Source organism: Panthera tigris, chromosome B1 (genome assembly GCF_018350195.1).
Source record: "Panthera tigris isolate Pti1 chromosome B1, P.tigris_Pti1_mat1.1, whole genome shotgun sequence".
In the NCBI taxonomy this organism is placed as follows: Eukaryota; Metazoa; Chordata; class Mammalia; order Carnivora; family Felidae; genus Panthera; species Panthera tigris.
In genome coordinates this window covers 175650941-175723029 of record NC_056663.1, presented here as the reverse complement: position 1 = coordinate 175723029, position 72089 = coordinate 175650941, and positions in this window count along the sequence as shown.

The following is a 72089-nucleotide window of genomic DNA, read 5'->3' as shown; positions in this document are numbered from 1 at the left end:
CAATCGGTATGATTGTTCTATCCCAAAATTTTACTTTTCTGATTTCTCCAAATTTATAACCCAATACATTAATATTGGGTTAACATCTTGAGGTTTTACAGTAATTCAGTTGAATACAGATGGCCATGTAAAAACATATGACAGGTGAGTACAGAAGGAAATATGCATTATCTGCAAGTACATTCCTCCCAAGAAAAACAGAGACAAGGCATGGATGGCACATTTTATGCTTCCATTCATATTGCTTCCCCTGAGGAAGTGTTCTGCTAAAGCATCTCCTTTCCATGAAAGGTAATATCTGCTATGGGGAAAGAACTTTTCATTCCCCTTTCAACAGTTAAGAACCATGATGGTGATTCCACTTGGGGATGGTAGTGTGAAAATTCCATGTACCCACTCCTTGTAAAACTAGTATAACTGATTAGAAACATCCATGTATAGTCTCTAGAAACTTTACTAAGGGTACAAATCGAATAAATATTTATTCAAGAAAATCTACTAAAACTTGGCAAGAACAGTTCGAGTCTATGGCATTCCAGCCATACTTAACTTGTTCTCTTCCTCTCCCTTCCTCACCCACAGCTCAGCATAAAAAAGTTTCACTCTGGATGAATGTGACCAATTAGATGAAGCTCCCTCTGTACTTATTTTACAATCAAAGGATACAGCATTTCATTGAAGGGAAGAAGCAAGGTATGAGTATTTCTAATCCTTTCTAATTCAAACTTGAGAGGCTAAATTACTAGAGAGTGTGACAAAAAGGTTGGATACTCTCTTCCTCAACCCAGTCCTCTCTGACATAAATATACTTCAACTATTACAGGCTGAAAGTTCTGGGTCCCAAACTCACTGGCATCAGCTTGCTAATAAGGCAGAGGTTCTAGGAATAAGAGGGAAGCTGAGAAGGCCAGAAGCCACCTCCACACCCAGAGACTTGTGTAGTGGTTCAGGGATTTGTTTGTTCTTGGGTTGAGACAGTCCATAAGAACAGAAAGAGCTCCAAGACAATGGTTCCATCTTTAAGAGCAATGCAGAGAAATTTAAGAGCCATGAAGTCCAATTTTTTCAACAGAAAGATCTGGGGAAAGAAAACTTAAGAAAAGACTTCAGAGATTAAAACTACCCCTGACCCAATTTAATTGGGTCAGACTCTAGACCAATTTGTGCCATAGAATGCTGTTAAAACAATAGCACAATCAGCATGCAATTAGTAGATTCCTTAGGGTGGATGGAAAGCACATTAGGCAGATAACTTAACAGAGAGATCAAGGAAAAAGATAGCCAAAAAGAACCCTTCTAAAACTGCTGGTGTCCCAAGCTAGCTCTGAGCATAACCAAGACTGTAACCTCCAAGGAGCAACATCAGCCTCAGTCTAGGGAACTAACATCACTAAAATAGTCCAGCTAAATAACCAAACAAATAAACTAACTGGCCTCACTAAACAAATAAACAGACAACTAAAACACGTCCTGGTGAGGAGGGGGATGAATCGCTACCCAGATTTGTGAAAATATGTTGTGTAAAATCTCCAGTTTTCAACAAGAAAAAATATGTGAACCATGCAAAAAAAACATGATAATATGTCCCTTATATAGAAAAACAAAACAAAACAAAACAAAACAAAAACAAGAAACAGCCTGTAGGAGCACCAAAATATTGGGTTTAACAGACAGATGCATCAAAGCAGTCATTCTAAATATGTTCAAAGAACTAAAGGAAACTATATTTTAAGAGGTAGAAGAAGCTCTGGTGACAGTGACTCATCAAAAGGGAAGGATGGAGATGAGTAAAGACAGTTTTATATGCTGTTGAGGATAAGTTGGCCTTAAATCAACTTAATGAGGTAGAACTTTAGGATGTTAATTATAATCCCCAGGATAATAACTAAGAAAATAACTTTAAAATATACAGAAAGGAAATGTGGAAGTAATCAAAAGAGTACACTAGAAAAAATACAACAAACCACAAAAGAAGGAAGTATTGGAGGAATTGAGGGAAAAAGCACGTATACAAAGTAGTAAAATGGCAGCAGTCAGTCCTTTCTTATTAGTAATTACATTAATTATAAACGAATTAAACTTACCACTTAAATGGCAGAGGCTAGAAGAGTGGATAAAAAATATTATCTGTCTATATGCTATCTGCAAAGTCATTTTAAATCTAAAGACACAAATAATTTAAAAAAAAGGATGGAAAAAAGATATGCCATATAATTACTCACCAAAAAAGAGTGTGTGTGTGTGTGTGGGGGGGGGGTATTCTAGTATCAGTAAAAAATAGAGTTTATGTCAAAAATTTTAAGATAAGGAAAACTATTATATATTGATTAAAGGGTCAGTTTATCATAGAGATAAAATAATTATAAACACACACACAGGTACAGAATCCTAATATAAAGGCTCACGTCATGTCCTGGGAAGCACCGGAATTGGTCAGGAGGCAGAGGGCCCTATAGAAATTGTGGTCAGGAGACTTTACTGTGGTTTCTGCAGGAAGGAACAGGAGAGGCAGGTTCATCAGGCTCGTTTGAATAATTTCAGCAGGCCCTCTAGCACAGGAACTGACCCTAGTTCTCTGGGATTGTTAGTGCATGTGGATAGGGCCTGGTATTTAAGAGCCCAGTAGAGAATCTACTTAAAGGGTAGGGTCTGGAATGTTTGGTATGCACTTGAAGACACACCTAAAGGGGCGCCTGGGTGGCTCAGTCGGTTAAGCGTCCGACTTCGGCTCAGGTCATGATCTCACAGTCCGTGAGTTCGAGCCCCGCGTCGGGCTCTGTGCTGACAGCTCGGAGCCTGGAGCCTGTTTCGGATTCTGTGTCTCCTTCTCTCTCTGCCCCTCCCCTATTCATGCTCTGTCTCTCTCTGTCTCAAAAATAAATAAACGTTAAAAAAAAAAATTAAAAAAAAAAAAAAGACACACCTAAAGGTGAGTTATTTAGCATAGCTAGGGATTGGCTCACCCTGGGAGGGACAATCTCTCCAGGGTCAGCAAGGCCCCAGATGTTAAAAAAACAGAATACAGGAAGTAAAAGACAGGGTTGATAGAACATTAAATTATAACCTAAAGTACAAAATCAATATCCATGAATATCTACTGATATAAGTAAATGATTGAGTAGATAAATAGGGGAGAGGTCTCCCATGCACATAAATTCAAAATAATTTGTGTAAATACTCTGCTCTTAAGAAGGTAGAACACAATTCCCTACTCCTTAAGTGTGGACTGTGCATAGACTTTCTTCCAAAGAGTATAGTATGGTAAGGAAGAAAAAGAAAATGTAACTTTATGGTAGAGAAACATTACCTCAAGCTAGGAGTCATCAACAATGACAAGCCGTAGAATTGATAGTATGTGCCTTTGATATGATGAGTTCAGAATGGCACTTTAGTTCTTTATTATTCCTTGCCCAAACATATTACTCATTTTCGTTCTTTTTTTTCTTTTTTTTTAAACAAAGTATAATTATCATACAGTGTTATATTATTTTCAGTGTATGGTATAATGATTCAACAATTCTATACATTTCTTAGTGCTCATCAAGGTAAGCATACTCTTGATTCCTTCTATCTGTTTCACCCCTTCCCCCACTCACATGCCCTCTGGCAAATACCAGTTTGTTTTCTGTATTTAAGAGTCTATTTTTTTATTTGTTTCTTTTCTTCTTTGTTCACTCGTTTCATTTCTTAAATTCCACATATGAATGAAATCATATAGTATTTTTCTTTCGATGATTGACTTATTTCATTTAGCATTATACTTTCTAGCTCCATCCATATTGTTGCAAATGGCAAGTTTTCATTCTTTTTTATGGCAGAGTAATATTCCATTGTGTTTATATGTGTGTGTGTGTATACACACACACACACACACACATATATACACACACACACATATATATATACATATATACACATATATATGTGTGTGTGTGTATATATATGTATGTACATCTTTATCCATTCATCTATGGATCAACATTTGGGTTGCTTCGATATCTTGGCTATTGTAAATAATGCTGCAATAAACATAGGGGCACATATTTCTTTTTGAATTAGTGTTTTCCTTTTCTTTGGGGAGATACCCAGCAGTGGATTTATTAGATCATGTGGTAATTCTAGTTTTAATTTTTTGAACACTCTTTGTACTGTTGTCCATAGTGGCTATACCGATTTGCATCTCTCCCACAGTGCTCAAAGTTTCCTTTTACTCTGTATTCTTCCTTTCTCAAATATACTATTCATATTTAGTCATGAGAAAAAATGTGAGACAAATTCCCCTTGAATGACATTCTATAAAATGCCAAAACACCTGACTAACAGTCCTCAAAATTATCAAGGGCAGAAAAAGCAATGGTTACAGCCAAGCAGAACCTTAGGAGATTTGATCACTAAGCATGGTGTGGTATCCTGGATGGGATATTGGAAACACTGAATAAAGAACTTACTTTAACCAATAATTGTATATCACTGTAAGCATTAACATGCAGGTCACAGACAGGGGTGGAAACCCCCAAACAACTGTGTGATTCCACTGATGACTAACTGTGTTTGAGGCAATCCTCTTTTTCATGCTCCCCAGGAAACCTATGTCCCCAGACCGCTTGGACCAAAGATTTCTGGGCCATAAGGCCATACTCACCACAGCCTGAGTCTCTTTTTCTGGGGATGTGTTTCCTCAGAACAGCCAGAAAATTCTCCTCCATGCCCTAATCCCAGTAACATTTATTTAAATAAATGCTGTGAGAGAAAATGAGTTAGTTCTCACATTACCACATACTCTGAAGGATTGTCTCTGTTTCTCCTCATCAGCAATATTTATTCACAAATCTATTTCTTCTAAATAGAGAGCAGTATCTTCTGTCTTGTGATTTACTTTGAGGAGAGTTTAGGGAATTCCAGGAACTTGGGTAGAGAAAACAAGAGTTCTTATTGAGAACCAGCCCTGGCTTCTTGAAGATAATCAGGTTTGGAGAGGGACTTCGTTAGTGGCACTGCATACCACAACTATCCTGAGTTTCTTCACTTGAATCTGTGAAGATGTCCCATTTTTAAATGTGGTTATTATAATACCGCTATTATAAAACTTATGCACATGCGCAATTCCCTACTTTACAAACATTCAGATGGTTGAACAATGAGAAAATTCAATAAAGACCAAGCCCCGGGACCTGGACCAATCTGTCCACTGGACCAATCTCCCTCGTGCTCTTGAACAATACACAGCTATGGGGTCAGCAGTGTGCAGTTTACATGGGCATCAAAGGGCCAAGAATAACCCACCAAACTTCCAGGAAACCTCACATGCCCTCAGATACCCTTAAAATGGAACAGGAAGTTTAGGGATTGTAAGGCCCTGAATTCAGCAGAGAAAGGAAAAAATCCCAGTGATCCTGAGTCTTTTGGAGGATAGCTTCCATCTGCCTTGAGAACCCCTTCCATTCCCGATGGAAGTTAGGGAGGTGAGCACTGCTTCCCAATGCTTTGCTTGGTCTTACTGCAGAGGTGTAGCTGATTGCCACCTCACCAATCCTCTCTCTGTGTGACAGGTTCTGGAAGCTGCAAAATGCAGAGCTCCTGGCTCTGTCTGTGCTTTAGCAGGCAGCAATAGGAGAAGGCCAAAGAGAAAAGTAGAGCAACTCTAGAGTAAAAAGGGAGTACGCTATTTACAGCTTGGCAAGGAGATGTTCACAGATCTTCAAGCAGCACTCGGAAGAGTGCTCCAGACACTAGAAAGGAACTGGGTTTGAAGATAAGGACACGAAAACTGTGTTGTGGGCTGGCTCACCTTGCCCCTCCTCCCATCTTCCAGAAGACAACCTAGTTCTGTAAGGATTAAGGAAAAGAAAAATGTCTCAGCAGCAGTGGGATTTTCACGTTAGAAAACCTAGGCATCTTACAATGATATAGAGCTTTTAGGGGTAAGGGTTGTAGGGAATATTGCTGAGGGGGACCCTGGGAGAGACAGGGCAAGGCCTAGGAACAAGGTGTGTACCACTTCTCTTTCATCTGACTTGAAACAAACTTTGAAGCAACCATGAGTTGTTCCTGCTGTGTGTGTGTGTGTGTGTGTGTGTGTGTGTGTGTGTGTGTGTGTTAGAAGGGCGATATCTTGGGGAAGGAAATACCCTCCCCGTGGAGATGCTCCAAGGTACACTGTCAAAGTGAAAGCCCTGATTAACTTCTAGGAGGAATCCAGAATATGTTTTATGGTTTTACAAAGGGAGTACCTGCACAGACAGCACCTTGACAATCAAAGTCCCTTGGTTCTTTGTGTTAAAGAAAAAATTCAGTTAATGGCGAAAGGTGGCTGATACGTTCTTCAGAGAAATATTCCGAGTATTTGAAATAAAGTTGGATCTATTAGAACAAGATAAAAGAGGGACAAAGGAGTGGCCTTGAAAAGAAGAGTAGCAAGGTAATCTTCCACTCCAGCTTCTGGGGATTTCAGCTCAAAGGAAACATGCTCAAAGTGAATTGCAAAGTGGGAAAACGGAAAAAAAAAAAAAAAAAGGAAACCTAGAGAGATGTCAGACAACATTAATTAGATAAGAGACAGAAGGAAGAAAAGACTAAAAAACATGGGGAATTTTCTTTTTAATCCACATACAAAACAATGACAAATCTGAAAAGGGGCAGAGGAGTTGATGTCAAATGCTGTAGGGGAGAGAAGGAAAAACAAAAACAGAGAGATGCTATCCAGAGTAAGACAACATTAGGTGAGATATCTTTCTACCATTAGTTGTCAAGTTAACAAGCCAACTGCTAACATAATAGCAGAAGCAGTTTCTAAGAAAGACTGACTAATAAATCAAAGAAAGAGAATGAAAAAGATAAATGGAATAGAATTACCTGGGTGTCTCTGACTCTTTGTCCCATGGTTTCTAGTTCAAGGAGTGAAATAAGAACTGATATTTTAATAATGTTTGCCTGAGCTTCCTGCTTACCAAAGCCTTATGACCTTCACCAGGGTTTAGGACATCCTTCAAAACATTTGGCCTTTATAAGCACTTCAGATCGATGGGCAAGTAAAACATACCCTATTTCATATTCAGTCACAACTCAAATATACCTTTTAACAGACACTAAATCATAGTACCTTAGAAACTTCTGGTAGGAAACAGTCATTTGGACATAAACTACATGTGTAACTTCATTAATTTTGACTAATATATCCTAGCAATAAAAGACGTTAATGATAGGGGAAATTGGGTCTAGGATATATGGGATCTCTCTACATTTATGTTTGTAATAATTCTCTAAACGTGGTACTTCTTAAAAATAAAGCACTTATTTATAAGTCAAACTAATGATTTGCAAGAAGTGAGAACTTTGTAACAGGTATAGAAGAGGATAGTTTGAAACAAAGGTATATTAACATTAAAATGGTATAATTATGGAGAAAAATAAGCTCCTATGTAAGGGGTTGGACTAGTGCAATGTCAATGTTTCTTATAATTTTAATATTTTTATCTTTTATTTCTACTTTTATCTATCATAAATACACTCATGCATCCCCCCTCAGCACTCTTAAATTAATTTCAGCATTTAAATGTTTGGGTTAACTTTCTTTTCCAATATTTCCAGCCTTCCAAAGAGTTAAATGCTTAAATATGATGGCTAGGTAGTAAGACACTACACATGCACATATAGATTCTATAAGTACACATTAATAAAAATTAATAACCACATAATATAGCCATATTTACAGAAAAATATAACATCAAGAATACTGTATATTACAAATAACAATAAAATACAATCGGGAGGAGATAGTTTGTAGAAAATTTATTACTTTAGTTTCTTCGATTGTATGTATTTTTTCTTCACAATCATCTCTCATTCTTCTAACAAAAATATTATGTGAGGTTTAGAGTGATTCTGTTGTATATACTCCTAATTTATGCAGGGTGGCTTTTTCCTTCTTTGATCTTTGTATCTTTCCCCCGCCTCTCAATCAAAGTGAGAACCCCCAAGCCATTTTTTTACATTTTTATTTATTTATTTATTTATTTTTATTTTGGAGAGAGAGAATGTGAGTGGGGGGCAGGGCAGAGGGAGAGAGAGAGAATCTTAAGCAGTCTCCACACTCAACATGGAGCCTGACATGGGGCTTGATCCCAAGACCCTGGGATCATGACCTGAGACAAAATCAAGAGTCTGACACTTAACCGACTGAGCTACCCAGGCAACTGCACCAAGTTATTTTGGGTAGAGAAATACTGTAGGTACTTGTTAAGTTTTTCACAATAAAACTATTTGCTGTCAAGTGTCAGTTCTTACCATTGCTTGTGTGACCATGCACAATCTCTTTATTTAATAATGTTAGGTATAATATGGGCATGAAATAATATTAATATGGTAAGGTTGTTGTGGGTGTAAAATTAGGCACTTGATGATGTGCTCGATCAACATTATGTACAACTATTTTTATTAAAATATTTATTATCATTGATGAGTTTCCCCCCACTTGAGATATGCCAACTATCTGATTAATTTTGGGATTAGAATCTCCTGTTAAAGTCAAATCTGGAGATAACTTCATCTCTGGTCAACAGCTTGACTGCAACCTTGTGAGAAATCCTGAGCCAGAAACACCCAGAAAAGCTTCTGTCAGATCGGACAGAAAGAAATTGCATGAGATAATAAAGTATTATTGTTTTAAACTGATAAATATTGGAATAATTGATTTTGTTGCGATAAGCACTTAGTATTTGTTTTTGTACGTGGAAGTGAGTTACTATTGTAAGAAAAAACAAAATGTTGGAATAGTTTTGAGCTGCCCAACGGACTTGGAGAAGAAAATTTTACAAATAAATAAATTAAATAAAGTCTAATGTGTGTTAAAGAAATTGTTAATAGACCCCCCATCTTGGGGAGCCTGTCTGGGTGGCTCAGTTGGCTAAGCGTCTGACTCTTGATTTCATCTCGGGTCATGATTCCAGGGCCATGGCATCCAGCCCTGCATTGGGCCCCACACTGAACATGAAGCCTGGTTAAGATTCTCTTTCTCTCTTTCTCTCTCTCTCTCTCTTTCTCTCTCTCCCTCACAAATAAAATATAGTAAAAAAATAAATAAATAAAATAAAATAAAATAAAATAAATGTTTGTCACTTTAAGCTGCAAAATTTTGGGACAATTTGTTACACTGCAATAATCAGAATTGCAGTGTAAAACTAGATGCAGGAAGTCTCTGCAGCAGTCTTCCCGATTACTATTTTTATTAACACTTACTATATTTTATGAGATTGCCCATTGATTATCATATTCCAAGAGTATTAAGAGTATGGCTCTACCTTTTTCAGCCTTTCAAGAACTTCTGGATAGGCTGCAACACAAAAATTTGACTTCTAGACTAAAGTTAGACAAGCTATTAATCTATACTTGGCAAAAGCATAGCTCATTTGGGTTCTTGTACTTTATTCTTACATAAGTCTATTTGGTAAGTTTACTGTACCTTACTTCACCCATCCATGAAATTGAGAAATAATTTCTACCTATACACCTCACAGGTGTGTAAAATTAATGAGGTAGTATGCATAAAGCTCTAGAAGCCTTTAGATAGTGCTATAAAATGAGTATTTTATCTCTGTGGAAGGGTCTTATCTATTTTTCTGAATGCTTCCAGCATGATGATAGAAGAGATAAGGGGTAGGTAAGTTGGTAGATAGGCAGATGGGAGGAAAAGTGGATGAAAGAGAGATAAAAATAGAATAATAAATTATAGTACATATTATCTTTTCCTTAATGAAAGTACCTTTTTTTTTTTTTTTTTTACTTCCTGACCACAAGTATCTTAAAGTACATGAAACCTAATATATGATGGCAATCTGGTTTCTTTTTAGTATTCTAAACTAAAGGAAGCTTAGTTGTATCTTCATATTTCATTTGACACTTATTTTTTTCACTTATATACAATTGTTCTTTTTTTAAGTTTATTAATTTTGAGAGAGAGAGAGAGAGACAGAGACAGAGAGAGAGTGAGTGTAGGGAAAGGACAGAGAGAGAGGGAGAAAGAGAGAATTCCAAGCAGGCTCTGCACTATCAGCACAGAGCCCAACATGGGGTTCATGAACTATGAGATCATGACCTTATCTGAAACCAAGAGCCAGCTGCTTAACCAACTGAGTCACCAAGGCACCCCGAAACCTATATATCGTTGCTTTTAAAATTAAATGAAAAAAAAAAAAAAAACTCGATTGAAAAGAATCCAATTTTCTATCTATCAACGATGCTTTTGTGTTTCTGTGTTATACAGTGTTTTATGCATGAATGTATATAAATACAAGAACATGTAGTAGGACATTAAAATGGAAACTTTTCTGGCAGATGTTAAATGACACACAAAGTAGCAAGAGCAGAGATAACGTGTCACACCAAATTTCCAAAAAGAGAGACCCACTGCTGACTATACCTTCTTCCAAATCCAGTCCAATAAAGACTCTTAATAATGAAGGATATTGGAAATTTAGAGAGAGTCTTTGGTGAGCTTCAGGTTGTGGAGCCCTTATAGGGCAGGTTAGGGGGAACTTCCTCCTCATAGCAAGGCTGGTGGGGAGAACACGGAGAGTTTGTGTATGTTCACCGGAACTTGGAGAAGACCGTGTTTGGCATGTGGTTCACACCTTGTCATTCCAAAGAATACAAAACTGCCTTGACTGCCTTGAAACAGTGAGATAGAAGATATGGATTCAAAAGCAACTCTACTCAAAACAACCAGGACGTAAAGTCGCATTCTTCTCGCCGATGCGAACGTGGATTGTTTAACCAGTGTGTCATAAAAGTTACCCGGAAGGGTACAAAGACTTTGAAATATAGAGGAAGATGAATGTGGTTGAATCCTGGGGAGCCGAGCAAGCACCCTCGTAAACAACACACCAGGAGATACGAGGACTGTCATGCATGAGCAGAGAGGCCTTCTCTGATGACAGCGCAAAAGTGCTCCCTCCAGAGTGAGATTGGCTCCACCATGTCTGCTCATTATTATATCACTGCCCCCCTCCGCTGACCACCGCCCACCTCACTTCACTGCCGAAGCCTGGTGGGGCCAAAGGCAGTCTCCTGGTGGGGGGGGGAGAGGGAAGAAGCTTCCTTTGGACACGCCCTTGCAGGCTTCTCAGCACTGAAGTAGTCAAGAGCCATGGAATGAGAGACGTTTTGAGTTTCGAATTGTGAATTTCCAAGGTTGTGGGCATTTTATTAAAATGAGTCTGTGTTTAGACTTGAAGTCACGTGAACATTTTTTAGTACCTGAGGACTGTAAGACAAGCTAAGGAATATGCCATAAATTTTATCCGAGGACAAAAAGGAACGGATCTCCTGAGTAGTTTGAACAGGATGCGGGAGGAATAAATCAAGTCGTTTGCTGTTGTAGCTGAGTCTCCACTGCACGCATACAAACACACACACACCTACACACGCAATACCAACACCTATATACATTTGTTCCTCAGTTTATATACAAATATATTCCTAATGCACATAGCATATTATATACCAGCCTTGTTCTAAGTACCTTTGTATTTTATGTATATTAGTAGCTTTAATCCCTCATAAAATGTATATTATATATTAGTACTATTACTCCCATTTTATAGATTAGAAAATTGAATACCAGAGTAATTAAATCATATGTAAATGTTCACATAGCTGGAGATAGGGAGAGGGAGAATTAAGACACAAACATTCTGCCTTCAAATTCATGCTCTTAACTACTACACTCTATAGTGCATCTTTTTGTTCAAATATTTATAAGTATGACTGCAAATTAATGTATATGCACATATGTACATTGGTATGTTTATACATATATTTTCATTCTTGTTAATCCTTTAAAGAGCAGTTTGATTAGGTCTCCTGGGTAGCTCAGTCAGTTAAGCATCCAACTCTGGATTTCAGCCCAAGTCACAATCTCATGGTTGATTCATCAGATGGAGCCCTGTGTCACGTTTTGCACTGAAAACGAGGAGCCTGCTTGGGATTCTCTCTCTCCTCCTCTGTCTGCCCCTCCCCTGCTCATGCTCTCTCTCTGTCTCTCTCTGTGTCTCTCAAAATAAATAAACATTTAACCAAAATAAAGTAGTTCAATTATTTGGGGGAAATAATCATAGTGCATTAGCAATTCCACTTCTTATCTGAGACTATGCTCTGAATCAGAAGTTCCCATAAATTTTATAAGATTGACTTTTATTTGATCTAAGTTGCTCTAGATGAATTTCATACACATAGAAACCTACTCCTTTCCTCTGAATTATTAAAAAAAAAGAATGAACATGCCTTTCATATGAGTATACTGTAGTAGGGGGTACTTAGGTAGTTTTTTTTTGCCAAAATAGTGCACTAAGATCTTCTCATTACCCTCTTGGGTGAGGCTATATGAGACATTTGTGCTATTTAAACTAGCTTTAGAATAACTTTCCTTCCTTACATACACTTTGCTTTTGGGGTATGATCGCAGTCTCCATTTTTAAATATTGTTGTTACAATGAATGTATTATTATTTATCAAAATGGAGAAATATGTCTGGAAGCAGCATATCATAGTGTTTCAAATAATGGACTTTGGACCTAAATGACCTACGTTTGAATTTTGGCTCACTTTCTATCTTTGTGCCCTTGAACAAGTTACCTAACCTCTTTGTGATCTAATTTCTTCATGTTTATAATGGAAATAATAATAGCAATAACTCATAGGGCTGGGATAAGCACTAAATGAGTTGATATTTATGAGCTCTTAAAACAGCACCTAGAAGGTAATAGGCAAGAAAAAATACTTTGTTAAATAAAACGTTTTTTGTTAGTTAAGTTGGACCTGAAGTATGTAATTTTTCTTGCTGTTTTTAATTTAGTCTTCATTTATAATTCATATTTTATATATATCTCATAAAACATATTTAAATCTCAGACATTTCACTGAATCGTTAACTTTTTTTAAGCTTAGAAGACATTAAAGAAGTATGTTGACCAACAAAATAAAACTAAATGACGCTCTAAAAACTGGAAATGTTCATATCGTCATTCATCAGGATTGTCACACAGAAAAAAGACTAGAATATACTATTTATGGATCATGCTATTTCTATAGTGTTCTGGAAGCCCTGGGGAGGACCTTTGGAATGAAACCAAGAGAAAGAAGGTAAAATGTGGTACGAGTGAAGTACAGAGGGAAGGGACCAGCAAGTAGCTATGCATGAAGGCAGTAAATCACAGCCACACTACATGTATTCACACACACACACACACATGTACCCACACATGCACACACACACACAAATGACTATTAGTCATTACTTTTTTACATAGCATTAACATTTGATCATAAGGTACAACTTATGCAATCAGAGAAATAGAATAGGAAAGAGACCTTTTAGCATATATTAGAAGTGGCCCACCTTCCCTTCTGCTTAAGTGACAAACAAGCTAGCTTATGCATGACACCCATATCACTCACTCTCTTTGTCACCAGATAATAGAGATTTCCTGTTCTGGACTCAGGATCTCTCTTACTTCTCTGGCGGCACCAGTCTTAGACACTCCCAACAGCTGAAGCTGTTTGAAACTCATTTTACATCAGATGTACTGCTCTCTCTCCACTTACTGGCAATAATAGGCTAAATATACCAGTTTCTCATAAAGCAGCAATTTTAATTGAATATGTCTGAAAGTCTGTAGAAAAAGACTTGTTGAAGGTATTTGTGGGTAGCTCCTTTTTCGCAGACATACAGATGCAAACTTTAGTGAAGGAAACTCTTATCCTCCTTCTGGCTATGATCCAGAATTACAAAATATTCACACAGTGAGTTTATGTGTTGCAGTGACAAATATAAAACACCTAGAAAACCAGGACAGCCAGCCCAGGATGTCCTACACGTCAGTATATCACGTTACAATTATTCCAGAACACACACACACACACACACACACACACTCACAGAGTTCTTGTCAAATTGAGTAAATTGGTCTTATTTAGTTAAAAAAGACCGTTATTTTTCTAGTAACATATAGACATCCTTAAGCCTATATTCTTCCAGTGTGGGTAAAAAGGCTTTCAATTGAAGAAAAAAAAACACTCAAAATATCAACATATTTGGCTATAAAAAAGAGAAAGGTGTATAAATATGTGGGTTGGGGTTTGGAGACATTGATATTTGAATCCGACGGGGGGTTGAAATCAATGGGTTCTAAAACACCTGAACATGACTAAAGTTGATCATCAGATTATTTTAAAAATTTGTTCTTATGTATAAATTCTGTTCCCTAATTAAGTTTTTTAATTGAAGAAATGCTGCTTCCTCAGTAAAATTCTTTATATTAAAAAAAGTTTGCTGAAGCTAAAAAAGAATTATCTTTCATTTTTCTTTGATTTCCAAGGCTAATAGCTAATTTATTCTTAAAAGAGTAACACTCTCTCTCTTTCTCTCTCTCTCTCTCTCTCTCTCTCACACACACACACACACACACACACACACACACACACACCTTTTTCGTTTTAAGAAGCTGGTGAGTGCACACCCATATTTGGAAACACAAAACTTTAGTTAAAAATCATTTTAGGCTTATATTTTATGTGTGTGGGTATAGCTTTAAATACTATTCTAGTTATTTTCCATGGATATTTTTATTCGGTGTTGGAATTACTCACAGGACCATCACCAGAAGAAATGTAAATTCATGGAACTAGAGTCATGTCAATGAATACTCCCCAGCAATAAAAAGAATGAACCACTGACACATGAAACAACACAGATAAAACCCAAAATCATGTTGAATGAAAGAAGCCAAATTCAAAACCAATCTATTATATAAGTTAAAAAATGGCTACTTCTGGAAGAGGCTGAGCATTTGACTAAAAAGAACATGAGAGATTTTTCTGGCTTGATGAAAATTTTCTATATCCTGTTATGATTATACAAGCATATTCAATTATCAAAAACCCAACTGAAGACTTAAGATACCTGCAGGTTACTGCAAAAATAAATATATAAAAGTTTGGAAGGAAATGTGAAAATGTGGTTGTATGATCTATTATCACTAAGTTTTCATCTGTTTTTCTAACTTTTGATATTTTTTAAATTTTTATATGAAGAAACATCAATATTTATACATTTATAACCTTAAACATTTATGCACATATATATACACATACATATTTATAACTATACATTTGAAGCACATATTTGATTAGAGAAAGTAAGATATTCAGTTTTTACTGCTAGGAAAAAAATATATAAGAGCTCCCTAGAAGACATGAATAGAGAAAAGTGGAGGTATCTGATTTTTCTTGGTCCTTGGAGTTTAATTTTGTTGTTGCTATTTGTTTGTTCAGTTTTTGCAAAAGGCTTCCTTCTAATCCTTTAATCTAACACTCAAATCTCTATTCAGCCCTCTTCTGTAGATAGATTCAAGACCAGATAACATAGTTCAGGTCATGGTCTCTGGTTTGTGGGTTCAAGCCCTGCATCAGGTTCTGTGCTGACAGCTCGGAGCCTGGAGTCTGTTTCAGATTCTGTTTCTCTTCTCTCTCTGCCCTTCCCTTGCTCGTGCTCTGTCCCTCTCTGTCTCAAAAATAAATAAACATTATTTTTTTTTAAATGTTGAGAAAGAAAAAGAAAGAGAGATACATAGAGAGAGTGGAGAGATGATGAGTACTGGAAACCATAAATTATTTCAGAAGTTTGTTATATGAAACTACAGAGGTCTAAGAGTATCAAAAGAAGGATGCAAAATCAAGAGAATATTTTCAGGTGTGTGTTTTATTTTTAATGACAGTAACTATACAAACAACTATATTTTTCACCAGTACATTTTGAATAACAAGGATCAAATGAAAATTAAGGGATTTTCTAACTATCGAAAATTTTGTGAAAATTACTAGAATTCAAAGCATTCTTTTTTTTTTTTTAACGTTTATTTATTTTTGAGACAGAGAGAGACAGAGCGTGAATGGGGGAGGGTCAGAGAGAGAGGGAGACAGAATCTGAAGCAGGCTTCAGGCTCTGAGCTGTCAGCACAGAGCTCGACACGAGGCTCGAACTCACGGACCACGAGATCGTGACCTGAGCTGAAGTCGGACGCTTAACCGACTGAGCCACCCAGGCGCCCCAAGAATTCAAAGCATTCTTAAAACTACTTCTGGATTATCATTAAGTACGTTATATTAAAAGTCAAAAGAAAATATTTGAGAATAAGATCTAGACTGGACTAGAATATACTATGATCTTTGTTTTGAATAGTAAAGTGCAGATTTACCTTTTTATATTTAGGTATGTGAAGGATATATTCATCTTTTTGAAAATTAACAATAGGCTTCTAATTCAAACTTTGCAAAGTCAAAATTCTGTTTTCCATTATAATACAATAGCAGAGAAGAAAACAGAATTGTTTTTCTTTAAAAACCTGTTAAATGTTTTAAGGTAAAAAGGATTTATTAAATATTATTTGGGTTATTTATGCATAACTAGACAACAATCCCAAAGATTAGATATAGGAGATCCGAAGATTACATATCTTACTTCAACCATTTATTTACTCAAGCTATGCAGTGTATCTTACTCAAATTATACTTCTCCTGAGATTCACTTGGCCCCACCTGTTTTTTGGTCCTTAGCCACCTGCTCACTGGAAAGTCTGCCCACCACACTCATCCTGCTCACCACATGTGTCCTATCTCTAATAATCAGCTCTCTTAGCCTTCCCAAAGTTAGGGTTTTAACTCTGCTTATCTCTTTATACCCACAGCACAGCACCAGTGTCCAGTGCAACCCAAACTATGAAGGCCAGTTTCTTCCACCATGTCTGGGCTTGCACCACACTGTAGGATGTGGGATCTTGCTTCCCTAGCAGGTACTCAGAGATGCACACTCCAGAAGCGTAGAGGAATTTCTACTTCACAGAGTAAACTCTGTGTAATGGGTAGAAGGAATTAAGAAAGAAATGGCAGATTAATCCATTTTCCCTCTTCACCCTGAGAGGTGTTTTCAAGGATCAATAGTCTACATGGTAGTTCTGGAAGACGTCTTGCCAGACCAAGTAACCAGCTATGTTTTCTTTGGAAACTCAGTCCAGCTTCTTAATCAACTTCCTTCTTTTCTTACTCTCTTGCTATTGTATCACACAGTAATGCTTAAGTGCATAAGCTTTGTCTCAGGCTTTGTTTTCTAAGGAAATTTGGTGAAGACATTTAGCAACAATAAATCCAGACTATAATAAGATGATATTAAGTCCCCTTACTAGTGACCGTTATGAAATAAACTTGTTTAGGGAGGAATCTCTATAATATTAGAGGAGATTGAGCATAATAGGGATAAAATATTGGCTCAGGTTTGGTTTTCTCTTTGAGTTGTGAAGAAGCTTGAGTGTCTATCACCATAGTAATGTAGCAATTATGTGATTTGCAACTAAATTTATATACATCTGACATATCACATATGTCATAATGTACATGTTAGACACTATATCTACTTGTGAAAATGGCTAAGATAAAAGTTGTTCTCACAAAATTCACAATTTTTATCAATGTTATATAATTAAGCCTAATTAATTATATGAAGAAAGTATTAATTAAGGTACAATTGGTATTTATTTAGTATACCAATATGTAAAATAACATGTTATATGTATTAACTGATGTATAACATCAAGAGATTTGAATTATATTCTCAATTCTTTTTTTGGCTTAGCTAGTAAATAACACCTTGAAGAAATCACCTAGCTTTCCCAGTTCTCATCAATTAATAAAATTAATGAGTTGAACTATATACATAGAAAGGCCTAATGTTGTGAAAAGCAATATTAAGAAGCATTATTTGGGACAGTATAATAGAGTACACAGATGATGGCTAAAGATCAGAAAGCTTTTCCTATCTCAATGTAGCTGCCTGCTATAAAAGCATTGACTGCATTCAGAAATACTTTAAAGAATGCTCAATAAAATAAATGAGGTTAATGTTTATTACGCTCATTCTGGGTAATTAAGGGCATGAAGAATATAAACAAAATGTGAGATTTATTCATTAAGTCACGCAACAAGTATTTGTTGAATATCTACTGTGAGATTACTTTTGTATTTGATACCAATAATACAGTAGCAAGAGAGAAAGAGGTGCCCTCGTCAGTTAAGCCACTCACACATATATGACCCAAAATGGCGGCAAATGCCCTTGAGAGTTGTTAGTTGTGTAAGGAACAAGAGAGCGAGAACTGCTCAGGCTAACAGTGGAATTTGTGGTTCTATAACCTCTTACAGAAAGGTGGAAAAATCAAGCTGTGGAAGAGGCAGTCTGGAATTCAAGAGCGACCCTCTCATTCTGTTCATCATCTCTTCTGCACACTGTGCTTTGGCATCCTTCTCCCTAACTGCATCTGGTTTACTCCACAAGGGAAGAAACATGGCAATTGGGGGCTGATGAATTCCATCTCTTCCTGTTAAAGCCACTGGTGAGAGACTGATAAGAAGCATCTTTTTGTCTTTTGTCCCAGGCCAGATATCTTGGAAAAAGAGATAGTGTCACAGCTTGACTTAGGTCTGCATCCAAGACTCATCAAATTCAGTCACGCATTTATCAACTTGTTCCAGGGCTGGGTCTCTGACCAATCAGAATGGACACAGATAGCGCTGCAGAGGTTTCTGGAGAAGGTTTTACTCTCTAATTCCTAGCTCATGGTGCAGTCCAGGGGATCCACGAGAAGGGTCACATAAGCCAGGATCTAAGTATAAAATGTTGGGAGCGTTGAATTTCAACACAGCCTTCCAAAAAATGATCATACTGTTTTAGAAATTGGTATTAATAAAATAGTATTCTTTCTGGGATATAGAGTAATAATAGATTGAGAAAATATATTTTATTTGGTACCTAATAACAAGTATCAAATATACACAAATGAGTATTGGGTTTGCTAGGATTTTCACTTTCTTACATACAAGATTTGTTTATTGTTAATAGTCACTAGGTGGCAATTCCGGGGCCAAAAGGCACAGTATCAGATTATTAGTGTAGTTTTATGATCTATTAAATTTGCTGTTCATAATGGAAAGATAGCATTATCTGGGGAAATTAGCTATATGAGCTTTTTTTTTCCCCCAAATATATCTGTTTTCATAAGGTTGACCGACTATACAATCCAAATGCAGATAACTTAGTGTTCTTTAAATGTTATTTGACTAATACTCATAATTATGAAAAGCTTCCTACATTTTATTTTATATTCTTCACTTCATGGGATTTCAACAGCTTCTTTTTGATCACTAGGAGTACTGCAGCGTAGTTATAGAAAATGTTTGTCTCATTAAAATTTACCCTCCTGCAAGTTCAGAAGATTGTAAGTGTATGTATAATTTTATTTCCACTGGGTGATTTTTGTAATGTGTATGAGCCATTCTCTCTAATGGAAAGTGCAATCGTAAGGTACTTTAAATAGGCATTAATCCTCACAATACATTTGCAAGTTAGGTAAGCAACATGAAGCGTGGAGTCATAATAGGCATTATCCACATTCATCCACCTTCACAGCCTGAAAAGCTAGAAATCACATAGAACGATAAAAAAAGACATTTGCAAAAGGAATAGCAGGGATAGTTGTGGTATATTTCCTTTCTGGTTGTCATAGACAGATGAAGCAAAAAAGGAGCACAAAACTATTTTTTTTTAGAAAAAGAAGGAATAAATTAAAATCGCACAAAGCAATGCAAGATAACTGTCATGCAAAAGAAGAAATAAAGTCTTAGATAATTTATCCAGATAAGGGCATTTAGATATTGACACTGTAAAAAATACCTCTTCCCATCCTCTTGCTACAAAGCCTCCTTTCCTCTGTACCTTCATTGACACAATAACTTGTTCTTACCAAATAAATCAATGGAGATAGAGCGTTAATTTATTTGGGTGGAAGCTGAAAAACTAACAAACAAAAAAACCAAAACCAAAGCAAACAACGATAACAAGAAAATGTCTGTGAGACTGTCAATACTTCCATGAAGAAAGGATCCCTGCATATCTTACTTAGAAGATACAGAACTACATAGAAGATACAGAACCTCCCCTGAATCTCCTAAAACTGATGTCATCTTATTGAATAATTTATTTTGTCCACCTTGGTCACAGAACATATTCTATAAGCCTCATAGCAGATATTTGGAATCAATTGGAACATAATCGGTTTAAAATATATATGGAATATAGATAGGCACACATTAATACTTAAATAATGAAAATAGAAATTTAGTAACTTAGGCTATATTTACACTAGTCAAATCACCAGGTTAAAAAAAAATAACTTTATGTTTTTTTTTCATTTTTTTAATATTTATTTATTTTTGAGAGAGAGACAGAGTGCGAGTGAGGGAGGGGCAGAGAGAGAGAGGGAGACACAGATCCCAAAGCAGGTTCCAAGCTGTCAGCACAGAGCCCTATGTGGGGCTCAAACCCATGAGCCGTGAGATAATCACCTGAACCGAAGTCAGACACTCAACCAACTGAGCCATCGGGTGCCCCTAACATTGTGGTTTTAAGCCATCTTCACTTCTCAACTGGATTAAGTGTTTGCCAGTATTCTTGATTACACAAAAAATGGGTCAGTAAGCCACTAAATTAATGTTCAACCTATATTTTTTTATCTACTCTGATGTGATTTTAGTTTATGTTTATTAATGCCTGCCCTTAAACATAACCTTAGATTGTTTATGATATACTGTAAACAATATTAATTCTTATTATTTAAGGTGACTGTGCATTTATATCATTTATGATTAGCTCAGGCATGAAATTTTGATCATTCCCACATTTTTTTTCCATACTTCTTTACATAAAATAAGGAATAGACTTCCTGAATGTTTTTTTCTGTATTTTTCCATTATTAGAATGAAATGAATAAGTGCTTAGATAGACAGTATAAACACTGTGAGTCCAAACAAACCCTTCACTCTCTGTACCTTGCCTTGGCATACTGCTCTGCTCTTGCTGATTCAACAGAACTTCAATTTCAAAGACAAACTTCAAATTTCTATCAAATATTTCAAGGACAGGAAAGAAGACCTTTAAGATGTCATTCTTTTATAATAAGTATTTAAAGCTTTATGCCCATACCAGAATATCAATTAAAATGTCATAATATACGCATAGACGTCAGAGAAACTTTTTATCAGAGGGAAAAAACTTCTAGCAACAGGAATTGAATAATAAAGCTAAAAGAGTCACAATATTCCTAAAAAAATATGTTTATTGACAGATATGTAATTATTCACTTGTTGTCAATTTCCTCCTACGGTTTTTCTACTTATTCTTTTTAATATTGTAGAATTTTAAATCTCATCAAAATATTCCAAAAGTCTCAGTGTCCTTAATCGAAGACTAAAACGCATTCAAAATTTGCCAAATAAAATACCACACAACTTTTAATACCATCAGTATAAAATCTATGTGATAGATACAATCATACGGATTTTGTATGGTCCGTTTGGGAACTGTTTACATAAATATACTGTTACTTCTGTTTGTCCCTCAAAAGTCTTATAGAACATTCACATATTTGTCCATGTTTAGTGCAAATTTGGTTTTGGAGCAGTAGAGTATATTGTGACAGGCAGAGACTGTCTGTTTCACTTAAATCTAAGAACCTTAATTCTGTACACATTGCTTCTTGGCTGCATGAAAAGGCAAAAGGTGGTCATACTATCTGAGGAATACCTGAGGAAGACCAATCAAGCTTCAAGTGCACTGCTGAATTCAGCCCTAAGTGCCAGAGAACCTAACTGGAGCTTGATGGATGGGATCATGTCAAGTGGTAAGACTGCTGAGTGTTTGCGTAGCCAGAGGCCCAACCTCACTTCTCCAAGGGGACTTTAAGCACAAGCAACAGAGCTGCTTCAATGTTTGTCTTTTTCTGAGAAAAGAAAAAGCTCAGTGCATCTGAAAGCACATTTAGGTCTCCCTGAGCCTATGAGTTTGCAGAATGGGTAGACAAGTCAAACAGAGGTGGCTGATCATAACTCTTTTAAATATGGATTCCAAAGCTGCCAACTGATGGCCCCCGGAAGGGGAATAGGGGGTGAAACGCAATCAGATTCGGTGCTAAAGAGGAGCTCTACCATAAGCTAGCTATTTTTAACTTGATGTTGTTCATTAAACAAACAAATAAAACAGTGTCTGGTGAGAACCAGGAGATCTAAAATTAACGTGATGGAACATAAATTGGAAAAAGAGAACATCTAACAACATATTGTGGAAAAGATGTTGTGAGATAGCGTTACTGAGATTTGTGCAGGCAAATAGAGGAGTGAAATAAATAAGAATATGCCAAACATTTCCGTGAGGAGAACAAAGAATTATGTGCAAAACCATGGAGAATTTTGAATGCTATGTTCATGTGGAGCTTTATTCCCACTTAAATAAATGTTCTAAGAACTCTATTTCTTTTCCTAGCCAAATTTGGCTCCTACATCCCTTGAGAGTTCCTACCTCGGAGTCTTAGCAGGCACACTACTCCTCTTTCCATGAAAATCAAATGCTTTCTGTCAGCTTACTCAAAGTCTATTCCTTAAGGTTTACTTCAAAATTGTCATTTGCACCCAGCCAACCCCAAACACTCCAGTCAACAGAAATCTACCTCTTTGAAAATTTTAATTGTTACTCTGTGCCCTCTCTCTGGAACTTTTTTTCTTATTCCCCTTTGAGTTGTTGGTCATCTCAACAACTCAAAACATGTGACTTCTGTTTCGGACATATTGGCTTAAAGTGTTCGCATGCCATCCAGGTGAAGATGGCAGCTTCACAGCAGACAACCTCCCCTGTGACGACGAAACTGCGGAGGATGTTTAGAGTCAGAAAGCAGTCTGTGGCTCAAATTCAAGTCCTAACGAAAACTGAGTGGATTAAATGGGTTGTAAGAAATAAATTCAGAGAGACGCAGCAGAAAGCTCATACATTCTGTCCTTCAAAAGTGTTTTTTTTCCTGAGATGGTAAGAATCAGCATAAGATTGCAGGAAGTCTAGGCCATGAAGGATATTGGAAATCTTGCCTCAGGCACGAGAGCTCCTAGCCATTAGCCATGTGGAAATTCTGCCTTCATTGTAGGAGGGGTGTCAGGTGAACAGAACTTGATAAACTCCTCTGGGAACGCACAGCACCCATCCTCAAGAGATAATTTGCTTAAGTCTCGACAAGAGCAGGAACTAGACTTTAATCTCATTATCTGAAAATTTGTGCATATTTGTTACTTTGTAATATCTGTTAGAGGGTTGAAGAAATCAGCCTCCGCTTCCCACGTGAGAAAAATAAACTGTGACAAGATTTTGTGCGTGGAGCCTGCAGGTGGAAGTTTCTGGAATTTTTTTCTGTGCTACCCCCCACTCAAACCAGGGTGGAGGTGGAGGAGGGAATGGCACTTAATTCTGCAGTTTCACTTTGAATTTTGAAACCATTCAAGAACAGGAATTTAGTCAGCAAATGTGATGAAACCAACCTGGGCCATATGTGTTTCTTAATATTATCTGAAGTGGAAAATAATAAAGGGGCTTTAAAAATGATTCTGACAACTACCTTTCTCACAAAGCTTAAACTTCGCGTTTATTCCCTACAAACAGGAGCACATAAATGCATATTGATGTGTTTAGGTTCTGACCAGTAATCAGATAGCTCCCTGGATAAGTATTGGCCTAAAACACCCCCTCAACCTAATATGCAAAATGGACAGATATACCAGGTCCTGTGGTTTGTCCTGAGTGAGAGTAGAACAGGCTGGGCAAAAAGTGGAGAAGAAGAATAAATCTATCCATTTTCTAAGTGCTGACTATTTGCCTGACACTTCACTTGCATTATCTATAATGCTCATAACTACCCGGTGAAGTCGATAGCATCCCGGATTTATGGATAAGAAAACCACAAGTCCAGAGGTTAATTAAGTTGTTGGAGGTCACATATGGAGTAATTAGCAGGACTTCAATTTGAACCCAGGTGAAGAAATAGATTTCATCCTGGTCTAAACCTGTCCTGCTGGAGCTTTGAAACATCACGAATGCTGACCCGTAAAATCCTTTGATCCAGCCTCAGAGACATCTTTGCAAAACTTGTGCCTGGATTTTCATCATTATTCGTAATGGTGGAACAAGCAGGCACTTAACTAGATATTGCAGAAAACATGAAGGAAGCAGAAAGCTACTAAAACCAAAAGTGAAAATGTCCAGGTTGATTACGAAGCCGTGAATTATGCAGAGTGGCAGTGACAGCAGCAGCATGCTGAGGATGTGAGGGCCAGGCTGCTCCTCTAGTGTTAAGCAGGCTTCAGAATTTCTGACGGGCACTGCCATCTCCAGGCACGTTGTCTTGACTTCCTTTGGCTTCCTCGGGTAGCACGTTTCCTAAACTATTAGGAGCTGCATTTGTTTTCTGTAGCTAGCACAACAAAGTACCCTGAGTTGGTACCTCAAAACAAAAGACACGCATTCTCTTGCAGTTCTGGAGGCCAGAAGTCTGTATCAGAATCAACATCAGTATCACCACCTGTGGCCAAGATCAAGGTGTTGGAAGGGTCACATTTCCTCCAGGGACTCTAGGGGAGAATCTGCTCCAGCTTCTGGGGGCTGCAGTACTCTGATCTCTACTTCTGTCTTCCCCCACCTTGTCTTCTGTGTGTGTCTTTGTGTGTCTCCCTTGTAAGGATGTGTTTGATGGCATGCGAGACTCACTGAGATCATCGAGGGTAAGCTCCTTTTTTTAAGAGCCTTAACTTAGTTACGTCTTTTGCCCCAGAAGGTGATCATCACAGGTTCGTAGATGAGGGTGCAGACACATCTTTTAGGAGGACATCAATCTGTCCAATATAGTCACCAAAGGACAAATGGACACCTGGCCAGTTTGATTTGAATAACGTATGATTTGCTTTGTCTTTTTGGCACCAACTGCATTCTTTTGACTGAAAAGTATGGTGGTGGTACAGGACTGGTGGACAGATATTTAAAATAGAATTTTAGAGTTTAGATATAATTCATTAGGAAATACAGGTTGAAGGTGGAAGACAAGTCTTCTTCAGATTACAGTTCTTGTCCTTGGAGACCTAACCCTTCCAAGGGATGTGGACCAGTGTTTGAGTGCATTTTCATATGTGTGCATTATCCAACAGTAAGAAGAAATTTACAATTAATGCTCTGTTAAATGAGTCTCAAAAGTAAGCACTTACATGCTTTGGCTACAAAATAAAAGGTTCAGTCAAAATGAGTAAATGTAATTACTATATGCATCATGGAGAATATTGCCCATGGGTATTCGGAGAATATTCTCAGAAACCATGAAAAAAATCAAATTCAAAAAGTTTGGCAATCTACTCTCTACCCCCAGAGGGGGGGATTTTAAATTTATAAATAGTTCATAATAATATTCATTTCTACATCTATCAAGAGTTCAGAAAAATCATTTCTCTAACACATATTTATTTGTGTATTTATGTATTTATTTATTTATGTTTATTTGTTTTTGTGAGAGAGAGAGAGTGGGTGAGTGAGTAAAGGAGGGAATGAGAGAGAGGGAGAGATAGGATCTGAATAGGCTCTGTGCTGACAGCAGAGAGCCCAATGCGGGGCTCAAACTCACAAAATGAGAGATCACGACCTGAGTAAAAACCAAGCGTCAGACATTTAACCCACTGAGCCACTCAGGTGCCCCTTTAACACATACTTTTATAAAATAGTTACTAACTTTTTAAGTCAATGCTACTTCTTTTGTTTTTGCCTGAATTTCAGCAGATGATTTGGCACAGATATATCAACAATGAACAAAGATAGTGACAAGGGGATATGTGCAATCCCCAGAGTTTCGTAACTGGGAAAGCATAACTTGTTGGAGACAGAAACAGAAGAAAGCGAAGTCTACAACCCGAAGGGTAAAGTAATGATTACAGCTACAAGAGTTTACAGAGGGAAATTATGTAGATAACATCAACAGTGCTAATCTGGTAGAATATTTTATAAACATTAATTCAGAGCCAACTCAGAACCAAAGTGGAAAGAACTGATTGGAATCAAAGCAGCACAATTCTGACGTTCCCACCATAAACATAGACAAGGGCTCACAGAAATTTCACTCTTCCTAGTATTTTGATTAATACACCTTTCAATCGTTTGAAGTGTTGCAAAAGATACTTCAAAATGCAAATTGTTATTCTGATTTTAGAATCCCAGGAGGAATATTATAAAGAACTTGTACCTTATCCAACCTTACAGGGTAAGAGGAATAAAAATGAGGTCTGTTTAAGCTTTAAAGTAGAAAAACCACAAATACAAATTGGGACTCTCTTCCTTTAACATACTAGAGTTCTCTACATAAATTTACATTTCTACAGGCCATTTTTGTTATATGCACATGCCCGCGAGGTTGGATCTTGAATTCTATATATTTGGAAGCATAGGATGTCAAGTTTTTCAATAAAGTGTTTCTCTCTGTTGACAGTTTCACGTGGATGTCCGCTAGGATAGGCTTTGTATACTGTGTTCTGGAATTCAAATAATAGCAATAATAGTAACAATAGTAACAGTAATAAATTTAGCACATATAATGCTTTGAATGAACCAATATTTGTTCTTATTTTTTTAAGTTTTTTTTTTTTTACTTATTATTTATTTTTGAGAAAGAGAGAGTGGGAGCAGGAGAGGCAGGGAGAGTGGGAGAATCTCAAGCAGGTTCTGTGCTGCCAGCGCAGAGCCTGATGTGGGGCTCAAACTCACAAAACTGTGAAATCATGACCTGAGCCAAAATCAAGAGTTATATGCTTAACTGCCTGAGCCACCTAGGCATCCCAAACAAAAGTTTTGTTCTCAAATATTTACATAAAGGATTTAATCTTCAAAGTAGTCTATGAAGTATGACTATGCTATTTTATAACATAGAGAAAATTGAGGCATGGATGCATATCTGAAGAAAAAATATAATTTATGAAAAATGGTTGCCAATATTTACTATAAAACCAAGTCAACTAATCTTTGCTAGTGTTATAGCTCTTGTCAAGCTTCAAGTTGTTCCAGATATTTTATTTTATTTTTTTAAGTTTATTTAGTTATTTTGATAGAAACAGAGAGAACGTGAACAGGGGAGGGGCAGAGAGAGAGGGAAAGAGGGAGAAAGGTGGTATCCTAGGCAGCTCCATGAGGTCAGTGTGCTGAGCCCGACATGGGACTCAAACTATTGAAACTGTGAGATGATGACCTGAGCTGAAATCAAGAGTCAGACACTTAACCAAGTGAGCCACCCAAGCACCCCCCCACCCCAGATATTTTAAAATAAATTAATGTAATAGCAGAATTGACTCATCTACAGTATATAATTTTAGTACATTATTGCTAATGCCAGCTTGATTCTTGAATATTTTTAAATGTTTATTTATTTTTAAGAGGGGATAGGGGTAGATTGAGGGAGACAGAGAGAATCCCAAGCAGGTTCTGCACTGTCAGCACAGAGTCTGATGTGGGGATCTAATCTCATGAACCATTAAATCATGACCAGAGCCCAAATCAAGAGTTGGATGCTTAACCGACTGAGCCACCTGGGCACCCTGATTCTTGAACTTAGTTTTCCTTTAATAGAAACTTTGCAGCTTATACATTAATTGTAATAAACAATAGTCACTTAAGCAATTTTTCTCCAAGCATTGTTTAATATTTAAACAAATTCTAATAGCATTAAAGAGCTGAGTATATTTTCATCTGTAAGGGATATGTTTACGTGTAGGTAGAAATATTATATCTATGTCTCTATTTATATATCTAGACAGAGAAAAAGAAACAGAAAAATGAAAGACAAAGGACAAAACTAGAGACAGAGGAACAAGGAGTCCAAGAGAGCTACCAATTCTTGAACTTTTATAGCAAAAACCATTTTTAGCCAAAGCAAACAGTGAAATTGTTTCCTTGATTAACTAAAATGTCACAAAGAATGAGCCTCAACAAAAGCAATTCATGAATGTCTGATTTTCTTTTACTCAGCACATCAACATTCACTTGATAAACTTTTGATATAGGACCAACTGTTTCCCTTTGATGCTGAGTCACAAATTAAGGTTCTAAGATGTCTTCCATTTATAAACTATACACATAAAAAATAACATAAAGTTTAGTTTGGAAATGGAATTCCAGTAGTGAAATAAAAACTTTAAAAGATAGGAAAAACAATTTAATGCTCTTAATGCTAAATTTGTATAGCATTTTATTATTATTCCCAATTTGTCAGCAGTTTTTTGAATTTATAGTTTAATATTATTATTTTAGTCATTGACTTTCATTTGGAAAAATACAAGCCCCAAACATAAAAGTGTATAAACATATTAAAAGAAGGTAATTATTCCCTAAATGAAAATTCCTGGTAATCATACAGAAAGACTATAGAAAACAAACAAACAAACAAACAACATTTCAGATCTTAGGTGCTTGAAACCTGTAAGGGCTCAAAGTTTTAAATTATTGGCTTAAATATTATGTTATATAATAAAAAATAACATTCTCCATAATTAATATGATAATACAGTATCAAGATGGTCAGCCTACACAAATAGGATATAAACTTACAAAGTACAGTATATGTTTAAAAATTTTCCAGTTAAAGAAATAATCTAAAAAAAATAGGAAAAAATGAAATCATGCAGAGTATAATTTTTTTTTCAATATATGAAGTTTATTGTCAAATTGGCCCTTTGTAGCAACATGGATGGAACTCGAGAGTGTTATGCTAAGTGAAATAAGCCATACAGAGAAAGACAGATACCATATGTTTTCACTCTTAGGTGGATCCAGAGTATAATTTAATACTCAAAAATATGAGCCCCCCCAGTCAGGCTGCTTGCATTCAATTCAAGATTAAAAACCTATCAGCTACAAGCATATGGAAAAAATGTTCACACTCACTGTTCATCAGAGAAATGCAAATTAAAACCCCAATGAGATATTACCTCCCACTCATTAGAACAGGTACTATCAAAAACCAAGGAAGAGAAAATAACAAGTGTTGGCTAGGATGTGGAGAAACTGGAATCCTCGTCCCTTGGAGATGGGATTGTAAAATGGTGCAACCACTATGGAAAACAGTATGGAGATTCCTAAAGCAAAATAAAATAAAATTAGAACTACCACATGATCCAGCAGTCCCACTTCTGGTTAAATACTCAAAGGAACTGAAAGGAGGTCTGGAAGAAATACCTGCCTACCCATGTTCATAGCACCACTATTCACAATAGCTAAGAGATAGAGGCAAAAGTCCATAGATGGATGGCTGGATAAATGAAATTGGGTATATACATACAGTCGGTGGGGGGAGGGGCTTTTTCTCTACCTATCTCTTATGTTTTTGATGGGGGGGGCTGAAAACTGAACTGACTAAAGACAATTAGCAAGAGAAGAAACAGACTTTTATTCACATATGTATACAGGAGTTCAGAGAAAATGTGCCTCAAGAAAGTGGTTGGGACTGGGGTTTTCATACCATCCTTTTTTTTTTCTTTGTAAGTTTATTTTTATTTATTTTGAGAGAGAGAGAAAAAGCATGAGCAGGGGAGGGGCAGAGAGAGGGAGAGAGAGAAAATCCCAAGCAAGCTCTGTACTTTCAGCATGGAACCCAATGTCGAGCTCAAACTCATGAACCACAAGACCGTGACTTGAGCTAAAATCAAGAGTGGGGCACTCAACCTGACTGACTGAGTCACGCATGTGCTCTGATTCCAAACAATCTTAAAACGGAAAAGGGAGGGGAAGAAAGACACTAGAAAATAAATGACTTCTTAAAAAGGGAAGAACGGGAGAGGGAGAAAGGGAGCTTATGGAAAAAACAAAACACTTTTGGCAAAGATGAATCAGCCCTTAGGAGAACAGAGTGGGGATGTGATAGTTTTATAACCATGTATGTCTGTTTAGGCTTGAAGCAGACTACTCTTGGGTGATGAGTTGATCTTCTGTGGTTGGCAAACTTCTGTGGTTGGGAGATGATTCATGGCAAATTGAGATCTATTGAAAGGTGTTGTTTTCTAGATGAAGGAGTTCAGAAAAAAATAATCCTATTCTCAAATGTCTTTAGCTCAAAATTTTTAAGCTGCCATGGTGATGTCTTCTGGAATGCTTTAATATACTGGAATACTATTCAGCCTTAAAAGAAGGAAATCCAATCACATACTGTAACATGATGAACCCTGAGGACATTATGCTATGTGAAATCAGCCAGTCACAAAAAGACAAATACCATAGCATTCCATTTCTGTGAGGTAATCTAAAGTCATCAAATTTAGAGACACAGACAGTAGAATGGTGGCCACCAGAGAACGAGAGAAAGAGAGAAAAGGCAAATTGTCATTCAATGGATAAAACTTTCAGTTTTATGGGATGAAAAATTCTGGAGATCTGTTTTACAGCGTGAATATACTTTATTGAACTGTACCCTTAAAAATGGTTAAGATGGGGGCGCCTGGGTGGCTCAGTCGGTTGAGTGCCGACTTCAGCTCAGGTCACAATCTCGCGGTCCGTGAGTTCGAGCCCCGCATCGGGCCCCTGTGCTGACAGCTCAGAGCCCGAGCCTGTTTCAGATTCTGTGTCTCCCTCTCTCTGACCCTCCCCCATTCATGCTCTGTCTCTCTGTGTCTCAAAAATAAATAAACGTTAAAAAAAAATTAAATAAAAAAAAATGGTTAAGATGGTAAATTTCATGTTACGTGTTTTTTACCACAATTAAAACAAAAACCAACCTTATCAATTAGATAACTTTGACTAGGACACGCTACTTCTATCAGCCTCAATTTTTGTGTCTGTAAAATGGTAATTATGGTAATTGCTCTGGCATATTAAGTAGAAAACTGAGATGATAAATGTAAAAGACTTCATGCAAGCCCTGTTCTACATAAACATAAGAGAAAACAAAAAGAAATTATAGGAGGTGAGAGATCATGGGACAAGCTGACGGCAAAATACAGTTTGGCACTCTCTCCCCTCCCCGCCCCCCAGGTGGAATATGTGTGATCTTCCTCGGACACTCCTGGCTACCCAAGACCAAAGGATAGGGGTTTAAGTGCTTGCCATGGTAGTGTGGGAAACTAAGGCAAATGAAAAATTAAATTCCGTTACTGCCTACAGCCCATTGACAAGTCATTGAAACCAGCAGAGTGACCTCCCTTTAGGAGTTCATCTGCTTTGATGACATTTTGCTAGGGACAAAAGGGAATCTTAACTTGACATTATCCCAACCTCGAGAATTCTGTAAGTCTACTTAGTTTATCTCAACTGCTCCAAGATATATGCTGGCAATCATACTCCAAGCTTATGGCCCCTGATACACATCTGAAGCATCTCATGACTGAGGTTTTATTAAATGGTAATGAATAGCATTTCCCTAGCAACAGCTAGCCCCTCAAGGTCCTAGAAACCTTGCTTCCAAAATACCTTAGAGACTTACACTATCCCTGACCCCCTCCCAACCTGAGGGTATATAACAAGCTACCCCTCATGACCCCGGTGCAGCTCTTCCTGCCCACGGTTCCTGTCCCCGTGCTTCAATAAAATCACCATTTTGCACCAAAGACATCTTCAAGCATTCTTTCTTGGCCGTCAGTTCCGGACCACCCCCATGATCACACAAAACTTCATCACAGGCATAAAGGCAGAATAATTAAACAATAGTTTGGTTTAAAATGGAATTCATATGGCACAAAAAGAGTTTACTCAGATCATAAGTGTGTTAATGAATAACCTCGTTGCGTTCATGTGTTTGTTTACTTCTAGAATGAGAAGGCAATAAATCTTGGGACATTTCTAAAGAATTTCTTTTAATAGCCTTGCTATTAGGAAGTTGAAATCTTGATTTCCACCCGGATGCATTCCGGCCTCTGAGCACATGGTCTTGCCTCTCACTTTTTCTTTTTCTTTACAATAAAGCAAACTTTGGCCTGAAGATTTTACCAGTATTTTGTGAAATAATCCAAAGCAAATGGGTAATGCTTTCCAGGATAGCCTGGATTTAGTTAATCAACATTGGAAATTGCCTTGTTCAGTAAGACTGAAATTCAAAGAAAAAAATAATGTTTTGGGGTGGAGGGGGAGTATTAACCAGGAAAAAGGAAATAGAAGATAAAAAGTCCTAAACTCTCCTTGCATAATGTGTCCATCTTCTCACCTGCTGTTTTTATCTTTTAATTTTTTATTTCCCTCATTATATCCTCATCAGGGAGCATTCCATGCTTCATTGCTTGATGCTATTAAAACTTAAGTTTAAAAAATAATTTTAAATCTCTCCCATCTGTATTTTTCTATTTTCCCATCAAGGATCCCAAGGTTGATTGATACTTGAAGACAGCAGTGCGTGCGTGTGTGTGTGTGTGTGTGTGTGTGTGTGTGTGTGTGAATGCACATGAGTTTTCAAAGCTCAGATTGTTTACCACATCTGGCCTCTCATTCCATAATGACACATCTGATACACTGGAGAATAAGTTCTGAATTAAATTTTATCTCTTCAGATATTTGGGAATTGATTGGGAAGGCAATTCACTGGAGAGGGAGAAAGTCCCTTAGGAGTTGATCTCATTTACCTGGTACCTTCATTTCTCAGACCATTTGAGAGGCTAATTACAAATTGGTTTTGATTGTGCTGATGACCCAGGTAGTGACACAGTGGAAAGAAATCACCATTTGAATATATTTTGTTCTAATGAAGGTTACCGACTCAGGAACCCAGACAAGGAATAATTAGAGCAATATACAGGCTGTTTTTCTTTGTTTTCTTAGTATTTACATCGGTAAGCATAAAAAGGTAAAAAGGAACATAAAGCAATAACACTTAAATGATTTCACTTTTATGACTCCTTAGGTAGTAGATTTTCATAGATTACAAATAATTGCTGAAACAACAACATTTGAATATGTCACTTAAAATGACTCTTATTTTCAGAGTAAGAAGGTAAAAAGCATGGAACAGAAGTAGGTGAGTCAGACCATGTCTAGCCATGTTTTGAGTCTCCTACTGTTAATTTAATATTTTACTTTCAGTTGTGCTCACTAAAAACCTCTTAAATTCCTGAAACAACCAATCTTTCCATTGAAGTCCTAAAACATGAGTGCCTGATGTGGATTGAAGGGGTAACTTGAGTCTTGAGAAATCTTATTTATTAAACCCAAACCTCCCGCTGTGAAAGAAGTAGTTGATGTGTTTTTCCTGATGTCTCATTCATTTCCAGTTATCTTTTACCTACAGAAGCAACTGGCTAATCATCTAATATCCTTGATACTTGATGTGATAGTCTAATGTGTTTCTGCTTTCAAACATGAGAAGAAACCCTTCAAAACCAACAATAGGTAAGCAGATGTCCAATAAATCCTTTACACCTTTGGGCTTGAGAAAAAAGAAGCCTCATCTTCACTTCCCTTCTATCATTTTAATATGGCTGAACAAAGGAACAAAGGCTCAGCGGCTGACAGCACTGTCATCTTTCTCCAATTCAGTGAAAGCATACATTTTCCAGGTTTCCTGGCAGTGCATTAATGAGGGAATTGTCAGAGGGAAAGAAGGAGTGAGTTCATGGTTCTCAGTTCCATATGTCAATTCTTTAGCTACCAACCCACTGTATTATGGTTTTTAGAAAATATGCTTCGGTTATTAGTAAATGGTAATTTAGAGAACATTTATGCTTTCACCCTGTCATCTTAGTGACCCTCCTCAGCAATATTCATTTAGATTTTGGGCATGGAGTTACTTTCCTAATATTATCCGACAGCTTCTCTTCTCCTCAAATGCAGATATATATTGGCAATGAGCCACCTCTAATTATTTCTCATTACTTTCCTTCTTCTTTTAGCATGTTCTTACGCTGTGGAGCTTTGCCAATTGCTGACAAAAGCCAAATGAAAAAAAAAAGCAGAAGATACTTTGATGGGTAATCTGTTTCAGCAGCACAGTAGTGCCATTCAAAACTCCACTGGAGTTTTCTTGTTGCCAAAGATCATACCTGCTGCCTGCCATGTTAAACACAGGAAATCTGATGCTGCTTTGGCTTTTGCTGTTGCAAACTCTGGAGGCCATGGAGACACCTCAAGAAGACAAAAGTGAGGCAAAGATATACCCACTTATTTATGTGCATATATAATGAGAATATTTCTCCATCCATTTCTGAGCTCTGCAGGCCTTAACCTGTTATGAAAATGAAAAATCTATTTTCCTTCATTCAACAAAAAAACGTGTTGAATGCCTTCTTTATGCAAAGCACTAGGTTAGACACTTGGAAGGGAACGACCAATTAAAAAGGTAACTAAATGTAGCTGGTGCTGAGAAAACTTTTACAGTATCATAGGAAGGAAAATGGATAAATGATGATGATGTTGATGATGATAATGATATGGAGGAGAAGGATGAAAAAGAGGAGGAGGAGGAGGAGGAGGAGGAGGAGGAGGAGGAGAAGAAGAAGAGGAAGAAGAAGAAGAAGAAGAAGAAGAAGAAGAAGAAGAAGAAGAAGAAAAAGAAGAAGAAGAAAAAAAGAAGAAGAAGGAGGAGGAGGAGGAGGAGGAGAAGTGGGGGAGGGGGAGAAGAAAATCATCAAACTAGTGTGTGCAATTATATACTTAGGAGTTCAAAGAGACAAGGAAAGTTTCTAGATAGTATTTGAGGAAGCTGTTTTGTGAAATAAGTGGAATTTAAGGTCGATCTTGAAGGATAACTATACTTAAGTAAAAGAGAAAGGAAAAATACTTGCCCAACAAGAGAGTATGAAAGTGGCTTCATAGAGGTTATTTTAAACCTAGTCAGAATCAAGGTTGGTAGAAAAGATGTATTATTGGAAGACAGAACTGTAGAAGTAGGTAAGGACCAGATTATAAAAGATATCTCTTACGATACCCAGGGGCATGGATTGTATTCAGAATACACAAAAGTTTACCTATAGAGTGGTACTATCTCTGATCACTACTTCAGGAGTATTAATAATGGAAAATAATGAACATATTGATGGTTATGGGGAGAGGCTCAGATATGCAAGACACTATTAGTAGTCTTAAGGAGAAAAGAAGTGTCTTAATTTGTTTCAGGTTACAACAACAGAATACTATAGCCTGCGTGGCTCAAACAGCAAACATTTATTTTTCACAGTTCTGGATGCCAAAAGCCCCAGATCAAGGCAATAGCATATTAAGCATCTGGTGACAGACCACCTCCTGATTCAAAGACATTGCTTGTTCACATAGGGTATGGGGTGAGGGAGCTCTCTGGGGTCCCTCTTAAAAGGGCGCTAAGCTCATTCATGAGGGCTCCACCCACCTTCATGGCCTAATCACCTCCCAAAGGCCCCACCTCCTTATGGCATCACATTGGGGGTTAGGAATTCAACTGTTAAATTTTGGGTTGAAGTAGAACAGCTGATGGTTACCAAGGGGAAGGTGGGTGGGAGAATGGCTTACATAGGTGGTGCTGATTGTGGGGTGCACTTGTTGTGATGAGCACTGGGTGTTTTATGTGGGTATTGAGTCACTGCATTGTACATCTGAAAGTAGTATTGCCCTGTGTGTTGGCTAACTGGAATTTAAAAAAAGAAAGAAAAAAAAAAAACTACACTGTGTATAAATAAAATGTTTTTCAAGTGAAAAAAAAAATGGGTGGGCACAAACATTAAGTCCATAGCAAGAGATAAACGTTCATAATTGCTTGGGTCATGATGACAGCGATGGGAAAGCTGAACCAGATGATATTCTGCATTACTGGAAACTTTGGAAAGGATGCAGACTCCCTTCTGTTATCTGATCCCGAAACCTCTTTGGGAATCTTTGTTTCTACTCCAAGAAACAGAGGAATAAGAGAGGGGTCAGGGCTGCTTCACAAGAATTCACACCAAAATTCTCTGCTGTACAGTTTATTTCCTACCCTCCAATTTGTGTAAGCAAAACAAATTTAAAACAACTTTATCTAACTTAAGTGGTCACAAAAACGGATGCAGGGGAATAAGTAACTCTGATTGCATGTTTCCAAGATATTTTATATTTTATTCCTAGAACTCTCCTTTGAAGGAAACCATCAATAGTTTGAATATGTCATGCAAATGATCTAGTTGCCACAATGGGTCACAGATAATTAGTACTTGGAGGGGAGTCTAAGTGGGTGGGCAAGGGTTAACTAAAGACAGTGAACTCACGACCTTTTTTCTTTTAACGGCTTTGTAGAACTATTTTTGCTAGGCTATTCTTCATACATTTTTCTCTATCTCAATTTTGACTCTCAACCTTCTACCACAGTCCTTCCACTGGTAACAGGAATCATGAAAATGATATACTGCAGTATTAGCAGGAAAACTCAAAACTCGGCCAGTTAAATTATGTGTAGCACTCCAGGTGTTCTTGCACGGTTTGGAGACGATCAGCCTCAGGGTCTAATCTTACAGTCTTTCATGTGAAGTCCGCACAGAAGAACTGTTCATAATGGAATATCGGTAGGGATTTTCTTATTACTGATGAAATAAACCAGAACGAGGACTCAAATTATTTCATGTATAATATGTTCCTTCCGTTTCATTTTATCTGTGGTCTGAGGATGTGTCCTTGCTGTTTTTTTTTTTTTTTTTTTTTTTTTCAGAAAATGTAAGGACTTTCTGACCTGATATTCTTTTTTACTGATCTCCAAAAAGCAGCAAATGGTAAAAATTTATTACAGTGAGTCTTTTTAAGTGATATAGGATCCAAATTATGCACATAAGATGAGTTAACCAAAGCCAAACCATCATATGCTAATTGAACTTCTTAGAGGGAGATGAAAAAATAAATATCAAACATGTTAAAAGGAAGTGACATAAATCAGTGTAAATTTACCAGAAGAGCATTTTATTATAGCACCTTTCTGATATTTTAAAAAATGTCATGATGTTTCTTAAGAATTACAAAAATGTTTCCAATTATCTTATATAGCTTATGTGCTTACTACAGGTCTCCTCATTCAGTTGTACTTATATTCATTTATTTTCAACAGATATTTTAGGTGTTTACAATATGCTACACAGTGTCCTGGGTGCTAGGGAACAAGATTGCATAAGCCCTAAAGGAGTGGAAAGATTGGTCAGAGAGAGAGAAATTGAGAGAGATCCAAACAAATAATTATTGTCAGTACAGTAATCAGGGAATACATAAGTATGATGCTAGTCAAAAGAGGGAGTGTTTTAGTTTTAACTCAATGAAATAAGAAAAGGTGTTTCCAAAGAAGATGCCTGGATTGCATCTGGGAAGGCAGTTTAAAACATCCCTAATTAGACAAGAGTAATTCCACATGAAAAGAAGTGTCTACGCAATGGGGAAGGAGAGAGCTGGCAGAAGGAAATTATAGAAGTGTTAGGGTCTGATGCTGGGTAGAGTATAGAAAGCAGTATTAGTTGTTTTTCCTTTTATTGTTTATCATTACTTGGATATAATAAATGTTGCATCAACCATGACAAAGAGCAATTGGTTAGATATTAGAAAACACTACACTCAACACACGCACACACACGCACACACACACACACACTCCTCAAAATGGCTGATGTTTATCATCCTTGATGAGAAACGCATGACTGTCATGGACCTGTTACTTAGAGTTGAGAGAAACTGATCCTGAAGTCATTTTGTGGCTTATTTTTATCTGTTTTATCATTGTAAATAAAAGCTATCAAATCAAACAACATTTGAAAATCCAAGTTCAAAATTAGACCCTTCATGAAGTTTCCATGTTATATTTTCAAATTATGACATAAAGTATAGTGTATCCTTTTCTCCAGGGAAATAACATAGTTATAACAGTGTGCCATTAAGTTTACTTGGATACCTTTATTATTTGTGGTCTATTCTAGAATGTGATTACTTCAAAGAGAAACAAGAAATTTGGAGAATTGCTGATGTCCTTTACATTATTACCCCCTTGTGTGTGTCTGGTATGTGTGAGTGTGCATGTGTTTAAGTGCAAGTGGGACTCCAAGCTCTAGAAAAATTGGGCAGCCTAAACAGTTGTTTGGAGTGTACTTACATATGAATAAAGGGGATCACTTTTAGCATAATTATCTATTACATCAAAAATATTCTGGTCAAGGAGAAACAATGTACTTAAGCATAATTTTAGAGAAAAAAGCTACCGTTTACAAATGATAAGAGAAAAATCAGCTTACTGACATGTAATATCAAGAGATTATTCCTGGGAAAAATTATGGCTCTTAATTTGGCAAAACTGGTTTTGCATTGCTAACGCATTGCATTGGTTAATTGTTAGCTAGTGCATTTGACACCTTTGGTTCCCCGTTTGAGGATAAGTTCCATGAATCCATGACTTTTCTTCGTATTTTTTTCTGTGTAAGTCATGTTTCCCAGCATAACTTTTTCCTTTACCCGAAAGGATTTTCCTGATGGGACTGTGGAAATTCCACTGACAGAAGACAAATTAACAAGAGAAAAGAAAGCATTTATTAACATGGGCAGTGCACATGCAAGTGAGAGAAACTGATGAGTGTCTCAAAGGGGTGGTTAGAATTTGGGACTTTCATAGCATCTTTACAAAGAGCACATTTGTAGAAAAGTGACAAAACAAAGGAAAAGGGCTTAGGCTTTTAGGGGCAGCAAACTATGGGGAGGGGAAGGGAAGATAAGGGTTATTTTAATAAGGTTTGTTGTGTGATTCTTCTCTCAGGACTGTCTCCGGGCTCGTGAAGAGTCCAGAGTTGATTCTGGTCATTGGGATTCTAAGTCTGCTTTTAGGCAAATGGTGAGGGAAGACAGAGAGCTTTGGTGTTTGTTGTTTTTCTATTGTTTTCAGCTCAAAGTAATCCTTATGCCGAAGTGGCATATTTTGGGGTGGCATATTCTGCTCCCCTACACAAGGATTCCTCTTGGTGATAATTATTTAAAAAAAAAAACTATGATTTTTGTTTTCATGTTCATCATCATCATCGTCATCATAGAAAAAGACACTGGGGGAAAATTCACAAATCTGAAGTTGGCAAATAATACACAGATATTTAATACCGTTGGAAATGAATTAATAAACAGGAGACTATTTTTCTTTATTTGCCTTTTGATTGAGTTCTCATGTTTCTCAATCTATTAGATGATTGCCTTTGAATTTGAAAAGACTGAAGCCTGGAGGACAAGGTAATTTGCATATTTGTTTACCACCTGAGACACAGTCGATTTAAAATGAACATTATGGAATGGTCTAGCATATTTCATTTTCTGATGTATTAACACTATGCCCTCCAAAGGGCACTTTTCCCAAAGGGTGTTAATAATTGTTACACACATTTGAGAATTTCCAGACTAAATACATTTGAACAGGTTTTGTTGTTGTTGTTGTTGTTGTTGTTTTTACTTGAAGAATTTTTCAGAGTTCAAGATCCTTAGCTTTCACAGGAGTCTATGCATTTTCCTCCGAAAGTAGATGACCATGAATTTCTTTTTTTTTGTCTTCCAAACAGCTTAAAAAATTAATACTAGTTTGGGAATTGATGTCTGAAACAAGAGTTTCATATGTAACTTTAATCAGATTCAAAAACTTTTCGAGAAGTTTAAGCAACATATTTATTGAGAACAAAAATTGATCGGGACTTTTAAAAAAGTAAAAAGAAACACTTGTTTTTGTTTTGTTAGTTGAAGGATGATATTTAAGGATTTTTCCTATCGATACACTTACACATGTGTGAAGTGACATGTAAGAATATTTGTCGCTATATTTTTTATTGGAAAAAATATTAGAACCAACCTAAACATTCACCAATGAGGAAAACCTTGGACATAGTATGGTACTTCCATATAACAGAACACTATATGGCTTGAAAAGAGTAATCTGTTTTTTTTTTTTATATTCATACTATTAATTCACTCTCTAAGTTGTGTGTATATATATACATATATGTGTGTGTATATATATATATACACACTTAATGAGACTTATATAATAATATGTTTTTATATAAAAATATATACATATTTATATATGTAGAAAAATGCATTAGAATGTCTGTCAAAAAATACTGATAGATAACAATAGTTGTCTGGGATGGGAAAACATTAATGGCTGATTCTCTGATTTTATCTTTTTTATTTTTTCAAATCTTATATTGATATGTTTACTCATCAAACAAAAACATCAAATGATGCAAAAATTATTACAATGATAAAATCAAAATATACAGCAATTATTTTATTTATTTATTTATTTATTTTTTTAAATTTTAACGTTTATTTATTTTTGAGACAGAGAGAGACAGAGCACGAACGGGGGAGGGTCAGAGAGAGAGAGGGAGACACAGAATCTGAAACAGGCTCCAGGCTCTGAGCTGTCAGCACAGAGCCCAACTCGGGGCTTGAACTCACGAACCGTGAGATCATGACCTGAGCCGAAGTCGAACGCTTAACCAGGTGCCCCTACAGTAATTATTAAATTATAATAAAGCAACCGTATTATTTGGCTAATTCCTTATACCTAGTGCTGAAGCAAGAAGAAAGTCCCTCAAAGGTAAAGTGGAGGGTTGAACTTCTTGCTGTTCATGATGGCTATGGTATAGGAAATGTTGAAGAGTTTGGACAATGGTTTTAAATTCCCTTATAAATGTTCTTCAGGACCAGAATCTAGAGATATCTGTGATGTCACTTTTGTTATTTTTTGTTTTTTGTTTTTAGGAATAATGAATGAGGAGTGTTAGTGTGCTATATTAACAATCCCCTAAATATTCTTTTTTAAATGTTTATTTATTTAGTTTTTGAGAGAGAGAGGGAGCATGAGTGGGGGAGAAGCAGAGAGAGGGGGAGGGAGGGAGGGAGAGAGAGAGAGAGAGAGAGAGAGAGAGGATCCCAAACTGGCTCCATGCATGGAACCTGACACAGGAGGCTTGATATCAGGACCCCAAGACTATAGTTTAAGCTGAAATCAAGAGTCAGGCACTTCACCCACTGAGACACCCAAGCTCTCCTTAAACATTCTTTCAGAAGAATAAATGCATCATCTTGGTTGTTCATATGTGTGGTCTTTTACTAAGATTGTTGCATTTTATTGTTCCTACTATACCAAGCAGAGTGCTGGGCACAGAGGAATTTGGAATTTTGAGATATTGCTGCTATACTAGAGTGATATTCTATGGAAGAAGAGTCTTCCTCCAAATACTCAAAGAATTGGGACAAATTTTAATTTAATTCTGAGCTGAATTCTGTTTCTGATTAAATTTCAAGATATTATCTCTGATATTAATGTCACACTACCTGGAAGATCAGATGAGACTAAATAGTGTAGAACTATGTGTAATTAAGGGGTGCAGTCATGAGAGACAAGGGTTTGCAACACAGAAGAAGGATGACAGCAGGACGAAACCAATGGAGGTAAGATTGGTTTGGAGGGGATTGGAATATATTCCCAGGCTACTATAAAATAAATGATACACTGGGATTTATTTTAAAAACTGCATATAAACTTTAAGGACTATACTTGTATGCTACTTTAATCTACAATTTAGGAGTGCTTAGCCTACAATTGAAGTATCAAGTACAGTAAAACCTTAGATTTGCGAGCATAATTGGTTCCAGAAACAAGCTTGTAATAAAAAGCACTTGTATATCAAAGTGAATTTCAAGAACAATGGGCTCAGTTGTGATCATCTGACGTCTGGCATCACATACTATTCATATTGCCAGACATTGCTTGTTTATCAAATGTTTGCTCTTCTTGCAGAACACTCCCAGAAGTTACTCGCAATCCAAGGTTTTTCTGTACTTCAAATAGTATCAAATATGACAACACCAGAAGATGTTCTAGACAGACGTTGGATTGGAATATTGTACACATGTTGTCTTCACTGCATCAACATAGTGTAAGACTTTAGTCTTTTGAAATGGTGCTCTAAACCTAGGATTCCACACTGGTTCTAAGTTAAAATGCTGTATCCAAGGGTATTTCTTGACCGTAACTGGAAGGTTAGCTTGATGATGCCATTAGAACATTTGCCATAAATGAACCTTTTTTGCAAGGTTGCCAAAGAATATAAAGGGACAGATCACTAAGACTTCATGGCACAATTTACAATATACCAGCAGGTCTTCAGGTTGTAGGGAGGAGTTCAATATCAACACTCAGAGGTTGCTCTGAGTGCTCAATAACTATTGAAATTAATCTCATGTTTATGAACTGCTTAGCACCATAGGTCAATTTGCAACAAATGAGTACAGATACTGATCTCTTCCCCTAAAATCCCATGTTCCAGGTTTACTTAGATATTTTTCCAAGCAGAACCCCAAATTCAACCATTGCCAAGCCATTGTTATTCTTTCAAAAGCAAATCTTCCTCTAAATATCTCCATATCTGGAGATGGAATTTTTGTTTTTCTCACTATGTGGACTTAAAAAAAAAAGTGGTATCACCAACTTCCTTCCCAGTAGCTAAATCCAAATGTTCATCTTCTGGGAGAAATTTCACATCCACCCACTTTACATCTGCACAACAAACACCCTGTTGCCTCTGTTACCCAGCACAGATGCTCTTGGAATTATATCCTGATTGATAACCCTTCCACTCTCATCTATCCTATTGAAAAAAAAAATACTTTAAGGAACTACTGTTATCTACTCTACATATAGATTCATCAGTGCAAATATCTTGTTTGTTCAAAAGCTGGCTCTTCACACTATTATTAGGACAAAAGCTTACTAGAATCAGGTAGTCTTGAGTGTGTCTACATACACGATATTAATTTCTTTTTCTAGTTATTTGTGAAAGGAATCCAGATATACCACTTAACATGCCATTTTGGCATAAAAATAATTTTGTGCTGATGGCATTTCAGTTCCTGAAATCCCTGGTCTGCCTGAAAGCAGTCTCCCCAAAGAACTCAAGTATCATAAACCCTCTCCCCAGATACAAGTCTGTCTAGTCCTCTCAGAGAGAAGTCAACACCACATCCAAACAGACGTCAAAAAAATGATCATATCTCACATCTGTTCTCCTAAGGGGCCATTTGTCTTTCCAAAAAGCCTTGACTTTTTCCTAGACACTCCTTCTCCATCCTCCTTTCACCTTACTAAGTTAGGTTTATAGACCCCAAATTCTAACTATCTCTTTGGATTACTCATCTCTGAGTACTCCCATGTGCATGCATGAGATGCATAGAAATAACCATTGTTTTTGTGTTGTTAGTCTCTCTTTTGTTAGTCCATGGTGCTCAGGCCAGTGAACCTAAGATGGGTAAAAGAAAAATATTTGTTTTCTCTTCTACACTAACATGAATTTCTCAATCATTTAATTCAGGGTTTCATCAATGTACCCTAGCAGAGAAGCCTTCCTAATAACCCGTAATATATAGCCTCAACCTCTATGTTTACTTACCCTACTTTATTTTTCTTCATAGTATATATCTATACAGTATATGAAGTAATTAGTAATTAACTAATTTAACCAGATCTTTACAGTATTTTTCCCAGTTTTTGGAATTGCCTAGAATGATCCTTCTTAAATGGTAGATATTAAAAATACGTACTTGTTGAATAAATAAATTTTAAAAAGTAGTCATGTGGATCATAACTAGGTAATATAGTCTATTACTATAATATTTCATAATCCACTTATCTATGTAGTTTTTTTTATCTAGAATGTACTCATTTCAGAAATTTTGCTTTTCTGCATTTTAGTCTTTAAGATGCATTTCAAATATTACTCTTATAAAATATTTTAGTTATTACAACATGATCCTGTGTCTTCCTGTTATTAACACTCAAAATGCAGTTCTATATGTGTATTTCTGCTAAAATATATATATTCAGTCCTATATTGGAGTTGTTTGTCTTTTGGCTTTAAAAACACAATGAAATTAGAAACTCCTTGAAGGCAAGCACTGTGTTTTATGTCCCTGAAAATCGACCATAGTAACTGTAACAAGAATCTGACAATAATTTTTGCACTGAATTGGCCATCTGTGGAAAATAAAACTTTCTTCTCAGTCTTCCTATAAAATGTTCTGCCATCCTAATACACTGAAATGTATGTGTTATAAGAGTAGAGACTGTTTGCTTTCAATTGTCTTATAAATATTTTCACATATTATGAGAACTATATTGGCAGCCATTTTTCTAGTTAACTGCTCTCTGATCCAAAGACTAATAACACTTTTTTTTTTTTTCATATCCCTCAGAGTGTCCAATGGCTACAGCCCAGACTTGGTCCTAGGTTAAACCTCAAGGTGCCTAGGAGACTAGAACATTACCTCCCTAGGAACGTACATGCCAAAGGGATGAAGCCCCAGAACTTGAAAACAAGTTCAGGTCAGAAAATTCTTCTGGAGAGGGCTGGAGTAAGGAGGAAACACTTTCTGAAGCAGAGATAGATGGATGCCTTTTCATTTTTATAAAAAGAGACAAATATTGTATGATTTCATGCATATGTGGAATTTAAGAAACAAAACAAATGAAGAAACAAAATTAAAAAGGAAAAAAAAAGAGACAAACAAAAAACTCCAGACTCTTGTACGGTGATTAAACTGGTGGTTGTCACAGGGAAGGTAAGTGGGAGGATGGGTGGGAAAAAAAAAAAGAAAAGAAAAGAAAAAGAAAAGAGAACAAAATAATATTTTTTCTTTTTTAAAAACGTCTATCTATCTATCTATCTATCTATTTACTTTAAATATATATGTATATATATATACACACACACACACACACACACACATATATATTAAGAAAGAATTGACCAAGGAGGCGGAGAGAAAGAGGGAGACAGAGCATCTGAAGTGGGCTCCACTCTAACAAAAGCAAGCCTGATACGGGGCTCAAACTCACAAACTGAGATTATGAACTGAGCTGAAGTTGGATGCTCAACCTACTGAGCCATCCAAGCACCCCTAAAGTTTATTTATTTTGAGAAAGAGGGGGGGAGCAAGCAGGAGGGCAGAGAGAGAAAGAGAGAGAGAGAGAGAGAGAGAGAGAGAAAATCCCAAGCCGGGATCCCAATGAAAATGTGGATGTGGGGCCTGAACCCATGAACAATGAGATCATGGCCTGAGCCCAAACCAAGAGTCCGATGCTTCACTAACTGAGCCAACCACATACCCCCAAAATAATTTTTTCTTGTCCCTCATTTCTGGAGTGTCTGGATACTCGTGTAGGAAAATTTCTCATCAGCTTTCATCATGTCACATTAAGGATAAACTAGGACTGGAGAAAGGACCAGCACACTTGCGTTCTATGAGGTAATAAGAAATCTCTAACCCAGAAAATACATCAAATGATGCCTTTTTCTTGCCTTTCCCTTGTATACCCTATTTCCTCATGGAATTCATTTCTTTATTTATTGGTTAACAATGAGCTTATAACTTGGTCACTAGGGATATATAAATGGGAAGGATCAGCAGTCACTGGTGAGGCATTTTTTAAAACAAGTGAGAAATGTTTACTATCTATATAGTATGTACGTTGGACATTAACAATCATCATGTGGTTATATTTTAGGAAATTAAAATTGGAAGCAATTAAAAATAAAATATTGACCCATACATTTTTATTGCTCATGCGTTATGTGCTTCTGTGGTCCTTGTAAGACTTAGTAGTGCTGTGACAATGAATACAATCATAGAAATGGTTCCATTAAATGCTTTAATCACTTCCCATCTTGAGTATTGCAATTAACTCCTTTATTGTCTTCCTAAATTCTTACTCTCTGAGCATCAGGGGGTCCAAAATGTTGTAGGAAAGAATGGCACTATTTCTAATTCTAGGGCATGGAATCACAACATTCTTTTGCTTGTATCTGGTTATTAATTCAGTGACAGAACTTGAACTTAAAGTTATCTCATTATATGACTTAAAGAAGCAACTCCTTTGAAGGAAAATTAGAGGGAGACGTCAAGAGATTGAGAGAGTATAGAAAAGTCATAGCATCAAAGAATGAAAAGAACAAATATTAACAAAAATAAGTAAAAGGAAAGAAATGAAAACTTAAAGATTGTGAAATCTATACACATGCTCAGACTTCTATACAAGAAATTAATAAAAAGGAACCTTCAACTTGTGAAGATAAAGGCAGAACATAGTCTTGCTTGGTATATTCTGTGATACCAGAACTTGAGGTTTGAAAAATAATGATTTATAAGAAACATTAAAAAATAGATACTTAGAGTAAATGCATAAGATATTTAAGATATGGCATTTAATATATACTCGCAATGGACTATAATATATATTCATGAAATATTTCAGTATTTGTGAGCTCCAGTTTAGCAAAGTCCATGCAGTTATAAAAATTTATTGAATATTCAGAGGATAATCTTTATCTTTTGACTTCAGGAGCATAGAGGATAAGTATGAAGTTTGATCAGTCTGTTTTTCCACTTTCAGTACAGTATTCAATAAGTGACATGAGATATTCAACACTGTTATAAAATAGGCTTTGTAGTAGATGATTTTTTTTTACAACTGTAGACTAATATAAGTATTCTGAGCACTCTTAAGGTAGGCTAAGCTAAACTACAGTGTTTAAACATTAGGCATATTAAAAGTTTTTTTTTTAACATCTATTCATTTTTGAGAGACACAGAAAGACAGAGCATGAACGGGGGAAGGGTGGAGAGAGAGGGAGACACAGAATCTGAAGCAGGATTCAGGCTCTGAGCTGTCAGCACAGAACCTGATGTGGGGCTCAAGCTCATAAACCATGAGATCATAACCTGAACTGAAGTCAGTCACTTAACTGACTGAGTCACCCAGGCACCCCAAATGTCAGGTGTATTAAATGCATTTTTGACTTACAATATTTTCAACTTGTGATGAGTTTACTGAGACATAACCTTACCTTAAGTTGAGGAACACCTGTAGATGATTATAAACTCACCTTCTAATGTGTGCATTTAGTATTCGGCACTGCTAATTCATTTGACTTTTTATTATGAATATCCTTAATATCCACCGTTTAATGGATATGCATTACACAAAAATGTGGGTTTTTTTTTGCTATACCTTCACACAGTAAGATAATTGATGTAAAACTTTTCAATTTACATCCAATATCATATTGTAAGATGTTTTGTATTTAATTATATTAATTGCTCTGTGGTTAGCACTTGCTACGGGCTTAGACTTACATCTTTGTCATCTGTTGTTCTGGTTAATTAATTTTTCAATTTTAGTAAATATTTAGAAATAAAATGTCCTCCCAGTTTCTTTTTTTCTATGAGGTAATATTTGAAATAATTTCTTGGAAGATAGATAATTTAGTTTTACTATAGTGTGTGTGTGTGTGTGTGTGTGTGTGTGTGTGTGTGCGTGCACTTGTGTGTGCATATCTGTGGTATATAATTGAGAATTTGCATTTATGAAACCATTGTTAATTGAATTTTTGTTCTATACCAGAAGAATAGGGTTCATTCATAAAGTATTAGGTTTTGAAAAGCTGACTAGGAGTTTGGGGACACTTTTGGCTGTGATAATCTTGACGAATATTATTTGCTTCCCTTGTTCTCTGTTGCCTTGAAAAGTATTCAAATTGGCCTCGTGCCATTTGAAAAAGCAAAAGGACCCAGTACATGAACCCTAGCCTGGAGCTATTCATTTAATTATTAACACTTCACACATAAACTCTACTTCATTGAGGGTAAAAAACACAGGGAAGAAAAACATCTTAAGAACTTGTAATATATGTTAACAGTGCTGCCAGCAATTAATGACATTACTATGGACAAGGAGGGAAAGTCAGAAAAAATATGTCTAAAATAATTATTTAGACATTTGTGTTTGGGCAGGTTTTCATTTGGCCTTCTAGATAACAGCACAATTCTTGTTCAAAACATGTTCATTGTTCTCAGCTGCATGTCAGTGACTGGCAGTAATAAAAGATGCCACACAATATGGCTTGTGTCACTTTGTGCAAACTAATTTGTGGTCAAAGGAGAGTCACAAAGCATCCAGCTGGAATATAATTACTTGGTGATGATTATATAAAGAGTCAGTTAAGGCTGTGTCGATGCAACCCAAAGAGAAATGAAGATTTTATACGTATGAAGCTTATTAGTTTGATGTGAAGAGAAAAGAAAACCCAAATTGAATTGCTTTGGATGTAATTATCTTTTTTAGCAATTATCTAGTTTATCTGATCCATGCTCTATTATTTGTCTATTGTGCTCTAACAGCCTACCTTATATTCACATATAAAAAATGGGGGAGGCTATTTGCACTGACTTACCCAAACACTGCTTCTGATTTAAGATAGATGAGAAAAATATCTGGGAATTCACTGACACATATTAATTCATTCGGAAATAGATATTGAGTAAATAGTGTGTGCTAGTCCTGTTCTAAGTGTTAGAATATGGGATAAACAAAACTGAAAAAGTCCCTGCATGTATCAAGGTTATTATTCATCCTAGAAAGATATGAATGATAATGAAGGAGTCAAAGTACTGTAGGAAGAGGCCAAAAAAAAAATTAGAAAGAAATGTTTTTAAAGCTAGTGTCCACCACATGTCAATATAAATTTAGATATTGATAAATTAACCCTTTACTCTTTTAAATGGTATTTATCAAAAATTGCCATTATTTTCTTGGATCAGAGGGCCAGAATCTGGCTGGGACTGAACTTAGGCTGATTTCGTCACATATTACCAAGCCAAATGGTACTTTTTTTTTTTTTTTGAGATATTTATTTGAGACAGACACCATCCAGTTCTAGGAAAATGTGTCAGTTTCACTAAGGCAATACATTATGAGATAATGGAGAGAGAAGCATAGCCCTTCCTCTATCAGAGATGAGAGAAGCAGAATGCAGAGAGGAGAGTGGTGGACAGTAACTCAAGTCAATTTTTGTTTTAATTAATGTATAATATTATGCCAAAAATTTTTGAGGATTTTACTCAAAAAGATGTTCTATTTTGGGGTGCCTAGGTGACTCGGTTAAGCATCCGACTTCAGATCAGGTTATGATCTCAGTTTGTGAGTTCAAGCCCCCATCAGGCTCTGTGCTGACAGCTCGGAGCTTGGAGCCTGCTTCTGATTCTGTGTCTCCCTCTCTCTCTGTCCCTCCCTGGTTCGCACTATGCCTCTGTCTCTCTCAAAAGTAAATAAACATTAAAAAAAATTAATATATGTCTTTTCATTTAGTGTAGGATAAACCATGTACATTCTGAATCTCCAAATGATCATATAAAACAAATAATTTACTAAACTATTATTCAGTAAAAGATACTTTGGTAAATGCTAAACTACAGTAGTTCAGGATTCTCTATGGGCCCCATTTAATCCCTGTGTGGCATTTAAATCTGTCTTTCAGCAGGTCACTCTAATTGTGTTGGGGAAGCTGAATCTGATCTGCTCTAAACTGCTGTCAAGATTCTGAAATACATGAAAACCCTTAGCTCCTGCTACCCCTGATTAGAACCTGTGTAGACATGAGCAAGCACTAAAACACTTTTGCTCACAAAGAGCCTTCATTCTTGTAAGAGGATGGAGCTGATAAATCAACCAAAGGCTCAAAGAAATAAAAATATTTGAAAGAATAAGCTATAAAGATAATTAACAAATGTGCTGTGGCAGAGTGACTGAGTTCTTACTGTAGATGAGGGTCACTTTTCTGAAGGGGTGGTTTGAAGATCAGGGTCCATCCAGGTACACAGAAACCACAACGGTTATTTTAACAGAAAGAATTCAATAAAAGGAATTGGTTAAGCAAGCACTGGTGGATGGTAATATCAGAAAAGGATCAGTGAGCTAACAGGGAATATAGTATAAGGAGCAACTGTTACCCTTAACGTTAGTGGAGTCAAGGGGAAATCTGGGACACTCCAAGTACACAAAGTTGGAGGAAGACCAGGGAGGCTGGAAATTCACTGAGAAGGGAGCACTGTGTAGCTCATGTTGATACCATGCAAGCTTAGGGGAAGGGTCTTTCAGAACTGGAACTCAGACCTCTTAAGGAGAAGATGTTGTATGGCTGCTACTGATACCTCCAAAGGGAATGTCTTCGTTTTCTCTTTCTTTGTAACAAACTGCCACAAACTTGGTGACTTAAACTCATTTTTTTTTTATATCAAAGTCCTGTAAGTCAGAAGTCTGGGCAAGCTCATCTGCATTTTCAGCTCAGTGTCCCACAAGACTAAAATCAAAACATTGTCCAGAACAGGTCTCATCTGGAGGTACGAGGAAAGAATCACCTCCAAGCTCATTCCAAGCACACCCAGATACTCTTTCCTTTCTAAGGTCGACTGTTCCATATAACATAACACAATTACAGGAGTGTCAGGAACTTGTGAATGTGGGGCAGAGAATCCTGGGGACTGTATTATTTTCAAGGCCTGTGTAACAAAGTACCAAAATTGGGTGATTTAAAACAAGATAAATTTATTCTTTCACGGTTCTGGAGGCTAGAAGTCCAAATGTAAGGTGTTGGCAAGGTTGGTTCCTTCTGGAAAGCTCAGAGGAAGAGTCTGTTCCATAGCTTTCTTTTAATTTCTAGTGTTGCTGGAAATCCCTGGTGTTACTTGGCTTGTGGGTGTATAATTTCAATCTCTGCTTTCGTTGTCAAATGGCTGTCTTCCCTCTGTGTGTCTGTGTCCTCATGTGGGAACCTGCTTTCCATGTGTGTCTATCTTTAGGTCTTTTCTCCTCTTATTAGAATACCAGTCATGTTGGATTAAGGTCCCAACCTATTCCAGTATGACCTTATTTTAACCTGCACCTCAATTACATCTGCAAAAACCCTATTTTCAAATAAGGCCATATTTCACCAGCACCAGAGATTAGGACTTCAACATATCCTCTTGCTGATTATTTAACACACAACAGATCATCTTTGGAAATTCTGGGAAGAAGAAAGAGGCTTTATCTAGGAGTGGGAAAAGAAGCTGGAAACTGGAAGTGAAACAAAATAAAATTGCTGCTACAACAATTTTCCCACTATCTTTAAGGGTGTTATGCCCAGAATTCGTGATCCCCAAAGACCACCAGGGAGCCGAGTCCGATGCAAAAGCAAAAGAGCCTTTATTCGAGCTAGGTCGAGCTCAATCCCCTACCTGCACCAACGCAGCGGTGAGATACCGGGGAGAGAGAGCGAGTTTCAAAAGGACAAAGGTTTTATTGGGGCCTAGGGGCAGTTGGTGAGGTAATGGCTGTGGCCTCAGCCGATTGGCTGGGGAAGTGTTGGAGTCCTGTTAGGCAGGTCGCTGGGCGTGTTTTGATCAGGAAGTTTGAAAGGGTGAGCAGGAGGTAACTCAAGGGGAGGAGGCGTGGTCTAGGTGAAGGACACAGAACAAGGTGGAGTCAGCTGCAGAGGCCCGCCCTTTCAAGGGCTGTCCTGAAACAATAGCTAATGAGAATAAGAAGCCAACAGTAAGAGAGGAATATCTTCTTCTCCAGCACTCTAGTATTTGGATATTACCTGCTATTTTCAAAAACATAACAGGGATCCACCTGGAAAAAAAGAAATATACTTTACAGTTGCCCAAGTCCAGGATTACATATGGGGCATGGAAGGATCAGTTTGGAGGGGAGAAACAAGCTTGATAACTGATGCAAGGAGGGGGAGCACATTGTATTAGTCAAGGTTTTTTACTGGATATACTTATCCCTTATTATATATAATTTAAGAATTGGTTCCTATAATAGTAATTTGTTCATTCAGTTATGGAGGCCAAGAAGTCTCACAGTCTGCCATCTGCAAGTTGGAGAAGCAGGAAAGTCAGTGATGTAATTCAATCTGAATCTGAAAGCATGAGAAGCAGGGAAGCCATTGGTAAACTCCCTACACTGAAACCAAAGACCTGAGAACCAGGAACTCGAATGTCCGAGGGCAGGAAAAGATCGGTGTCCCAGCTCAAGAAGAGAGAGAGAATTCACCCTTTCTTTGTCATTGTGCTCCTTTTGGGCCCTCAGTGGATTGGATAAAGCCTGCCTTCATTGGTAAAAATGTATCTCTTTACTCAGTCTACTAAATCAAGTGCTAATCTCTTCCAGAAATACACACTCAGCAATAAGCTATGTGGGCACTTCCAACCCAGTCAAGTTGATAAATAAAATTAACTATCACCTATCTTGAGTTAAGGAAAGAGGTAATTTAAAGGCCCAACCATGAACATGCTTTGCCATGTCTAGGTAAGGAAATGAGAGTTTATAATGAGTGACTAAGAAATAGAAAAACAGACCACTCGGGACTTAGTAAGTGTGTTAAGTGCTATGAGAAGTGTTAGGAAGACTTTCAGCATGGGCTTTTCATAATTTTATATTTATATAAACTCTTTTACAACTATATGGGGAATAAAAGTGGATATTCACTATAAATATCATCTTCTTAGAAATAAATTCTAAATAGAAAAAAAAAAATCTATTTGTATTTCCCAATGGTGAACTAGAAGGTAAAAGAGGAAGTGAGAAGCCTGCTTAGAAAAACATTTCAGTAGTCCAGGCAAAGGGTGACTGTACCTTTGTTTACAGTAATCATACCATTGATTAGATAGCCTTCCCCTCAGCCTGACTAAGCTTCAAACAGGCTTCTTGACTACAGGCCCCACCTCACTTTGCTTAGAACATTTATTTTTGGAAATTTGCATTTGTAAATCCCTGCTTAATCTCTTTGAGATATAATTTGTCCTCAATTCAGATTCCCTGCCCCCCCCCCTAAGAATCTGGGACCTATCTCTTTGAAATGTAATCAACAAAAAAGGGCTCTCCTTTCTCAGTCTCAGCGGGACTGTGGGGGTGGGACAGCAGGAACTTAACTTCTTTGTTAAGCTACAATTAGCAAACACAGATGGTCTAGTCACATTGACCAGCCTCCTTAACAATGTCCCCCAGTACTTTTCCATTAGGTCATCCCAGCATTTAAAAATCTGTGTTCAGCAGAGTTGAATGCAATCTCTCTCCTTTTTCAATACTTTTGACTCCAATTTTCAATTTTGAATAAAGTCTTTCCTGTCTGTTTAACTGTTTCAGTGCAATTGACCTCTAGTTTATAGATGAAGAGATGTGATTAAACTTGGAATGCTATCTGGAGTTAGAGTTGTTAATAAATTGGATATGGGAATGAATCACAGAGAGGACTAAAAGCTATAACCCAGTTTGCTGAATGGCACAACTGAGTGAATGGTTGTCTATTTACTGTAATGAATAAAGCTTGAGGAATAAATTTAGACAAGATAATCAACAGTTCTTCATAGCTTATTTTAATTTTGAGATATTTATTAGCCTTCCAACTGTTTATATCAGATGGACAATTGAATATATAAATCTTGATTTATGGGGAGGAGCCAAAGATGGTAATAAAATTCTTGAGTTACCAGCATAGAGATATTTGTAACCAGGAGATGATATGAAGTCATTTAGGAAAAATGTTTAGAGTAAGTAAAATATAGAATAAGACAGAATACCTGTGGTATTTCTTTCAACCAAGGACTCTTAAATAGAGGACACACCTTTAAAATAGTCAGCAACAGGGGTGCCTGGGTGGCTCAGTCAGTTAAGTGTCCAAATTCGGCTCAGGTCATGATCTCACGGTTCGTGGGTTTAAGCCCTGCGTTGGGCTCTGTGCTGACAGCTCAGATCCTGGACCCTGCTTTGGATTCTGTGTCTCCCTTTCACTCTCTGCCTCTCTCCTGCTCACACTCTGTCTCTTTGTCTCTCAAAAATAATAAATAAACATTAAAAAAATTTAAAAAAAATAGTCAGCAACATTTTTCTCAAGTAGATGGAGAGTCCAAAGGGATAACATAATGGTTTTATAAATGCATCTATATCTTCATTTATGCCATCTTTATTCAATGCCTGGTAAGATGCTTGTTCACAGGACCCTAGCATGAAGTGAGGAGATTATATCCCTTTGATGTGGCCTCATGATTTAATTCATATTTGGGATGGAGTGTTGTAAATGTTCTTATCTAGTTCATTTTTATATTAAAATGTCCAAAACCTGATGATAATTAATGGTTTTATCTACATATTTAAATTCATTAATGTTACATCAGCCCCTCATTTTATCAAATAGTCTTTGAAGGGAATGAGACAGTACAGCATAGTCTCTCCTACAGGAGTTTGATTTGAAAGGCAGGAGATTGAGAAAGAGGGAATTTTCAATAAAAGTGGTTCTTTAACACAAGCCAGCCCTAAGACAAGGAGTGCTGCAAAGTCATTAAAAAAGCAATAAACAGGGAAAATGTACATCAGATACATGGGACACTTATCAAGGAGTAAAAGGCTTATAAGTGTCCTCAGAAAGATAGGTGGGAGAAAAAAAAATCAGCAGAACAAAGTCTCACTCTCCTGATTTCATGCAAGTATACCACACAGAAACTGGCACTTTGTTAACCCTGGGAGAGGTGAAAGAAAAGGTCTGTATTACCAGCAGGAGATGCCCTCAGCCTCTGCCTCCACATCCTTCTTTGTTTTAACATTCTAAGCTCAATTGACAGGACTCACCCCCCACTGTCCATCTCCTCTGTTCCTGTTCATGCTCTGTTGAGTGTTTCTGAGCAAACCAAACTTTAGACTGGACCCCTTAGATAATTGCTTCTTTGCCTCTTAGTACAGGGAAAATTCTTTCTAAATGACGGTATTACCAGTAACCCAATAGAAAACCCCATCACCAGCAAGTTACTAAACCCCAGCACACTGTGTGTATTTCATGCTTTATTCTTGCAGCGATTTTTATATTCAGTGTTCATCTCCAAGGATTTTGATTGTCTTTCTTCATCTAATCCTTGTTATTCTCTACTTCTTTCCAAATTTAATTTCGCAGGGTATGCTATATTCGAAGTAGGAAATGTGTGTCCTGGCCTCAGTTTGAGTAATTTCATCCTCTTTGCTCAATAAAAAAATCTGTGTTTTCTCCTTTGGTCTGAGAAACAATATCTTATGGGCTGAATCGTGTCCTTTCAAAATTGGAAGTCCTAACCTCCAAGTATTCGAGAATGTGGCTCTATTTGGAAAAGGGATATTTAAAGAGGTAATTAGCATAAAACGAGATCACATGAGTGGGCCTTAATCCAATATGACTGATGTTTTTATAAGAAGAGGAGATTAGGACATAGACACACACAAAGGAAAGACTATGTAAAGACAAACGGAGAAGAAGGTCATCTACAAGCCAGGAAGACAAGCCTGAGAAGGAAATTAACCCTGTTGGCATTTTGATCTTGAATTTCTAGTCTCCAGAATCATGAGAAAATACATTTCTGTTATTTAAGCCACTTACTCTCTCTGTGGCATTTTGTTAAGGCAGCTCTAGAAAACTCATGCACTGTAATACTACTTCTAGTATGGTTTATTTGCTAAGAACGTACACTCTTAAGTCATACTGTCTTTATTCACATCTTGGTTATCATTTAGTTACTATGTAATTATAGAAGAGTTAGTTCATATTTAAATCTTAAGCATTTAGAGAATAATCTATGCAAAGTTTTTAGCCCTTATGAGAGCTAAACCAATTTTAGCTGTAATTATTATTAGACTCTTACTGTTATTTAGTAAAAATGTTTTTTTAATGGAAACCAAAAGGATTATATGCCTCAAAATGGATTGAAAGAGTGGAACTTTCTAAAAATGTCAGGAGTTATGTTTTTATAGTTCTATTTTCAAACTTTGCTTCTTGCAAAGTAACAAGCATTTCCAGTGTGCATTGATCTAACAAAAAATTTATGTCACTGAAATGTGAACAGAAACAGAGCAAAGGCAAGGCACTCTTTAAATCTGTTGTAGAATATAAAGGCTTATAGAAATCTCTATGGAATAGATTAAATTAAAAAAGAAAGAAAGAAAGAAAGAAAGAAAGAAAGAAAGAAAGAAAGAAAGAAAGAAAGAAAGAAAAATGATGGCAGAGGCCATGGTCTTCTGATTTGACTACTGGGTTCCCAGTGTCCATTATTCTAATAGGTAAAAACAGGTGGTAGGTCTTAAAATTCGTGAATGAACCAATGTGAATGAGTTTTACAGGGGTATGTAAGAGCATCATACTAAAGATTCAGATGAGAAACTTATTTCTGAAAATAATTTAGTATGTAAAATATAAAAATAATTTATAAAAAGTGTCACATATACAATAAGCATAATGGTATCATTTTATGAGAAAATTTATTCTTATATGTTGAGACTGCCAAAATATCTTTCTTGGTACAGCCAATATTGATCCACATCAATGGACATCTTGTTCTCTCATGCGACATTCACCCAATAATACTTTTCAGAGCTTTGGTAAGACATTTGTCATGTGGTTGTTTCAATTTACTTTCTTTGACTAGAATGATTCTGGAATGATAGAAAATAAGTGTTTTAGTCTTCTTGCCTATGGATTCCTCTTGATATAGATTTATAAAAGTAATATCATGGTGTGATAGGCAAAATAATGACCATCCAAAGATACCTATGCCCTAATTACTGAAACCTGTAACTATATTAGATTACATGGCAAAAGAAAATTCAGATTGCACATGGAATTAAGTTTGCTAATTAGCTGACCTTAAGGTAGGGAACCGTACCCTGTATTAACCGGGTCCTTAAAAGTGGAAAAATGAATCAGAAAATGAAACCAGAGAGGTGGTAACATGAGAAGCCCTTGGCCAGACATTGCTGGCTTTCAAGTTGGAAGAAGTAGGCCACGTGGTAAGGGATGTGGATAGCCCCTAGATGCTGAAAGGAACAGTAAAACCATTATCTCCTACAGTTTCTAGAAAGGAACATAGCTCTATCAACACTGATTTTAGTCACCACCCTTATCGGACTTCTGAACTACAGTCTTGTAAGATAATAAGTATGTGTGGCTTCAAGCTACCAACTTTGTGGTAATTTTTTTTTTTTTTTTTACAATAGCAATATAAAACTGGTGCACATGACTTCCACTCCACATTAAAATACTTGCATTTTCTCCTCTAGAACACAAATTCATTTTTTAAACTGGCACTTGCTGGTATGAAATTTGATGCATTTTTTATAGAATCAAAATAACCCCAATTTTGTCAAATTCTGTGAAATAATTGATCTATTACATTCACATTAAATCAGCCTGATGCTGAATGATTAAGAGATGATTTAACAATTATGGTCAACTTGTTTAAGAATATTGTGAAAGATTCCTTCTGAAACTATGCAATTCTACGGTAGCTATTGCAAAGGAGAAACAATCTAAGACTAATTAAAAGAGATTAGGAAAGATTTTATTTAGTACTATTGCAATAAAAAAGGGCTGAGCTCAATTTCAAATATAGCAAGGACACCTGGGGATTTATAATCAAAAAGCAGAGTGAGGGAATCAATGGATAAAAAATTAGTAGGTGGAGACATCAAGGATTGGGGATTCTTACTAAAGTGGCCTAACAGGATTGTTGCTAAAGGCAGACCAAGGACTCAGCCATCAAGCTGGGGGAAGGGAAACTTATATCAGATATGAAGAATGATCAGATATCAAGAGTAGGGAGATGATTGAGGATTCTTGCCAACACTGGGCTCACCAAGGACAGAGACAGAAGACAAAGTTCAAGGCCTAGTGGAGAAGACAGGAACCTAACTAAAGTGTGGCCATACGAAGAGTCTTTGACTATTATCAAATGTTCATCATGATAAACTTATTTGTCTTGAAAATAGATGTCATAAGAACTAGGAAAGAATTACATCTGTAACATACAGGCCAGCTCCGTTCAATAAAATATTATGTAATCCATTATTATGGATTGAAGGGCATGTGTTGAAATCTAATCTCAAATATGATGACATTTGGAGGCAGGGCCTTTGAGAGGGAATTAAGTGATGAAGATAGTATCCTCATGAATGTAATCAATGCCCTTATAAAACAAACAAACAAACAAACAAACAAACACCAGAGAGATAGATAGCTTGCTGTCTTTTCCACCACAGGAGAATATGACAAGAAGTCAGCAGTCTGAAACCTGGAAGAGGATGATCACCAGAACCTGAAAATATAAGCACCCTGATCTTGAAATCCAGTCTTCCGAACTGAAAAATAACTTTCTGTTATTTATAAGCTGCCTAGTCTATGATACTTTGTTATAGCAGCCAGAACTGATTAATACAATCACAAATGTACATTTATATTTTATAGTATGAGCATTACAAATATAAACAGAAATAGATATATTATGATTAATAATATATTGTATCTAACATATATGATAAATGCTATAACATTTAACATATATGATATGTTTAACATATATGATATTTAACATATATGATAAATGCTATAATTTATAATTTATAATTTATAATCTGATCAACATTAATAAGTGTCACAGACTGAATCTGGAGTTCTTTCTTGTCCAGGAAGAGAGAAGATACAGAAATGAATACGAGAGAAGCTAATGTCTGGGAAGAGACAAGAGCTCCCAACAGGGGTCTTGTCTCCTTATTTACTGAGCTCTCAAAATCTTACACACGTGGTGAACGTGAAGAAAACAAGATCTTATATATGTGGTGAACATAAAGAAAACAATCAGAGAGTAATTGTTAACTTGTGTGTGTAAGAAGCAAAGGGTATGGGGGGGCAAGTGGATTTTGTGATCAAAGCACAATAGTATATTGTATATATACTAATAGTATTGGCACCAGATGGAAAGTAATTTCCTGTAAGGGATAAACAAGTTACTTGTGATCTCATTGTAATAACTAGCTAACTAACCTTGGGCGTTTTTGCCCCATTGGTGGCAGCTTTCCGCCCTAAGTTTTTTAACCTGTTTCCCCACAAATAAGACAACTAATGTTCTTTTTCCATTGTAAATCTTCAAAATCCAATGTGTGTTTTACAATTATAGCACATTGAAATTCAGACAAGTCATATTTTATGTGCTCTATAGCAACAAATGACTGATGGTTACCACATTAGACCGCATGGTTATAGTATTGCCAAACAAAAGTAATGGGTTTGTTATCTCATTCTCTCTTTATAGCTTTCAAATATATTGAGAAACATTGTCCCCTTCAAATAATCTAAAGAGAGGTACTATGCTGGCTAGGAGTTTAGACACAAAACCAGACCACCTGAGTTTAGAAGTCTACTCTACTTCTTACCAGCTGTGTAACCTTGTGAAAGCTATTATTTCTGATTGAGTTTCTATATTTTTAAAATGAGAACAATAATAATATTAAGATTTCATAGCATTGCTATGAAGATAATTAGTGGTCTGGCACTGGGGGAGTGCTGTATGTATTAATCTGTTTGCATAAAGGATATCTAATAGATCTGGGCACTTTACTAGGGAATATACTTAATTTTTTTTTTTTTTTTCTAAGTAATGAACATTCGGGATACCTGGGCGGCTCAATCAGTTAGGCCTCCAACTCTTGATTTAGGTCCAGGTCATGATCTCATTTTTCATGGGTTTGAGCCCTGCATTGGGCTCTGTGCTGATAAGGCAGAGTCTGCTTGGGATTCTCTCTCTCTGGCCCTACTCCACTCTCATTCTCTCTCTCTCTTTCTCCCTCTCTCTCTCTTTCAAAATAAATAATCTTAAAATAAAAAGAAAGGAACATTTCAAATTTCTCCATTTTTAGGTAACCTGAGCTATCTTTTTCACCCCAATAGGTATTGAACACATCCTTTCTCAAACTCTCTCACCCGACATGCCAAAAGTAATATTTGGTTCAACTGCAATCTTTTTTTATGTGCAGAAAGTACAACCTCCAACTCAGGCATTGATACCATAGTATAACCATTGATTTTTTTTTTTATTTTTATCTTTCCAATGTATTCTTTAAAACCTGATCAATTTTGATTGTTCTCTTTCTGATAACCTGACAAAAACATTAATTTTGCATCTTCTATATACCAGATGCTATGCCAGACACAAGAGTATAGCTGTGAATAATAAATGCACAAGTTATAGTATGAAACCTTAAGGCTTTGTTTACCTACAGAGTACTAAAGAGACAATTTCAGTATGTTCTGAGAAATGCTCTGTTGGGCAAAATTTAAGAGGCTGTCTTCATCCGTTTGGGCCACTACAACAGAATATTGTAGACTGGAGGAGGCTTAGAAAACAAAAAAAATTATTTCTCACAGTTCTAAAGGCTGAGACTACCAACATGAAAGAGCCAATAGATTTGCTGCCTGGAGAGTGCCTGCTTCCTGGTTTATAAATGACAGTCTTCTTACTGTGTCCTCACATGGAGGAAGGGCGAAGGGGCTCTTTGGGGTCTCTTTTTTAAGAACATTAATGCTATTCATGAGAGTTCTGTCTTCATGATACAACCACCTCCCAAAGGCCCTACCTCCAAATACCTGCGTGGGGTGTTTCAGCACCTGATATTTGGAGGACACAAATGGTCTACAGCAGAAGTTAAGGGAGCCAATGACAAGGTCACCTAATCACTTTACAAAAAAATGAGAGAGACACACACACACACAAAGCACCTTTTACTTCTTTTCCTGAATCCACTTTCAATTCTTTTTAAAATGAGGAACAGAAAAAAGTCCATTTTCAAACAACCTCTCCCAACATTTATATCACCTCTATGTTTCCTAGTTTTATCAGAGAACCATTAATAGGTTCATAGCATTCTACTCTTCTCAGCTGATTTTTGAATGTCCCAAATATTTTAAATATATTAAGTAAAGTATGTCTACTTATAATTGTACTTCTTTAGAACTTAAAAACTGTATTTGCTCAAAATAATATATGAAGTATCTACTGTATATCCCAAATTATGGGTTGATAGGACACTTAGTGAGTTCAATGGCTATTTTAAACATTGAACATAGTAACTCTTTCAGTACATAAAGTAGCTAGAGGTCTTTTCTCTTTCCGAAAAGGGATCATAATTGCCATGGACAAGAAGGAGGTCAAGAAAGTTGACCTCTGTTGTAGAGATGCATATCTTCTTCATGCCTAGAAGGCTAGGAAGCTTCATCTCAATCTGTAGAAAAGCAAGTGAATGTTTTCTTAGTCTTAGTATAACAGAATATTTTTTTTTACTGTGTTATCAGTAGGTGCTATTTGGATATGGAAAACACAGGAAAAGTAGAGAAAAGGCCTATTCTAGGAGAAAGATTCTCAATTGATGTGTGTATTTTATGTAAATATGAAAATTAGAATCACTGATAGTGGGAGAATGGTTGTATGAATGGCCCTAATTAATTACCTCCCTGTAGCTACTCTCTTGGCCCTAAATAAATCTAGTCCCCTCTCAGTCTGACACTAGGCCTGGCCATGTGATTTACTTCGTTTAATGGGTTATTAGCACACGGCATAGCAGCTTAAAAATGCATGTTTATTTCTGCCTTCACTTTTGTAAAATTTGGCCTGCTCACTCTTGTTTCTCTCCACAGCTGTTAGGACATGGCTGGCCTAGCATGTTATGGTGGAGACACCTGTAACTGAATTGACTTTCCCCAGTTTTCCCGGCCAAGACCATCCTAGATCACTTGACAGTCAGTTCATCGCCAAACTCATGAAAGTACACTGGAAAAACATGACAGAACAGTGGCCAGTGGAACTTGAGCTGGTATGCTAAACTCTCCCATTGATGCCCTAAAGTGATCTCAGATGAACACCCTACATGTAGATAAGCATGCACAGTGAAATATATTCCATTTTTGAGACTGATCAAGGCTTTTAGGCAGAAATATCTACCTTAGTTATAATAAAGGATAATTCCTTTCCTTATTACTATTTCCATCTTTTCCTCTGGGTCTGAAATATACTCTGAAAGATAAAACTCAAATTCAAAGTTTACTTTGAAACCCTATTAGCTGCATAGAGCTAGCTTTCTCAAAAGAGAACCAAACATGAACAGGTCCTGCAGCAAAGAGAGAAGAGTGCAATTTCACTCTTACTTGCCTTACTGTTTCCAGATCCTTGTTGTTATTTATATACGATACTTGTTTGGAACAGCCTCCTGTAAGCATATCTCCCAGCTATACCTGGATATGTAACATCAGCCTAAGACTGGGAATTTCCAGGGATATAGCTTCACCATGGGCTTTTTGTGGAGGAGGGAATAATTCTCCTCCTTTGTTCATAATAAGCGGCACGTGAACCGTAGTATGCCATTCCTAAACTCCCCATTTTAAAGAAGAAGAAGAGTACCAGCCTGAAAAGCAGAGGAGGACATTTATTTAATGTACATAAATAATTATAAGGTGAGAAGAAGTCTGCACTCTCTAAAGGGAAGATGACATATGGCTCATGGATGCCACAGTAGCACGTGCAAATGTCAAGGCATCACGCTGGAACGCTGGCCTATTTTCTCCACCTTTTGCATTTATCACTTCTTTAGAGATTTATAGTCTCTGAATTTCAGATTTTGGAAGTGTAATGGCTATCACCATGAATAAAATATACCGGTGTACAAGTTATTAATCTCGTGCTCTCCTGGCACTTGCGTGGGGTCTAGCTGAATTTAGATGATAGCATATTCATTCTCTACTGCCTTCACTTAAAACCCTTTCTCACAACTTTGTAAAATAAGCTTTCTGGTTTGTTTGAATACCTGCTCTGGAATTTTAGTAAGTTGATTCCTTTTCTCAGTGATCTGAAAGATTGCAATGAGTAATGAGAAATGTTCACTCTTGGGGAAAAAAAAAAAGAAAAAAACCTTTCTATTTAAAATGTTTACAAACTAGTGTTCATCTAAGATGGGGAAAAGGATTAGCATCAAATGTAACAAAATGCAATAGTACATATTAAGTCAATTTTAATATACGGCAGATGCGGAGATATAAATTCTAAATTATTTTAGGTGCAGTATCTAAAACATAACATACTCATAGATTTCAAGTAAGATTAAATTTTAATAATATTTCTTTATAAATATGCAGAATCAAAGTGATTTAGATTCTGGCACCATCATAAAGATAGTCTCAAATTTTCAGTTCATCTCTGGTTATTGTCAGTTATGAACAGAATATATGAATTTCTCCATTCTAAGACCTTTCATTATGCAAAGATAAATATACAATTATAATACTATAAGAGAAATATAGAATTAAATGCACATTTCTTGGATATTTTAATAATATGATATATTCTTTAATAGAATTTTTAAAATGTGACATAAAGATATCTTCCTAAAATGCTGTGTCCTCATAATTTTTTAAATTTAAATATTCTATTTTTTTGGTAAGCAGAACTAACATACATCTATATAAAATAAAATCTATAGACATGCAGGAGTTCATGAAAATATTGGTGTATGTTGTTTCTCGTTAAAAGTAAAATCTATTTACCAATGTGTTAATAGGTAATTTTAATTCTATGGCTATGTGTATTATTTTTTTAACTGGAATTGGTCTTTTGCTGGTTGAATATTTATTTTCATCCCTCTTGAACACGCTTTTCAAACAGCCTTTGGAATAACCCTGCTTCACTTATTAAGAAAACTGAAATCATCAGATCAAAGTATGTTCCATTCTATTGTTGCATTTGTTTAGAAGGTAAGAAAATTCAGAAATAGTATTGTGGGAAAACATCTGTATTGTGGACTTAAAAAACAAGCAACATACTCACTCGCCACTAAATAGTTCAAAACCATTTGTCCTATTGTCTCTTATTTTCAAACTCGTCTTTGTGTATTCTGTTTTACGATGCACCATCAGGGCTCTAACCACATGTTTTCTTTGCCAGCTCTTAGGTTCCCTGCTGTAGGGAAGCCCAGAAGGGACTTGATCCTTTCTGACTGCTTCATTTGGGGGCGGTGCTTCTTCAACTCAGCAGGGTACTTGTTACAGTAATAGAAGTTAACTTCAGTTTGTTCATTGTCCCCATACTTGTAGAACCTGCCTTATCAAATTCCTTCTTGAAGCTACTAGCCAGCCAGCTCCTGTTCCTCAGAGGGCTGGTTGATTCCCAGCTCGTTGGCTCTTCATTTGAGCACCTGAAGTTCAAGCAGCTGAGGCTGGAGCTGAGCAAGACCCATGCCCCTTGGAGAGGGAGGTCTGAATCCCTGTTTTGTAGGGTTCTCTCTCCAAGCTTTAATAATCCAAACCTCTTCCCTTTCTTTCCCTCAGTCCTGTCTCTTGTAGTTACTACCCCTGTAATGCCATAGTGTATCTTCTTTTCCTTTCCAGCTCCTTGACACCTAGTTAACAATACTTTAAATTTTTGGTTTGTATGACTGGGGTGGATTCTGTCTTCTGACCTTGCTGGAAGGTGCAGAAGCAAGAAACACAGTCATTCTGTTTTTCAACCTTAATTTTAAAATTAAGGCCTCAATCTTAAGAGTTATGTTCATCCCGGTTTCTAAAACATTATTGTAAACACACCCATACTGTGAATATTGAGGGAGTACCACCTTAAAATAAATGAAAGGACAGAAATTAAAATATAATGAACTGTTCCTGTATGCTAGACCCTATGTTCTAGAAGTTTCCATCATTTACATATAATATCAAACTCAAGGGAAAAAAAAGATTACCCACAGATTATATATAAGAATATTTTTAAATTTTAAATTATTTTTTATTATTTTTTAAAAGTTTTTTTATGTTTTTTTTAAGAGAGAGAGAGAGAGAGAGGGAATCCCAGTGCAGAGTTTGATGTGGGGCTCCAACTCACAAACCATGAGATCATGACCCAAGCTGAAATCAAGAGTCTGATGCTTAACCAACTGAGCCACCCAAGTGCCCCATATAAGATTATTTTAGAAGTTTGCATTCTTTATACTCTTAAGCGTTCATAATTTAGATACAAATAATTGCTTAACCTTTAACACAAGTAGAAATTCAATAACACTAGCAATAAATTACAAAAATATTGCCAGCTACCATGTATTGAACATTTATTTCTTATGCTTAAGAAATAATAAGCTTAAGAAATAGAAGAATTAGAAATAGAATAGAAATAGAATAAGAAATAGAAAGCATTCTATTAAGTGCTTTCCATACCTTATTTCATTTAATCTTCAAAAAACACTCAAGACAATAACAAACTTATTGTCATCACTGTTTTCAAAGGAGGTGTAGATATATCAAATAATTTACAGAAGATTACACACTAATTGACTGAAAGGATAGGAATCCAGGTTTTGTTTTCTGTTATTTTTTTTAAATGGCAAAGTCTGTGGTTTTGAAAATCATATTTCAATTTACTTTCCAATTATATGGCTAAGGATAAATGGATTTTTACTTAGCTTTTAAAAACTTTTTGTGCTTATTGTTTAATCTGTTGTCAGTAGCTGCACTCATTTCCATAAGTTGCCCAATGTCTCTGGCAGAATGGTCCACTACTAGTCCTCCTGCTCTTAATTTGGACCTGCTTTTAGTGTTTCTCTTTCTCCTGAACTCGAAGTCTATTCCTCATTTTCTAAAGCCGATATTCATGCAACAATTCTAAAAAAAAATCCTATATTTGATTATGCCCCTACATTCAGAGAAGTTAACGGCTATCAAGAGCATCTACACTGTGCTGTGTGATCTAACCAAAAAACTGAACTGGTGCCATCCATTCATATTTTGGGTCCAAGGGTCATAGTAGTCCATACACTAAAACTAAGTCTTATTACCATTCCTGCACTTACATGAGAAGTGTGAGGTCTAGTGTTTATATAATTCTTTAGATGATTAATGATGCAAAAATAAATGTAATCGATGGTGCCAAAGGTTTCATAATGTTGCTTAGCATAGATTTGCTTGTGTATCAATTAAACCTATCCTATCCATTAGCATCAATTAAATAGCTATAGGTACAGAATTCTGTAGAGGATCAGAATATGCCTCCCCAAATATGCCATTTTGGTGTAAGGATTATTTTGAGCTAAAGACAGTTGGGAAACAGAAGATACCAAAAAGCTCTCTGTCCTCTAAAGGATAGAGGAGTCTTTGACTAAAAAGGAAACTTGCAACAACTCTACACTCTTATGTGCCTGGAAACAGTACTGAGTAGAGTCTACTTGACAAATCTTACAAAATGACTCTTATCTTCCATTAGTTTCTTCTCCTATGTTTACCTCCGCACAATTTGCCCTTGTTAAAAGCCTAAACCCCTTTTCCATTGTCTTGGCACTTTTCTGCAAATTCGTTGTTCTTTACGATGCTATATAAGCCCCAAGTTCTAACCACCCCTTTGCGATACTCACTGAACTTCAGTCACATGTATACATGATGCACATGTTAACAAACTGTTTTCTTGTTAATTTGCTTTCTATCAGTTTAATTTCCAGGCACCCAGCTAGAGAATGGAGGAGGGTAAAGGAAGTTTGTTTTTTTGTTTGTTTTCCCCCCACTAAACTAGTAAAATTCTTTACTTAAGTAAAAAAGCTTGAGTTCATATTGTCTTCTGCCTGATTCTAGAAGAATATGTCTGACAATGGATGCCAGACATATTGTATAAAAAGAGAAAAGTGCTAATATTTGGGACCATCATTTGCTAAAATGTTAAATTGTCTTTGGTAATGGTCACAGAATACTCCTAAGGAAAATATTGAAAATGTATTTCAGAATATTTTTCTGGCTAATAGAACAGGTGATCCTTCCTTACCAGGATAAAAATATCAAATGGTCCTTGGAAAAAACAAGTCCTGAGTTATTATAAGAATGAGTAGTGAATGAAAAAAGTGATATTATTCCCCTTTATGGACACATCTTTCACAGGCAAAGCAGATAAGGTCTGATTTCTAGACAGGTAGGTAAAGCAGGTGTTGTTGTGCCTGGAGCATGTCAATCCTTGGTGACTAACTCTATTACCAGAAAAGGAGGGGACAAAGTTGTCTCTGAGAACCAGAAGACAGGGATTAGGTGGGGTGGATGAATACTATTTGAAAAGTATAGTAAGATTTGAAGAGTAAAAATCGCCTGTACTCATTTCATGGTGTTATAGATAAGCTACAGAAAAGGAAGCCACAAAATATCTGACTTCAAGGTTCAAGTATATGATGATATGGGCAATTGTGTCCTGCTGTTCATCATTTTCACAAGATTCAGTATAAGAAGAAATGGACTTTCATTGGAGCCAAGAGGGACTAGGTTTTCACTGAAGACAGAATGAATTGATAGCAGGTATTAAAACTTGATATATGTTGCAAAGGACATTGTGTAACTAAGTATGTCACAGACTCCATGTGGTAAAGAAGTTTAGTGAAAGAAAAATTACTTTGGATTGAAACAAGCAAGGAAGACTTTTTATGGGCCATAAAATGTGACCTGAATTCTATACTAACATCGGAGAATGTCACTGAAATCAAAGTGATCAGGGAATAAACAAGACAGGAAAACATTTAGAATTTGTTCTAACATTTATTTATTATTTTTCATGTCTTATTAAGTCGGAGTGATTTTTATATGCTGGGCATTGTTCTAAATGTTTTATCTATATTATGTCATTAAATCCTCCTAACAGTGCTATGAACTCAGTCAGGCCCTGGTGTTATCATCCCTTTGCCAATGAGGAAACTTGAGCACAAAGGACAAGGTCCCTGATTGTCATTTGGCTACTAAGTTGCTGAAGTGGGCTTTCTTTCCTGCTAGTTTGGATTCAGAGACCAAGGCCTTAACCATTGACACGGCGTGTTGTTCTCTTTCCCAAAACCACACATTACCACGTCCACATACCAAATTAAGACACACTGACATCCAGAATGTAGGGTCTCCTCGATGTTGATTTCCGATTTAAGAATGGCTTTGTTATAAAAAGAAAGAAAAAGAATCGCTTTGAATATTGAAAGGTACACTGAGGTTTTGTTTGTTTTCGTTTTTGTTTTTGTTTCCTTTTTGTAAAAAGCATCTCTTTGTTGGAAAAGGTCTTCAGAGATTAAGAAAGAACTGAAGCTGAATTAAAACTATTATTCTCACAGCTAAAGCAGTAAGGTTTTGAAGACAATGAAAAAGTGACATGAGCATGTTTTTCCCCTCCATTACTACCTTCTACCCTCCCATACATACATGTATTATTTTGGTTCTTGATATATAGACACAGTTATTTTCAGCAGTTTACTTTTCTTTGTTTCACCTATTTTAAAAATATGGATTTAGAGCTTCCATGGTCATTTACCTTTCAATCTGTCCTTCACTCTCGAACAGGTATTTAACCTCTTGGTGTCCAGTTAATATTTGTGCTAGAAAAAGGTCATTGACCTTGTACATATGTAGTGTTGTAAATGTAGAGGGAAACAGCATTCGTTCACTACTTGCTACTGGCACACTTTATATTTGGCCTCAACACTAATTCTGTCCCCTGCATATCTGAACGTGGTTAACCGATATTGCCTTCACGGTCTACAGTTAGTTTTTCACCGCAAGTCTATTAACACAGCACTTCTGAGAGACTCTTTGGATCGTCGTTTCTTTCTTGGCCTTGAATTTGCAATCACAAATTCCATTTAAAAGAAACGCGTTGCCCCAACGTCCACTACAACAGCCCTGCAAACTAGAAGCCCAGTAGTGAGTTGACAGATGATTCACACAAACAAGCAATCATGCCTAAGAATGAAGCCCCCTAATGCATCCCTCAGCCCACCAAAACAAAACAAAACAACAAAACAAAACAAAACAAAACAAAACCTTTCTTATTAAGACCTTCCATTACGTCTTTGTCACTTGGTGCAGAGCCTTTAAAAAGTGAAACACTCACTTAACTCTTCATCCCAGCTAGATTGCAAAATTCCCTGGTGGAAAATTAGGTAGTTTGGAGAGTACATTGACTTGTGCAGATGAAAAGCCACCCTAATGGTCTGAAGAGTTACTACGCTCTAACACCCTCCTGCTGTAAATTGGTTGGAGGATGCCCTAGCGATCCAAAACAGTCCATGTTCAAGTGCATCTTTTAACACCTAGTGTGGGAAGGCTTATTTAGCCACTGAAGAAAATTTAAATCACAGACGGCCTGTTGTCTAAAGCATCCTCAAGGGGCGAACGACTACTCTGAAAGCTGCATTAACTCGGTAGAAAAACTTATAAAGCCATCCCCTAGTGGCCTGAAGGAGTTAATGCCCGAGTCTCTGCTAAAGTCAAGTCAATTCTTTAGGGTCAGGAACATACCAGGGTCTTTGCTTCCAGGCCAAAATGCACAAGGGCACTCAGTAACAGCAGAGGGGGAGGCATTTGATTAGGAGAGGGGCCGACACAAATGATGGTGTTTCTTTCAGCACTATCTTCAAGGCTGAAGTTGTTAAAGTATTATGATTTGGTGGCTTAAACATGTTGGGATGCTTAAGACTTTTAACTTCTAACCTAGAATAATTTGACACTGTGAGGAAAAGAACAAGTTTTCCTATTTTGAAATATGTAGAGACGAAACCAGCAACTCTGTTGATGCTACAGCTTATTAAAGATGCAAATTAAAAATATCAAAAAGCATGGAGATTTGCTTAACCTTTTACCAAGTGTAAATCTTTAATCTGATCTTAATATGAACTTCGTTGATTTACTTAAGTTTAATAACACGGTGAACTTGTGAGGTGTTAACAGTACCTTTAGTGGTCAAGTATTACATTTTAGAATTGTTAGAAAAAGGTTAATTTGAAATCCAGTCAGGAAATCATATTATATTACACAACATATATCTGCTTTAGTGAAGAACTGACAAACTACAAATGCCTCAGAGGAAAAATTCTACTGAATTAAAAGCAAAAGATTAATGTACTTGGAAATGAATTTGCATTCAACTGTAAAACAATGCCATTATGCCATCCTTTCTTTCTTTTCTTCTTTTTTTTTTTTTCCTAATGTAAACAGTCATTTCTGAGGCTCCTGTTACTAAATTAGAAGGTTATATAATGCAAAATGCAATTGAAGACATTTGGATTAAAACAAAAAAAAAATCAGTAGAAAGTTTTATTATAAGCACTAGCTTTCACTTAGTACTTTATTGTTGGGTTACTTTTGAACTTTTTTTTTTTTTCATTTTACAATAAACTTAAATTAGCCGTGCTACATTAAAAATTTAAAATATACCATGCAGGAAAACAGCCACTGTTATAGCCTTTAGAATATGATTTAATTTAGCAATTTCAGAAGTAGCATTAATAAAAACAATATAATATCCAAATGACAAGAAAATAAGGCAGGCTTTCATGCTTATACAGGCCTTTTCTTTCATCTTCTCAAAAAATTAGACTCACAAACATGTCATAATTACTTGAAATTGTCTGCAGTATCAGGAAGAATAGTTTAAAATCACTTTATCACATGCCAAACCACAGTCTATCTCTGACAATGTAAATTAGTCACTACTAAAAATAAGGGATGATGATTAATTACCCGAGAGCATACCTGCCAGAATTACCAGTCACTGGAACCGGATTTCTTGCTGAAACATACCTTATAATAATTTAGGTACATGCTTCAACATTTCACCTAGTCTAAGACACAATCTTTATGGTCTGAAAATAAATAAAATATTCCTGAGGTAAGTCTGTATGGTGCTAACAGAATAAACAGATAAGTAAACAATTCTGTTAATGAATATCTACATATAACAAATGCTTATTTTATCCATGACTTGTGATGTCTCAAAAATGGCTGGTCAGGGCAGTTTATATCATTGTCAAATATGACTTCCATCTTGAAAACTCTAATTTGATCCCTATATCCCCAATCATTTTAAATTACTCTTTAGTCTTTTTTCTTTTCTTTTTTTTTCTTTTTTGCATTCAGGGAGAACCAGTTCTTCCAGTGAGAAGATCATAATGTACTCGTTGGGTTAATATACTCACATGCCTTGGATAGTATTCAGTGGCATGGCTGATTAATTTTCTAAAGATCACTCTTGAACTTCAAACAGGCTTTACATTTCTGACAATTGAGCCATTATGTATATTATATTATCAGAAAAATATGAAATCTTTGGTGATTCTGAGCTAATTGAATTTTGGTTTCCAATTCCTAATGCATTCAATTAATAAATATTTTATTTCACTAGATTTGCAGTTGTTTACTGTTTTCAGTAATAAAGAACTCTGCTAATAAGAAAATGCTGCTTTTTGAAATCTCTCTGAAGAACAATGAAAAATTGTTGCAGGAAAGGCCTTTCTTCAGGAAATTATTTAGCTCCTATTGATGGAAATAGATTCCACTCTCCAGAGGTTTTCCTCTTCCCTTATCCCCATGAATTTTTCACAAAGCCCCTAGAGCAATTAATGAATAAATCAGATTAGTTCACTCCACCAATCAAAACTTTTCAAAATGGCCTCTGATTCAGTTTATAATGTTCTACAACATAGATTTGGTGGCCTAGAATGATCTTTGCTATGTCTACCTCTTAGACCTTATTTTTAGCACTATTTCCCCTAACTAACCAAATAAAAGCCAGCGGGTGTTTAATGTATACAAAATGCCAGTCCTTACAAGATATTTGGATGTGCGATTTATTTCTGACACTTGCACTGTTGAATTTGCTTCCAATATGCTTCCACTCTTGATCTGTATAATTAATACTTATTCCCGGGTCTCCTTTCATTTTTTAATGTTCCTACCAATATTCCACTACAACTGCCACCATCACCATCATCACTAAAATCCTTCTGTTATATGGTTGCAAAACATTTTTTTAACACTTATTCATTTTTAAGAGACAGAGAGGGACAGGGTGTGAGTGGGGGAGGGCAGAAAGAGAGGGAGACACAGAATCCAGAGCAGGCTCCATGCTCTGAGCTGTCAGCACAGAGCCCGATGTGGGGCTTGAACCCACGAACTGTGAGATCATAACCTGAGCTGAAGTTGGGTGCTTAACCAACTGAGCCACCCAGGTGCCCCAAAACTGTCTTTTGATGTAAAACAGAAAAATGCATGATGTATTTTTCTTGTATCAAACATACAAATGCATGCAACATCCATGTTTATTTAGGTCTTTGTTCTGTGCATCATTTTTATAGATTTATCACCAAGTAAATATAATAAGAAAAGAGAAGGAAATATGAAAGAGAAATAGCATGTATAAAAACTTAGGGATCACTCACACAATAAGAGATAGATAATCTGAGTAGCCTTACATCTATTAAAGAAATTGAATCAATTATCAATAAACTTCTCAAACAGAAAACACCTGGCATGGATGAGGTAACTTGCAAATTCTACCAAATGTTTAAAAGAGAAGAGAAAAGCAGAAGGAATGCTTTTGAACTCATTCTATGAAGCCAACATTATCCTAATACCAAAACTCAGGCAAAGACACCACCAGGAAAGGAAACTGCCAACCAATGTCTCTCATGAACATAGATGCAAGACCCCTCCACAAAATCTTAACAAATCAAGTCCAACCATGTATAAAAATAAATAGACAT